A 72,089-nucleotide genomic window follows, 5' to 3' on the forward strand; every position below is an offset into this window, starting at 1 on the left:
TTTTTGACTACTTATTTCCAGTCTCTTTTTCCAGTTTCAGTTATTCACACAAGGAAATTTCTCTGAGCTATGGGATACATGGCATCTACCATTCCCATGGTTCCCTTTGCCAAACTTCACATGAGAAAATTTCAGTGGTATCTTAAGACTGTTTTGCTTTCTGTCTTGCATTATCTCAGGCTTGAGCTCCACTGGTGGATTTACCAGATTTCCCTGAATCCAAGTCTGCCTTTCCAAGTTCCTCTCCATACTCAAGATCTGCTGCCAATCACAGTTGGGGAGCATCCTCTGGCAACCTAAAAGTGCAGGGTCTTTGGTCCCCTCAACAACTGGCTGACCATATCAACATCAAGGGGATGAGGACTGCACGTCTAGATCTCCAGGCTTTTCACTCCTCTTTATAGACAACACCACATTTATGTGGTACATCAGCAAGCAAGTGGACACAAAGTCTTACCTTCTTTGCAGGCTGGTTCTTTAGGTTTGGGATTTTGCAGTATACCATCACTTAGTATTTCAGGTGGTTTACATTCTTTCAGAGTGCTAACTAGTGGCAGACTTTTTCAGCAGATCCAGGACAAATCTTCATGAATGGATGCTTCACAGGTAGGTGTTCTGGACATTGTACATTGATGTACTGACAAAAAAAAACAAAACTAATGAAAACAAAAAAGAGAGTGGATTTGTAGAACTAAACTCCTTTATTGGTACGGGCTGGCAAAAGGTAAGCCAACTTCTTCAGACCATCAAAAAACATACAAGATACAATCCCATGTGAAAAGGAATGCCCTTTATACACAGTGTTAGTCTAATCAAGCAATCAATTAATTAAGTAAAAAACAATCAACAATAAAAAATCACAAGTAACCATTTGTTTGCTGAACCAGAGATTTGTTTTACATAGGTTTTTCTAAAATCAGTAAACCTTAGACAATAAACTTTCTCAAGCCTAGTTTATCTCAATATTAAAAATACCAAATCACCCAGCCTTGTGATGGTAATATATTTACTTTAAAATTACAACATTTTTAAAACCATGTATATTAAAATATCCTAAATTGATCTATTTATTCAAAAAGGCCTGTAATGCTTATCTAGCTAAGGCTTTTATTTTGAGTAAACATTTAATAGATACATATTCATTTAAACCCGGCATAATATAAGCCATGGTATGGATCTGCCATGCCAATTCTATTTCCTCGAGTTTAAGTTGCCATGGACCACCCCTGCTGTTACGGTCTACTTTTTGCAAGACAGTAAAACTGAACTTATGGTCTGGGTGTTTTATTATATGCCTTGCTAGGGCATTTGTACTGATCTGCCTATCAATGCTATATTGATGCTCATATATCCTTTGCTTGAGCTTTTGTTCTGTTTTTCCAATATAGTAACCTTCGCATTGGTTGCAGACGGCCCCATAAACTAACCCTTGGGAATCACATGTATGTCTACCCCAAATTTGATACGTCTTATCTCTGATGTTAACCTTATTAGTCACTTTAATATGTTTACATTGGGCACATCTTCCACATTTAAACATACCAGTTTGGCCTCTTAAAGTTTTCAAATTGAGACCTCTTCTGTATGTTATAGCTGGTGTTGTGCCCAGCATTTTGACTAATGCATTGTCCTGTTGTATTAAAGACCAATTTTTACATATAATCTCCCTAATGCTGCTTGCATCTAGGGAATAGGTTGTTAGAAAACTAGTTGCCCCATTCAATATCTTTTCTTTTCCCTGGGAATTGTTAATAACATTCCCCACTGGTGGGGTTGTGTAAACTTGTTTTTCTTGTACCAAAGGTTGAAAATACCCTATTGATCTTTTATTACGCACCTCTTCCATCACTTGATCGATTAAGGGTAAAGGATAAGCTCTTTTTAAGAACATTTCCTTGAGGAGATTACACTCCTCTAAGAAATCATCGAAATTGGATACCATCCTCGCTGCTCTTACTGCCTGTCCCTTAACCACTGCCCTTTTCTGATGGAGGGGATGGCAACTTGTGAAATGTAAGAATGTATTAGAGTATGTGGGTTTTCGATGGATGGTAGAACTAAATTGCCTATTTGTATTGTCTTTACTAAGGTGGATGTCCAAACAATGAACCTCATTTTGGCCTACTTGGTATGTAAATTCCAAGAATGAAGTAAATGAAGTCATTTCAGTTATAAACCCATTAATCATGTCCACCGGCCCCTTCCACAAGAAGAACATGTCATCCTGGTACCTTGTGTACCAGGCCACATGTTCTTTGTATGTTGTACAATTAAATAGGAAGGACCTTTCCCAATAGGCCAAGACACTGTTAGCAAAACTGCTCCCACAAGGGGAGCCCATTGCAATGCCACTCTTTTGGAGGAACAATTTGTCTGAAAAAAGAATATAATTATTCTCCAGTATTATTTCAAGGAGAACTTCTATCAAATTAATTTGCTGATGTTCCATCCCTCTTATGTGAAGGAACTCTCTAACCCATTCGATTCCTATTCGGTGTGGAATGGCGATATAGAGGTCCTTGATGTCAACTGTAAGGAAAATGTGATGTTCATTGAACTCTAGTGCATTAATATTTTCCAAAAAATGCCAAGAATCTCGACATACTTGTGTCTCTGACTTAACAAATGGTTTCAACTTGCAGTCAACAAACTTGGCACAAGCATATGTCACAGAACCCCTACCGTCCACAATAGGTCTAAAGGGTGGACTATTTAGATCCTTATGTATTTTAGGGACACCAAAAAATGTTGGAACTACTGGGGCTGGCATGGTCAAAAAATGGTATGTATTTACATCAATGCTCCCTTCAAGAAAAAGGTCGCTCAACATGCTATTAATTTTATTATATGCCCCATTTAGCTCATTCTGGCTTGCACTAACATATACATCACTATTTAATAAACTCAACATTCTTGTTTCATAGACCTGTTGGTCCATAAACAACAGCCCACCTCCTTTATCGGGTTTCATAACCCTCACGTTACATACATTAAGCAGTTTGAGAAGATCCCGTTCATTCACAGTGATGTTGCTATTTCTGTTATACTTAGCTACACTACAATTAAGTGCATGCCTAATGTCTATTTCACAAATTTTCTCAAACATAGCCAATGACGCTTGGAGGGGCGGGTTGAACAGACTTGAAACTCTTAAACTGTTAATAAGTCCAGAGTTTTGTCCCAGTTCACAAGTCAGATTGAGTTTACGAACAAACATTTTCAAGTCTATAACAGTTCTGACTACATCAGCTCTGTGGTCCGGAACAAAAGTCAGCCCTTTGGCAAACAAATTAGCCATTTCCTCATCAACTTCCAAAGAGCTAAAATTAAAGATATGGAAGTCTCCTTCTGTATTCACTAAAACTTTGGGTAGACACTGGACTACCTCCTCCTTCTGTTTTGGCGCCTCCTTTGTGGGGCTTGTTTCTTGTTGTGCCTTGGTTGTGCTGTTTGTTGCTGGCTTGTATGGGTACTCCGAAAACCCTGCTGAAAATTGTCTCTTATTTGATTGTTCATATTGTTCTGAGCAATAGAGCCCCCCCCCCCAAACTTGGTTGTCGCCTTGGGCCATTCTGCTGTTGATAATTATGAATGCGCTCACTTCGCACTTGTTGTTTGGGGAATGATTATATCATCCTCATTTTCCAAGTCAGTGTCTCCACTCGAAGCACTTGGGCCAGGTGGCCGCTCTTGAATCTCCATGGCATCAGGTACTAACGGTGGTGGGGGGTAAGCAGTTGCTTTAGCATAAGCATTCACATCCCTGTTAATCTTTTTTCTTTTAATCTCAATGCTTTTATTAATACTAGCGTCAATGCTGGTAAAAATTCTGGAATACTTATATCTGTAACGCTCAAAATCAGAAGCATTCTTTATAGTCTGTTCCAGCAATTCCAAATCCACTTTGAGAGTGGCTATCTGTATAAGATAATGTTTTATCAATGCATCTAAAAACTCTAGGCCCTGGCGATTGAATAGTGCTATCAGTTCAAGATGAAATGTTGATTTATTTGTTAAGCCACTAGGGTAATGCCACTGGCGTAACCCTTTCGGCACAATATTCTTATTAACACATTCTTGCAGATAGGACACTTCGAGTTGATATTTTCTACATTTAAAGAGTTTTGCATCAAACTCATTCAAGTGTCCGGCCATGGAGTTGCTATTATTAGACATTTCATTAGTAACTCCGGAGATGTCATTATTAGAAAAAAAGTTGTTGTTGTTGAGGTACATACCCATGGAAGGGATGTCACTAGATGGTGATGTAGTCCTTGGTTGTAAAACCAATGGTTGAATGCCTGTAGCCAAGTTAACAGGACCTCCATTGTTGTTAACCATCGCTCCAGATTGTGCAGATCTCACCACTGGTGTCGCCGATGGAAGCTGCGGTTGCCCAGCCGGAATTGACGACATAGATGTGTTACCTCCTGGTGTTCTGGAAGTCCCTGTGTTGTTGGCAGCTTCTACACGCTGCGTGAGCATATTTACTCGGTTCAGCAATTGGTGTACCAAAACTGTTAAGTCGCCCATGGTATTCACCTCTGAGGGTCCTCCTGGTGAAGCAAGAAATTCCTCCTCTTGTGTAAACAGAGGTTGGGAGTCTGTTCCAAAGCCACTCGCCATAAATAACTTACGTACTGACAAAAAAAACCAAAACTAATGAAAACAAAAAAGAGAGCGGATTTGTAGAACTAAACTCCTTTATTGGTAAGCGCTTGCAAAAGGTAAGCCAACTTCTTCAGACCATCAAAAAACATACAAGATACAATCCCATGTGAAAAGGAATGCCCTTTATACACAGTGTTAGTCTAATCAAGCAATCAATTAATTAAGTAAAAAACAATCAACAATAAAAAATCACAAGTAACCATTTGTTTGCTGAACCAGAGATTTGTTTTACATAGGTTTTTCTAAAATCAGTAAACCTTAGACAATAAACTTTCTCAAGCCTAGTTTATCTCAATATTAAAAATACCAAATCACCCAGCCTTGTGATGGTAATATATTTACTTTAAAATTACAACATTTTTAAAACCATGTATATTAAAATATCCTAAATTGATCTATTTATTCAAAAGGCCTGTAATGCTTATCTAGCTAAGGCTTTTATTTTGAGTAAACATTTAATAGATACATATTCATTTAAACCCGGCATAATATAAGCCATGGTACGGATCTGCCATGCCAATTCTATTTCCTCGAGTTTAAGTTGCCATGGACCACCCCTGCTGTTACGGTCTACTTTTTGCAAGACAGTAAAACTGAACTTATGGTCTGGGTGTTTTATTATATGCCTTGCTAGGGCATTTGTACTGATCTGCCTATCAATGCTATATTGATGCTCATATATCCTTTGCTTGAGCTGTTCTGTTTTTCCAATATAGTAACCTTCGCATTGGTTGCAGACGGCCCCATAAACTAACCCTTGGGAATCACATGTATGTCTACCCCAAATTTGATACGTCTTATCTCTGATGTTAACCTTATTAGTCACTTTAATATGTTTACATTGGGCACATCTTCCACATTTAAACATACCAGTTTGGCCTCTTAAAGTTTTTTTTGGTCTCTCAACCAAATTTTTCAAATTGAGACCTCTTCTGTATGTTATAGCTGGTGTTGTGCCCAACATTTTGACTAATGCATTGTCCTGTTGTATTAAAGACCAATTTTTACATATAATCTCCCTAATGCTGCTTGCATCTAGGGAATAGGTTGTTAGAAAACTAGTTGCCCCATTCAATATCTTTTCTTTTCCCTGGGAATTGTTAATAACATTCCCCACTGGTGGGGTTGTGTAAACTTGTTTTTCTTGTACCAAAGGTTGAAAATACCCTATTGATCTTTTATTACGTACCTCTTCCATCACTTGATCGATTAAGGGTAAAGGATAAGCTCTTTTTAAGAACATTTCCTTGAGGAGATTACACTCCTCTAAGAAATCATCGAAATTGGATACCATCCTCGCTGCTCTTACTGCCTGTCCCTTAACCACTGCCCTTTTCTGATGGAGGGGATGGCAACTTGTGAAATGTAAGAATGTATTAGAGTATGTGGGTTTTCGATGGATGGTAGAACTAAATTGCCTATTGTTATTGTCTTTACTAAGGTGGATGTCCAAAAAATTAACCTCATTTTGGCCTACTTGGTATGTAAATTCCAAGAATGAAGTAAATGAAGTCATTTCAGTTATAAACCCATTAATCATGTCCACCGGCCCCTTCCACAAGAAGAACATGTCATCCTGGTACCTTGTGTACCAGGCCACATGTTCTTTGTATGTTGTACAATTAAATAGGAAGGACCTTTCCCAATAGGCCAAGACACTGTTAGCAAAACTGCTCCCACAAGGGGAGCCCATTGCAATGCCACTCTTTTGGAGGAACAATTTGTCTGAAAAAAGAATATAATTATTCTCCAGTATTATTTCCCCCACCAGTGGGGAATGTTATTAACAATTCCCAGGGAAAAGAAAAGATATTGAATGGGGCAACTAGTTTTCTAACAACCTATTCCCTAGATGCAAGCAGCATTAGGGAGATTATATGTAAAAATTGGTCTTTAATGCAACAGGACAATGCATTAGTCAAAATGTTGGGCAAAACACCAGCTATAACATACAGAAGAGGTCTCAATTTGAAAAATTTGGTTGAGAGACCAAAAAAAACTTTAAGAGGCCAAACTGGTATGTTTAAATGTGGAAGATGTGCCCAATGTAAACATATTAAAGTGACTAATAAGGTTAACATCAGAGATAAGACGTATCAAATTTGGGGTAGACATACATGTGATTCCCAAGGGTTAGTTTATGGGGCCGTCTGCAACCAATGCGAAGGTTACTATATTGGAAAAACAGAACGAAAGCTCAAGCAAAGGATATATGAGCATCAATATAGCATTGATAGGCAGATCAGTACAAATGCCCTAGCAAGGCATATAATAAAACACCCAGACCATAAGTTCAGTTTTACTGTCTTGCAAAAAGTAGACCGTAACAGCAGGGGTGGTCCATGGCAACTTAAACTCGAGGAAATAGAATTGGCATGGCAGATCCGTACCATGGCTTATATTATGCCGGGTTTAAATGAATATGTATCTATTAAATGTTTACTCAAAATAAAAGCCTTAGCTAGATAAGCATTACAGGCCTTTTTGAATAAATAGATCAATTTAGGATATTTTAATATACATGGTTTTAAAAATGTTGTAATTTTAAAGTAAATATATTACCATCACAAGGCTGGGTGATTTGGTATTTTTAAAATTGAGATAAACTAGGCTTGAGAAAGTTTATTGTCTAAGGTTTACTGATTTTAGAAAAACCTATGTAAAACAAATCTCTGGTTCAGCAAACAAATGGTTACTTGTGATTTTTTATTGTTGATTGTTTTTTACTTAATTAATTGATTGCTTGATTAGACTAACACTGTGTATAAAGGGCATTCCTTTTCACATGGGATTGTATCTTGTATGTTTTTTGATGGTCTGAAGAAGTTGGCTTACCTTTTGCCAACGAAAGCGCTTACCAATAAAGGAGTTTAGTTCTACAAATCCGCTCTCTTTTTTGTTTTCATTGTACATTGATGTGGTATTCCTCAAGTAGATCTTTTTGTCTCCCCTGTCATCAAACAATTTTCCCAGTTCTCTTTGAGTGCCAAGGCCTCTGGCTTGGAAAGTGGATGCCATATCTTTTGCTTGGAAGGGATGTTCCTGTATGCCCTTCCCCCTCTTCCTCTACTACCAAATCTCCTGCACATGATCATGTGTGACAAGCCCAAAATCTTGCTGGTGACTCCATTTTTGCCCAGACAGCATTGATTCCCCATCTTACGTCATCTGGCCTGGGGCAATCACCACAAGTTACCTTACAGGATGGATCTTCTCAAGCAGAACAAGGGATCTCTCATTCATCGTCACCTGCCAACTCTTTACTTGACACTTTAGATGGTTGGGTTTTGATTCCTTTCAGACATTAATTTTCTGAGGACGTGCTTTGCAGAAGGCCAGAAAACCCACTACTAGAAAATCCTATGTGTCTAAATGGCACAGATATTTCTGCTTGGAGTCTTAAGCATGATCTAGACACTTTTTCTGTGGATATTCCTATGGACTTTTCTTATTTGTGTGTTTGCTTTTCAGCCATTTCTGCTCGCCTGTCTTTGAATCTACCTCTGGCTTCTAATTTTGAAGTCAAGCAATTTCTAAAGGCATCCTTTGTATTCGGCCTCCAAAATAGTCTATTCCACATTAGTGAGATCTAAATGTTGTTCTGGAAAAATTGCCTCAGCCCCCTTTTGAGCCTGTGGTTTGTCTATCCTACAACATTGCACTTGGAAGACTGCATTGTTGTTTTTTTTTACTTGGCAGTTTTTTTTTTTTTTAAAAAAACTTTACTGAATTATTACTTGTGACATAGGCACATTTACATTTATATAAAAGTAATCAAACTGTATTAACAAGTTAAAATTAACAAACATTATGCTTCACATATATTGCTATATATCATATAACCTAGGTGACATTACATAAATTATTCAATTCCTGCCCCCCCTTTTTAAACAAGAAAAATCCTTATTAAACTATCACTTGCAACATAAACAATCATACATTTATATAAATGAAAACAAACCACACCAAAACAATCCTAGTTGCAAGCATCACAAACCATACTGGCACACTCCCAGTTGCAAACATTATACATCACTTATACTGTAATCTACCCAATTGTTTTCAGTCAAACATTATTTATTTATTTTACATTTGTTGACCGGGCTAGTCTGACTGGATATATGTCCATTTTCAGTAGGAGCCCGGGGAGATAAGCTCCAAGACATGATAAAATACAAATACAAGTATAAACAACAAAAAGCAAAATTTGTAATAAAAAATAGCAAATATAATAAAAATATAATAAAAATAATCAAACAATGGTAATGTGTTGTAAAGCATAGAGGTTAGCACAGGGTGTATAAAGAGGACAAGAGTCATAAACAGTGCAAATTGAAGGTACAGGGACATCATACAGGTAAAGTCAATAGTAGAGAAAGGAAGTTAGTTGTGTAATGATGTTACTAAGAATTTACTTGCAAAAAGGTATGTAAAGATGAGCGAAATAGTGTAAAATAGGGAGGCATGAGAAAAATATAATAAGAAGGAAGATGTAACAGTGGATAGTAAGCACAGGATAGGCAAGGTCAAGTTTAAAGAGATAGATGACTAGTCTAGTTTGGTACATGGTTATGTAGCTCATTTAAGTCCAGCCTTCTTTTAAACCTCATTCCTCCCCTGTATGTACTGTTCCCACAATTCCATTTTTTCCTATGTAGTTTGTTCCTACCTTTTACTAAAGATCTCATTTCCAGTTGTTTTATCTCTGTTACTATATCCACCACTTCTAACATAGCTGGTTTAGTCTTTGATTTCCATTTTCTAGTAATTACTTTTTTGGCAACCAGCATAATTAGAGACAGCAAGGCCTTACCATGTCTAGGCCATTCCAATTCTGTATCATAGCTCAGAAAAATCATCTCTCTTGTCATACCAATGTGCCCACCCAGCATTTCCAACAGTGCATCCCGCAGGGAATTCTTAAAGTTCGCCAACTCACTGCACTCCCAGAAAATATGTTCCTAATTACCTCTTTCTTCTCCGTCACACCTCCAACATTTCCGATCTAAATGAGGAAAAATTTCCTGGAGTCATTTGGGGTATACAAATTTCTATGTAAACATTTCCAAGCAAAAATCCTAACTCTTCTAGATTTTGTTGTATATTTGGGAGACCTACATATATCCTCTCATTGTTTCTTTGTGAATTACTTATCCAGTCTCTCTTCCAAAGCTTTTCTAATCTCCTCTGATTTATTCTTATATTTTTATATGCTCTACTAATTATTCCTTTTTTAATGGCAGCTTCTGTTCTAGATTCTACTAAAAACTCTACCAGTGCTGGTCTTTCATTTAATTTCTTTCTCTTTGCCTATAAACTGATATCAATCACTGATAGTGAAGGCAATCTCTAACCTGCAGTCCAGATTAATTCATGGCATCTTCCCAATGTTTCATGTTTCATTCTCTAGTTATTTGCACCCAATACTTTGGTTCCTTTGCCAGTTTCCTCAAATAAATTCCAGCTCTATTTTGCCTACTGTCTATATCCCTAATTGCAGTCATCCTTGTCAGCAGAATCTCCACTGGCTTAGTTCTTAGAATACTTTCTGCTACTTTATGGATATAATATTCTGTATGATTATTGTTATCTCCTTAAAGGCCTGCATCCAAAATCCTAGTCTCTCCTATTTCTTGAGCTACCCCAGTTAAACATCATCACTTTCCATTCTGAATTATAATTTTCTGCTTGTGCTATGTATAGGAGCCTTAAATGTGTAGCTCTGAAATACCCTTTCAAGTTGGGTAATCCCAATCCACCCTGTTCTACTGGAAAAATAAGCTTATCCCACTTGACTCTTGCCATCTTACCCTACCAGATAAAGTCCTTCAGCTCTTTATTAATTGCTGTTCACAGCTTCTCCTCTGGTTGATAAAAATATGCCTGACCTGTGTATAAGACTAAATGAACTAAACAGTTTGACTGCTTGTATCTTACTATCAATATCCATATAACAAAGCTTCCATTTTCTCAGTTTATTTATTTATTTGATATTTGTTGACCGGGAAAGTCCGACTAGGACATAACCTATTTTCAGCGGAGGCCTGGGGAGAAATGCTCCAGACACGTGTCTTTGTAATGTGGGAGGAAACTGGAGCACCTGGAGGAAACACATGCAAACACAGGGAGGAGAAGACTCCTCACAGAAGTCACTCCAGCCGAGAAGGGAACTGGAAAACCTCTTCTGTGAGGTGACAATGTTAACCACTGCACCACCATGCAGTTTTTGTATTATCTTTTGTTTTGTCTCTTCCCACATATCCTTTGCTGCCATAACTGAATCATTTTAATCCATACTCCTAAATACTTCATTTTATAATGTCCCCATAAATAAGGATATTGCTGAACCAATTCGTGCTTGGGTACATAATTTAATGCTATTGCCTTTGTTTTACTGTCTCAAAATGTTCCCCAACAATGTAATGTGTCTTTCTGGTTTCGTTAGGTATAAAATAAGGTTTACTATCAAAATTCTGAAACTCACCTTACCATCGGCCAGAAGGTGGAGGGTAAAGGTGAAAAAGGGCATAACTGCAATTGAAAATCCTGTCGATTCTGAAATATTGACAAGTAGCTCACACTAGTGGTTTGAGTGTTGCTGTTTTCAACTGGATTGCAATTCAGTGAGGATCAGGAAAAGCACCCTTTTCCTCACTGTAGTGCAAAATCAGAGTTAGAATATATAATTAGCAGAGGGTGTGGGGGTGCAGGGGGGCTTACTCCCCTGCAAAACACGTGTAGGATAACTACAGAGTTAAGGGAAATATTAGAGGGTATTTACCATAGGATGGACTGTTTTAAACATGTTGAATGTTGAGTCTTGGTTATAGATCATTCAATATGTTAAACAGTCAGTGTTACAGTTTCCAATGTTATTTTTCTTTCAATACAGTGAACGAAAAATAGCTATTAATAGTTTTGAAAGTAATCCATAAAATAATATCATCTGCAAATAGAACCAGCTTTTCTTGACTACTATATCAATCATGTATTTGAATTTCTGAGTCCCTTATTTTCTTTGCAATGTCCTAAATATAATGCAAATAACAAAGGGGAAAGAGGCCACCCCTGCCTGGTTCCTCTGCTCAAGCAGAAATTATCAGAAGGGACACCACCCACTTTAATTTTTGCTTCTGATCCCTCATATAGCCTCCTAATCAACCTTATAATTTTTTTCAGGAAATGCAAATGTTTTCATTGCCCTGCTCAGAAAGTTCAAGCTTACCCTGTCAAATGCTTTCTCTGCACCAAGACCCACCAACAACAATAGTATTTTCTTACATTCTGCTTCACTCTGGATCATCAGTGTTCTGTTAGTGTTGTCAAACATTTGCCTCCCTTCCCAAAAACACATTGATCCATATCTATCAATTTTGACATTACTATTGTAATTCTTTTAGCCATTATAGAATTAAACATTTCATAATCATAATTTAGTATTGAAATGGGCCTGTATGAAGCTGGGTCTGATGGATCTTTACCCTCTTTAAGTATTACAGCTACCACTGCTTTCTTCCAGGATGTTGGTACTTCTCCCTCCTCTTTAAATACTGTTAAACAAAACCTTAAAGATCTTTATCAGTTTTTTTCCATCTATTGCTGGAGATTTTCCTGTATATTGGTTATACATCAAAATTTTTATCTCAATGTTCTTGTGAAATGTAAATTCTGTCTAGCCTAGCCTAGTTTTTATATCTTGGGGACTAATATGTGAATTCACTCCGAGCTCCTATTACTGAATTAACATCTTCCATGCCAAATATTTTCATAAATTTCTTCAAAAATCTACCCTCCTCTATTACACTTTCCCTTTTGGGCACACCAGACACATCTTCACTGCTGCAAATCACATTCCAGTTCCCACCAATAAGAAATATTCCTCGTTGAAAACTAATTATTTTCCCAGAATTTTCTTAAGCTCCATTATAGCAGTTTTATGTGGAATATAAATACATGCCAATGTAATCCTCCTCCCTTGCCAATAGCCCCTTAGCACTACAAATGTGCCATTATTATCTTTTTTATCCTCTTCTATCACTATTGGAGCTCTGCTTCCAATTAATATAAGTACTCCTTGTTTCCTTTGTCCCATGTATTCCACTGAATAACCATCTTAAAAACCTTTCTTTATCAAATTCACATGTTCAGTTCTTTCTAAGTGTGTCTCCTGCAGCATAGCTCTTTGCACTCTATGTTTTTAATATACCTCACTATGCTTTCTGTTTTGTATTTATCTATGAGACCATTGACATTTAAGGACATTGCAGAAATCATCACTGCATTAAAAAGTTATTATTCCTACTGTTTATGCATAACACCTTTTTTGTTAAATGTCTAGTTCCAGCTTTTGTGTTACATGCATACACTGTTTGGCAGGTTGAAGTTGTATATAATTGTTTCTAGTCATATCCATTTGAGCCTAAGTCACATCTTACAAAACTTTTTGTTTTATTAAAAGCCCCCCAAAAAAAACACACCCAATACCCCCCTAAAACCTATTAACTTAATACTAACAAGATTATGTACATCTTCAAATACTGAAATTTTATCCTCCTAATAAGAACAAAAGTTCCAAACTGACAGCCACACTTATAGACTTGAGTTAACCTAAAAGAAAGGTTATACATGCTAAATCGCATGGTGCAGCCAGTGCTTCTACTAAGTGCTGATTAGTTTTGTCTTAGCTTTATAGCTCTCCCAGCTGGTAAAACCCCTGAATGTTTTCAGAGGACATTATGTCTTAGCCAGTTTCTCTTTTCATTTTTTTCCTCAGCCAGTCACTCTCCACCAGACTGTAGCCAGTTTCTTTTATCAGATTGTCTCCATGGAGAGATGAGAACCAGGCAGCCAGTTTCTCTTTCTCAGATTGTTCAAATGGAAACATGAAGACCATCTGCAGAACTGCTACTAAGCAAACATGTATTTGCTAGAAAATAAAGCCTCATAATGTTCAATATTCTTTTTCATTTACTTGTGCTCTCTTCAAACATGTTACCAAATAAATTTAAGGTCCTTAATCCAGCCATTCCCCTATCAAGAATGAGAAAAATCACATTAATGTTTCTCTTATCATGCACTAACCAAGCTTTCCTTTTAAATTGCAGTTCCCACATTTCTTAAAACTGAACAAGAAGAAAGAGAGAAGAAGGGAGAAAGAAAAGGAAAAAAAGAACAGCAGCACCTGTTTACAATCCTTATTACACTTAAAAATAACTAAGAAAACTTTATAGCATGTAAAGAAATCCACACATCACAAAAAATAGTACTATTTAACTACTTAAGTAGGGCTTATGCTTTAGAGTCCCCCACAAGTCCAGTAAATTCTGAAAAAGTCCAATATTTCCAGATTTTCTTCTATCATATTTCACAAATATAATTAATGCATTGTAAGCCTGCATTAAGTTATTGGCTTTATTCCTGTTCATCTCCATCTCCCAAATCATGTCTCTGCTTCATTTTCATCATACTCTCAATTCTTATAGTCAACTCTCATGCTCTCATTCTTCTCAGCAACATTTTCTGTTAAAACATTGGATAAGATTTCACAAGTACAGTCTCTCTGTGGTCTTTATTACCAGAAGAGCAAGAAGCAGAATCTCCTGCTGTTTCACATCTTACATTTTGTTGGACAAACTCTTGTATTTAATCCTAAGATTAAATACAAGGCCACAGAAATACTTCACTAAAAGAATCACAGGCCTATAGCAGATGCCCAATGCAGACCATCTAAAAAACTCCACCTATACTCTGTCACATATCGTCTACTCAGAGGTGATCTCTGCTTAACATACAAGGCCATGTCAAACCCAGAGCTATTGGACATGCTACACTTAAAGAAATCCCAATCCCTTATAGACACATGCTCCAGGGATCTAAATGTTGTCATCACAATGAACAAAACATGCTGGAGGGATAGGTTCCTGATCCAGAGACTCCCCAGACTCTGGAATAGACTGCCCATACATGTCAAGCAGAGTGCCTCTTTGGCCCTCTTCAAAAGTAACCTTGATGATTGGATGGAAGATAGGAAATTCACCCTAGAGATCACGTCAGTAGCCCTGCTAGACAGGGGTTCAGGGAAGTAAATACTGTGGAAAGACATAGCCAGGGAATTGTTATGGCTAGGCTTGTACAGGCCCTAGAGTCGATAGCCTAGTGCCAGCCTATGAACCTATGAACCTTAGCATTTACTTCATCAAAAAATTTGTCCCTCCAGTTAAGAATACCTTCAAGACAGCTGTGTTCAGCAGTTTGAATCTCACACCTGCATCTTGACGGTCCCTGAATAGTGGAATAAATTTGCTCCTCTTCTACTTGGTGTACAATGAGTAATCATTCTCCACAAACACTCTGCTCTCTTTCAATTTTAGTGCTTTGTCCTTCTACCACAGTTTTGTCAGAATCAACTCTTTCTGCTGGTAGGGTTCTGTCTTTAATATTAAAGGTCTAAGTTGTTTTCTTATAGCCAGGTTTGGAGCATACACACAATGTTCCCTTTCAACTAACAACTTCTGGTCTAGAATACCAGTCCAGTTGTGCTTTCACAAAATTAGTGCAGTCTGTTCCTTCCAGCTTCTCTGGTATAGCTGTAAATCTCAAATTTTCCCTATGTGCTCTGTCCTCTAATTCTATTATTTTTTTAAACTGCTCTTCCTGAGCAGTCTGATATTCAGCCAGCCTTTTCTTCATTTTGACCTCTGAGTTTTGCAGCTTTATCGCCTCATCTGAATAGCTGTTTAAAGCTTGTTCCATTTTCTCCAATCTTTTGTTGTTTGAGTTGATATACTCCATCAGTGTTTCATTTATTTTAACCAGGCCTGTGTGCAGTTGTCTTACATCTTCCTGTAGGTTACTGGAATTCATGTCTGGAGATTGCATTGCTTTTTTGCTGAACAGCTGGTAAACTTTCCCCAGTCAGTGTTTCTTCCTCAGTTTTTGTGATTTTTTTCCAGGTCCTCTGTATTTCTTTTTTCTTGGCATCCAGGCAGTACACTTGCTAGCCACTTACTGAAATGTACCTATAAACACAAGTCTATGGGCCTTTTCTGTTGAGTTTCTGTTTTCACACTGGGAGAGCTAAAATTAAGCTGTTACTCAATGTACAGCCATCTTGGAACTCTTGGAAGACTATTGTTGGTGGCTCCGACTTCTGCCAAGAGGGTTTCTGAGCTAAAAGCATTCACGGCAGTTCCACTGTTTTTGTTTTTTCACAAGGACAGGGTGTCTGCTCATATAATCCTTCTTTTATGCCCAAGGTAATTAATGATTTTATTTAGACAAGACAAAACATATCAGGAATCTGAGCAACTTTTGTTTCCTTTCATACCAGGGAATGTGGTTTGGCGGAGTCTAAGCAAACCATCTCCATCTGGATTTCTAAGGTCATTACTTTTTGCTATTCTTCTCATGGCAAGCAGCTTTCTTCTACTGTTCTTGCACATTCTACTAGGGCAATGGCCTTTTCATTTGCTTTTTTAAAGTGTCTGGATACTAGATCCATCTTGGAAACTGCTACTTGGTCTTCTATTCATACTTTTACCAAACATTACAAGTTGGCTGTCATTTCCATAGCCAGGATGAGCTTTGTTAGGGTCATTCTTTTTGGGATTTGGAGGGCTTTTCTGAGCCTTGCTCATCCCATACTTTTCCATAGCTTTTGTACTCTCCCAAGAGTAATGAAGGACATAATACAGTTGTGTAAGTTTGTACCATAACAGTAGATGTCCTACTTCTCACTTTTGCAGTATTCTATTCCTCCATCCCTCTCTCCTACCCTGTTACTTTCTGTTGCCCTCCTTTCTGGCTGAGGGTTCTTTCTTTAATTCATTTCTCCTTCTTCTTCCCTTCCTGGATGTACATGTTTTTGTTTGTAAATGGGGTTGTTCTGTTTTTTTTCTAGGCCACTTTAGTTCTGAGGATTAGGCTTCTGTACGTTGCATATGTACATAAGGCCTTGTCTGTAGGATATACATGATACCTGGAAGGTATAAAGGCTTTGGTATTCTGTCCAGATGTTGGGCTATCCTTGTCAGGACATCCCAAGAGTAAAGAATACCGCAACAGTGAGAAGTAGGACATCTACTATTATGGTAAGATCTTACACAACTGTACTTTCTGTTTATTGAATCTGAGGACACAGCGTGGTCTTTGAAGAATAAATTCAAGCACTTCTGTATTTCAGTTCTTGCAGCTAAATTGTCTTTTTTCTAAATATTTTCCTGTCTTTGTTTCCTAGTGTTTGTTTCTGTCAGTTCTGACACACACATTTTGGCTTCTGTCTTTTGTGCAAACAGATATGAGTGCTGAATGTGGGCACCCATGGCACCACTTTGACTTTTGCTAAATTTGCAGGAGATTCAGTAAGGATACCTGTTTACACCATGAGCAGTATGTGACAATCTGTTCTGGTAGGCCTTTTGTTCTTCCTTACAGCTTGGGCTCAATAGCAGTTCTTCTATAGTGATTAAATGAAGTACAGGGACAAATGCAAGAATTGTAATCATGACAGGGAAAGAAAGAGATATAAGAAGTATTGGGAGAAGGAAGAAAATATTATTTCTAGAGAGTCTTTAACTTTAAAAGTATAATTCTCTCACTCAGTAACAGTCCAGGTGCTCCAAATTTTTCTTCAGTCCCAAGTCTTGTCTGTATTCTATTGAGTATTCCTAGTCTGCCATTTAACTTCAGAAATGCAGTCATCCTTTCACGCAGATTACCATCCCTGGCTGGACTTCCAGACCAGTGAGTACACTACATCAGGCTAAGACAATGGGGGCACCCATTAATTGTATATTTCCCTATTCATCAGACACAAGGGACAGTTTGCATAGTCTTTAATTGTTATCATCTGGTATGGGTCATGGTTAGGTTGCATCATGCCTCACCTGGTGGAGCCCAGTGCTGGTTGTTTGGACCACAAATACCCCTCTGTCCTGAGTCACTGGACAGTGGGGATATAAAGATGTACAGGTCTGATATAAGGGACTCGGGCTTTGACTTTTTCAGTGCCACTCCAATTTGTTAAGCTCCCTCTGGCATCAGCTCACTCTGTTGTCAGCCTCTGATGCTGAGCCATCTAACTATGACACATCTGATGCTCCCCAAACCAGTGCTGGAACTCCTGACATTGGGTTCCTTGCATCATTGTTTTATATATTCTTGCTGTTGGGTGTCCTACAATATCTAACACCAGTCCACCTGATGTCAGGGAATGCAGCTGTGTAGCAGCCTGCATGTTTTGTATGTAGATGTCCTCTGTTCAATCCCCTCATCTCCACACCAGTTTGTCCAGCAGTTGGTATAAAGGGTTAAGGCTGTGAGTCCAGTTCCTGTGATGCAGGGTTTGATTCTCTCAGCCCTTATCTGCCTACTCTGTGACCCTGAGCAAGTCACTTAACCAGCCAGTGCTTGGGGACAACTATGAATCTGGGATAGGCTCCTCAGTAGTCCCAAGACTGCAAGTCTAGCAACTACCTATGAACCCAGGTGTTAGTCTCACCAATTTCTGTGATATTATTACACGAAATTCAATACAAGGAATCTGTCCCAGCATGTGTCAGGATTTTCTGTTTTACTGGTAGGTAGTTTGCAGGTACTGAACACTTTGAAGCTTACATTTCCAACTTCATTGCTGCAGCCTGTGAAGGCTGCCAGCCCAGCTAGCTGGAATTTTGTAAATAATTCTATGTCATCTGTGAATAATAATATGATTTGTATGCTTGTTCTACAAATGTAAGAAAACTGTATGTTATGTATGTATTAAACTGCTGGTGCAGGAGTGTGTGTTAAACTGTATGTTATGTGCTGAGCTTCAAGAATGTAACCACGGTGTACCTTACTGGAAAAGAACATAGTTTACTTGCAAGCTCTAAGAAAAAGTGAATTGTTTACAATGGTGTTTATTTCAGCTAGGAGACAGAATGTCTTCAGCTAGAAATTCTTTCTAATGTCTTGAAATAATTACAGGTTTCAAAGGTAAAAGTGTGTAACTGTTTTACGACTTCCAGTTCCAGGCAAGCTTCTGAAAGATAAGTATTTTTGACACAGAGGTGCTAAATTTTAAGTTTCTGTTAGTCTGGGAACTGAAGACAGAGATGACAAAGAATGATGTAATTCTGAGATAACCCAGCAGTAATGTTTGATAGTACTTTAAGAACTATCTCAGAGTGTGATTCTGGGCATTTTGTATTTGTCTTTGGGTCTGACAACATCCTCTCATCAGCAATTCTCATCTGTATTTGCCTGGCTCTGTAAGTAAGTCATTTAGGGCATAATATCTCTTAGATATAGATAGGAATACAGTAAAGATTAGTTTAGATGTTTTCTGTATCTATGTGAGACTGTCCTGCAATGTTGTTTTAAAGTATTTCCTGTGATTCTGAACTCTGTTGTCACTGTGTTGAGCTATTGAGTATTGTCTTCTATTGAGTATTGTCTTGTTCTTTTATTATTTATTATTAAATATATTTAAACCTTTTAATTGTGGCCAGTTTGTTTAGGGATATTTCAGCTCTGAGAGTACTAGCATATGTATTTGGTGACACTGTACAGGCCACTTTTAAATAGTCTTGCTACTGATCACACTTACCATTTGGATAATAGTAACATTACACAGTAGAACTGGTCACCATTTGGGAAGGGCCTTATAGTAGCTGATAAGTAAGGGTGGTTGGTGGCAGTGATTACTACCTTATAGTCTGGGCAGAAGGAGGCATAGCTAGTGAACCTGTGGCAGCCTTCCCCAGGAGTGTCTGTGTATTTGTATATAAATCAAATCTCAAAGTGTATGTGTGTCAGCTACTTGGGCAGGGACACAAAGCACTGGTTGGACAGAGAGGGTGCTGGAGATTTTGGCTTGACCACTCGGCTGAGATCTTAACCCTATAGCTGTGCCAGTGGGGAGTCTTACTGGGGATCTGGAGAGAGAGTGAAAAACCAGCCCCAGACTGACTGTGATCTCTTCGTGCTCTTAAGGGAAATTGTACTTTACTCTATGTGTACTTGTCATCTTCCCAATGTGAATGTCCCTCACTGGTGCTAGTGGTGAGGATTGAGGCTCCTTGATTACTGGGCCTGTGCAGGGGCATCACAGTCTTCCATTGTGTAACCTAAAAGGGGGTCGGCAGTCTTTCTCATCTTACACTTCAGACCAGAAAAGAAAGAAGAGAAAATTGATAGGCCTATCTCCTATACAAAAGTAGAGAATTGGCCTGTGAAACCCTGTCAACAGAAGCCAATGGTGAGGAGGGTTTCTTCTCCCCATCCTCCCATCAAAATATCCTTAGCTTAGCAGGATCCTCTGAGATATGATGGAGAATCCACAATAACCAGTGGAAAATGTACTCTCCTATCAGTGGCACCTTTAGCAGGCTTATAGAGCCCCATATCTGAACTTGAGACTCATTTTACTAGTGGTCAGTTCTATTACACATCTTGTCATCCTGAAATGTAGCAGCCCTGAGACAAATGCCCCATTCTGCTGAAAAAAAAACAGATATTAATTTTTTTATGTATTTATTTATGTATTTATTTATTTGGCTAGCTAAAGAGTTTGCTGCATCAGTGGACAACCAACTTGACCAGATTATGGACCATAATGGGAGCAGAAAGGAGGCATGATCCTCATTTTAGACTAAGGAAGTCTGTCTTCCAAACAGGAAGTCTAGAATAAGTGACACATTTAGGAAACAAATATTCACATTTTGTATGTTGTCATAGAAGGCACTGAATTATAAGGCTTATATGCTATTGCTATACCTTTTCAGCGCGTCCCTATTATTTTAGCGAATGCAATGAATTGTGAATGCTGTTTAGTCGAACGTCATTATGCAAAATGGCAAAATACTGAAAGTATTTTCCTAGGGAAAAAAATTGCTGATCCGTGTGTTCAACATTTTGGGTTTTCGGGGATTGTTGGTCGAGTATATAGCAATTCAGTGCATTCGCTTATATAATATAGACCCTTTTGAGAGATGTGTTGAACAAGCTCTCTAGAAGTGCAGATACCAAGCATGACTGAGAGGAAGAATAGAGCCACAAATTTCAGGTGTCCATGAGATCCAGCAAAAACCTCAAGATTCCCCAGGTACACAGGAGATACAGCAAACTTAACAGTCAGATCTGCACAGGTATCTGCCAGCATTGCTAAGCTACTCTTGACACCTTTCACTGAAGGTATCAAAGCCTCTTTCCCGGACTTTCTGCTTAAAGTCTACTATTTGAGACCGAGACAGCTGAGCAATGTAGGAGAAGGGCTAATCCCTTACTATCACAAGGGTTTACTTTCTCCAGCCACTGAGCATCTTTTGAAGTTTCAGCATAGCCAATGTAGATGTGAGTTGCATTAAGAACTACAGAGCAGACTCAGCCATATCAGCCCAATATACATCAGATGTTATCAGGCCACATCTCTGGCCATAGAATTTGAAATAAGAATTTTGGCAACTCCAGACAGCAAGAAAAGCCTCTATCCGGGGCCCTGTTTAGTAGTCATCACTCCTGTCTGAGGCCTATCCCAGTGTTGAGAGAGATCCAAGGATAATGTCACTCCACTCAGTGGCATGACTGTGTATTACCAACAAAGGGTGGATAAGGAAAATCATCATCAAAAGCTGTATCTTAGTTTTCTCTTCCTGCCAAAGCCTCCTTCTCATCCAACACCCCCTTGCAAAAAATGGACACATGCTAAGAGGTCAAAACCTCTTTCAAAAATGGTAGTCTTGACTTAGCTCTGGTAATGTAGAGAGAAACAAAGCCCTGAATAGGGCCCCCAGGTGACCTGAGATCAGTTAGCAGCTGCAATGCTTAAATAAGCTAGTAAGAGGTGATGGGCATGGTCATCCTGAGAAGAAGGGGTGCTTGGGGCTGTCCAGTGCCACAGTCCCTTAGAGAAAGACAGGCACTGCAATGGGTGGTCCTGGGGTAAAGTATTTGGCCCCCAGAACTGCTTTCACCAGAGCTGTAATCGCAAGTACTTTGGAGTTTGAGTCCCCAGGGTGATGCAGGTCATCTGTCCCCCTGCTCAGTGGAGGGATCAGGCCTACATAAAGACATGCCATAATTACCAAGATGATGATGAAGGCACAAACAGACTCCCCCAGACAGCTGTTGCCTACAATGCAGAATATTCAGGAAAGGATTAAAAATTAGCCTTGCCAAAGGGAGCAGGCTTGATGGTCAGTAGGTGCAGCGGAGGAAAAAAAGTACATAGAAAAAAATTATCATGCCAGACCAGATGGGAACCCATCTTGGATTCAGTTACCTAAACCTCTTCATCCTCATAGTGAAGTTCTGTATTTCTGCACTTTGCTTTAACAAAGGAGACTGGATGTTTTCATTGGACTTCTAAAATGCTTACCTCCACCTTAAAATGAGGAGGAAGGCTTTGTAGGTTTTTGTGATTCTAAGTAGATGCCAACTACCAGTTTCAGAGCCTCCTCTTCAGGCTGTTGCTGGCTCACAGCTTTACCAAAAGCATGGTAGTTGTGCTGGCATGTTTCAGTGCATTGTGCATCCCCTTCCAGATATTACCATATGTGAATGATTTTGCTGTTTACCACCAGAGGGGTTAGGGACAAGGATCAAACTACCTGCCTGTTTCACTGGTTAGGAATACTGTTTGTCAGAGTAAGTTGCAGCTCAGTTCAGTACAGTCATTATTCTTTCCAGGGCATCATTTGGACAATTGACCTTTTTCCTCACTGGCCAGATTCTTGGACATTCAGATCCAGTTTTATCCAAGCACAGTCACAACAGGTGCTTTTCTTCAATTACCTGGATATGTAGCAGCCATCTTACCTACAGTTCTTCATACACTACTACAGATGAGGGTGCTATAGTACAGTCTCAAAACCTTGTACAGGTAGAGTTCTGAGGATTTGTCTGTGTCTATCAAACTGACTAAAGTCTGTTTTTAGGCCCTTCTTTGGTGGCAGGAACCCTATATCCTTTAATTAGGCAGTCCTTTGCACAATTTCCCCAACACACCCAGCTGCACAGGTCATGCTAGAAGACCAGGAGACAACCTCTGTAGCATTTAATATGCCCTTTCAGAAAAATCACCAGCGATTTGTCGCTTGATTCCCACAGACCTTAGAAGCAGCCCTTAGTTATTGTCACTTAAAGCCTAATCATATGACCATCTCAAAGATTAAGATCAGTTCTAAAAAAGAAAAGCTAATTTGTTCTTAAAATGGAAAGTTAATTTACTGTCTTCAAATAAAATATATTTTACAGTGCACAGTTTATGTATAACATTTTTCAAACTTTGTAAATACGTTAATGAATGTTTCACTCAGATACATAAATACATTTGAATCATGAAGTAATATTCAAAGCCGAGTCCCAGGAACTGAGTATATTAAATAACCACTTTGGCTGTTAATACTTAACTGACCTCAGCATTACAGTCTCAGGATGTAAAACTGAGTGGTGACTATGACTAGGAACTATGGAAAATATTATGTCTAACCTAGGTCATGAAGGTTAAGACATAATCCTTTCTAGAACAACATGAAAGTTGAACAGGAAGAACATGAAAAAAGTGGGATTTTCATGATCTATTGCAGGAAAAGTGGACGTGAAGAATTATAAAGCTATTAAAAGGCCTGGGGCACTAAACTGCATCTATGTGATATTACAGAGGGAAAATTATGTGGAAAAAGTTTATTAAAGGGATAGAAAACTCAGCATTTTCTTTGTGCGAATTTGACACAATTCATAATGTATTTACAATATGAACATTTTTCATAATGTCAAACTTCTGACAACCACAATTTGTGGAACTCCAACTGTTTCAATTATAATAAAATTAATATTCCATTTTTTTATTCTTGTATTTACATGAAACACTTTCTAAACCATTGATTTTATATAATGACATGAATAAACAATTTACAAATCAGTGACTTTGGTTTACACTCACTCAAATACATTTACATATTAATGACTTTGGTTTACACTCATTCAGATAAAGTACTTCAGACATTTGAGTAGATATTGTAATTGTAACAGTGTTTCATCTAAGTACTCTGTTTTTCACTCATAGGTGGAATTAGAACTTTTTTTTTGTTAAACATCTTTACTGAATTATCACTTGTGACATAGGCAAACTTACATTTATATAAAAGCAATCAAATCATATTAACAAGTTCACATTTACAAACATCATTCTAGGCAACATTGCACAAATTATTAAATTTCTGCCTTCTCTTAAAGCTCATTTCTCCTACAAAATATTTTTCTGCGTATATTATTCCAACAATTTCCATTTTATATGTGATTTAATCCTAATAATTTCTAAAGACCCCCACCTCCTGTTATTTTTATTTCTGTTACAACATTCACCACTTCAAGTATAATTGGTTTAGATTTTGAATTCCATTTTCTAGTAATTGCTTCTTTGGCAGCCACAAGAATAAATTTAACAAGGCCTTATTATGTCTAGGCAATTCAGATACTGTATCCCAGCTAAAAAAAAAAAAAAAAACAAAAAAAAAACGTAATTTGCTTAGCTACACTCATTTGCTCACCCAATATTCCAACAGAGTACTATGCAAGGAATTTTTAAAGCTTACCAGCTCATTACACTCCTGACATATATTGCTCCTGGTTACTGCTTTCTTTTCATTACACCTCTAACGTTTGCCATTTACCTGAGGAAAAATTATTTGGTGTCTGCTTGGGATATAAAAGTATCTAAGTAAATATTTCAGGTAAAATTCCTAAATCTTCTAGACTTTGTTGCATATTTGGGAGCTATACAAACGTCCTCCCACTGTTGCTTTGTGAATTGCTATCTAATCTCTCATACCAATCTTTTCTGACCTCTTCTGATTGATTGCTGTAGTTATCATGCAATATTTTATATAGCTTACTACTTATCCCTTTTTAACAGCAGCTTCTGTTCAGGATTCAATTAAAAACTCAGCCAGTGCAGGTCTTTCATTTAGGAGCCCCCTATCCCTTTCTCTTTGTCTATACTCTGATATCAGTCACAGATAAGAAAGGTAACAACTAGCCTGAAATCCAAATGTCTTTTTGGCCTCTTCCCATTCTAATACCTTTTCTTCCCTAATTATTTATTCTCATTGCTTTGGTTCCTTTGCCAGCTTCCAACAGTAAATTCCAACCCTCTCTAGTCTATTCTTTGAACCCTTAGTTGCAGTCATCTCTATCATCAGAACTTCCTTTTTCCATTTCCATGTAGGCTTAGTTCTTAGCATACTTTCTGCTACTTTATGAATATAATATTCTGAAAGACTGTTATTTTTCTTTGTAAGGATCTGCATCCAAAATCCATTCTTTCTTTATTTCTTGAATTACTCCCTGCTTCCTTATCATCCCTTTTCACTTTGAGCTGTAGCTTTCTGCTTGTGTTATGTATATGAACCTTAACTGTGTGGCTCTTAAATATCCCTTCAAATCAGATACTCCAAAACCTGTTCGATCTCTTGGAGGATCAACTTATCCCACTTGATTCACCCCTTTATTAATCACTATCGACGACTTCTCCTCTGTTTGATAAAAGTATGCCTGACCTGTGTATAAAACTAAAGGGACTAAAACATTTTTACTGCTTGTATCTTGCTACCCATAACCATAGGCAAGAGCTTCCAGTTTCTCAGTTTTTGTATTATTTTTTGATCTGATATTGTCATTTTCATTTGTTCCTCTTCCTGTGAATTCAGATCCGAACTTTGCAGCTGACTCGGCCGCTTCTATAGCTTAGGATCCGATTCTCGAGCTCCTCTTACCCATAATGCCCCTATCCTCTAGATTACCTCAGATCTTGTTTGCCTCACTTCAAGTAAGTGGGGATTTCCTTCTCTCATAGCTCCTTGTGGGTCATGAGTGTTTTCACAGCTTAAACTTTAATTTTTTGTTGTTAATATTTTTCTTTCACTCTTCCTTACCCTCTAAACAACTTTTGTTTTTATTTTCGGGTGTCTCCATCCTTTACAAATCTTTCATATACTGGCTGGTATAACTCTTCCCTAACATTGTTAGTAGTTTTTCCTTTTCTGCTTTCCCCTATTCCTCTCAAAAAAAATGCTTAGATAATGCTGTAGTTTCTCTTGTTTCCTATTATGGCTGACATATCTGATTAGCCAACTGGATTAAAAAAAATGCACTTCCTGTGGGCACAAGATCCCACAGTCTGATGCCCACAGGGAGTGCAAGTAATGCCTAGGACTTAGCCACTTAGATGTAGATTCTGACATCTATTTGGGCTTCAGTGCTCGAGCTATTAGCGACCATTGCAACAAGCCAATTTTAAAGGGTCTTCTCCCTCAGATTTCTTCCTCTACACCTGGATCTTCTAAGGAATCAGGGGTTCAAAACCCCACTAAAAGCAAAAGGAGCCCAGGGGGCACAGAAAACGCTCTCCTGCCCAGTCTCCAAAAAAGGCTATGACACAGCCACCTACCAAAACCTTGAAGTTGTCGGATCCGAAGCCTTCAGATCCAATGCAGACATTGCTGACTCCATGAAATAAAAGCAGTTCTGCAGCAGTAAAGCTCCTGGATAAAAACTTTGTAGAACACAAAGTAACTCAAAATACTGTAATAACCAGGACCAAAAACAGCTTCAGGTTCAAGTAAAAACATATAATTTAATGTAGGTAAGTTCTTTCATGCCTTACAGGCACTTCATCAGACAAATAGCAAACATTTAAAACTCCATTTATATATCACATAAAATCAATACACAATCAATTAATGACATAACTTCCTTTCCTTCAAAATTGGTTTTAAAGGCACATATCCATTCAGTCCTGGAGGTTTATGTGCCTGCAACATTAAAATCCAATTACTTTCACATTTCTCTATGACATTATTTATACCCCCCTTGCTTATTATGACCTTTTGTAGAACTAAGAACATAAAAGACTGTTCCTTATGTATTTGGATGTGCCTATATAATGGACTAGTAATGTCTTTATTTCTGATATATCCTATATGTTCCAGCACCCTCTCTTTTAAAGTCCTACTAGTCTGCTCACATAAAAACTACTACATAAAACACAGTGGGCAAGATAAACTAGATGCCTACTATGGCAATCTGAGTAAGACTTCGGAAAAAACATATATTTTGAAGTTGGATGTTCAAACACCTTAACATTAGAAATATAAAAACAGACTGTACACTTCTTGCATGGGAAAGTACCGTGTTTAGAGAATTGTGGTCTTTTATCCATATTGTTATTTTTATTATTATAACACAATTGTTGCTTAAGTGATTGGGCATTCTTAAAACAAAATTTTGGTATATCACCAACCACCTCATGCACCTTATCATCAGAGATAAGGATGGACCAATTCTCTCTCACTACATCACATATCCTCCCCACATCACTTGTAAAAGTTATAGTAGGCCTAACTTGTCCATTATGTATATTATTTTTCTTTCTTTTGTAATTATTTTTAGAGAAGAAAGGTTTCACTTTGTTATTTTCATAACTTGTTTTAAATCCTTATCATGATATCTTTTAGCTCGTAATTCTTCTTTGTCTACTCCACTCCCCCACCAGATCCATGAGCCACCATCCTTCCTTTGTACCATTGATAACTCCTTCTCTGATCTGACCTTTTGCTTCAAAGCCCTCGGATCTGGAGGTTAACAGAGTCGAGATATCATATCCGATGGCTCTTCCTTCCTTGGCTCTGATGACATCTCTGATCTGATTGGCTCCAACCTTGTTGGAGCATGACAGATCTTAGATCTGAAGTGTTGGCGTCAGGTTCTAAGGAATGTCCTCAGCTTCAAAGTGTTCAGAGCTGTCACTTTCCCTCGGAACCTTGGCAGCTGGGCTCTAACTCCTTCAGAGCATGGGATCTGTGAGGGCCCTGGTCTGTCTGCTTCAAGAGCTACAGCTCCAGAGGGACTTCCTAGGACATCTCTGGGTCCTTCTGCACTCAAAGTGGTGGAGAGAGTGTTCTTCCAGCCAAGAACTATCTGGACTCTACCTCCTTCAGATCCTACTCCTATTCTGACTTCTGCTCTTCAGCCTACTCTTCCTCCATCTTAGGGACAGCCAGACTCTAAGAGCTTCTGAGCATCTCTCTTGGTGGAGCCCCCCCTCTCTTCTGACACCTCCCTGGAACATCCCACTGAGGAGGTCCCTCAAAAGAGACCATGTAAAAGGAGGCACCTAGATTCCCCTTGGGAATCTTTAACAGGAGACACAGACCTTGATGAAGGGAAGGGAGACAGCCTTGAAATCTTATGCCAAAGAGGTGGTTGGTCTGCCCAAAGCCCTACCTCAGAGGGGTCTGTGTTCTTGGAAGCTTTTGGGTCTATCCCATCTACATCTTGGGTGACCCCCTCCTGTGGATGACCTTATAGACTTTGTCTCCCACAGGGCATGGAAGGAGCCAGACACCATGGAGCCCATACAAAAAAGAGCTAACAAAATCCTCACTACCCCTTCAGATAAGCAACACTGGACAAAAGGTACCATATAGGTGCCATTGTTGTTGTGGCAGCCATGAACAAGGAGCTGGCTGAACAGAGATTCACTGTCCAGCTCCCTAACAGGGAATCTAAGGGGTTGGAAAGGTTCAGGAAGCAGGTGTATACATCAGCGACCTCTGCATTGTGATTGCTCAATAATCTGGCCCACTTTACCAGGTTGCGGTGGGACTTACAAAACAAACTCTCCAACACTGTCCTGGGGTCCACATACCAAGAGGAACAGAAACATTTTCCTCAAGAATGGCCACCCTACAATCCATTTCAAATGCATCCAGTTAATCTCACATGCAGTTGAGGGTTCCTCAAAGGCCACCAGTTCAGGCATTGCCATAAGGAGACATGCCTGGATGTGACTTTGTGGAACCTTTCAAGGCATGCTCCTTTTGATGGATCGTCTCCCTTTGCTTAACATCATCTCTTAGCTGAATGGTATATTTTGAATAAAATATTGGTGATTATTATACTATGACCTTATTGAGTGCAGTCTGATTTTGACAACGAATTTATCATCTCTCTCTGTCTTTGGAGTAACTGTAAAAATACCCTCTACTGATGTGATAAAGATGGGAAAACCTTATCTGGCATTGGAGTCAAATTCTCTATGCCACAAAGATTGTTTTACAGGAACCAATGTGGAAGTATGAAATTGTGGTCCAAGCAGTGACAAGGGCCTTTCCAGGATTCACAGGGAGAGTTTTCCCTTAGAGGCAGAAGGGAAATAACCATTTTGTTGGACACCATCCATGTGGCAGAGGAGGTTCGCAGAACCAAGCATCTTAAGATTCCTTCTCAGACAGATCTTTTCAGCACTCCTGAGCAGTTGCCCAATTGTCCCTCTCTGGATGCAGTCTGGGGGCACCTATCCTTGCACCTAAATATCTGGCTCGCCATTACAAATGAGTTTTGGGAGCAAAGGATCATAGTCAGAGGATAAAACATTCTCTTTTTCAAAACTCCCATTCCAAAGAAAAATCTCCCCAATGTTCTACCTAATCATAGGGATTCAGCAGTGCAAGAAATAAGAAAGCTGATAGAGAAAAGAGTCATCCAGAAAGTCCCCCCAGACCAAATAGGATCAGGAATCTACTCAAGGTTCTTTTTAGTGCCAAAAAAAGGCAGGGGACCAGAGACCAATCCTGGATCTAACCTTCCTAAACAAGTCCATAAAGAACTCAAAACTTCAGTTGGTCATGGTATAGTCTAGTCTACCTCTCCATCAAAAGGACAACTGGATTTGCTCAATAGATCTTCAAGATGCATACTGTCACATCAAAATGAACAGGCACTCTCAAAGGTTTCTCCTTTTCTGGCTCAGAGACATTCATTATCAATTCAGAGCTCTGCCCTTTGGTCTCAACATAGCCTCCAGGGTGTTCACCAAATGCATGATAGTAGTAGCAGCTCACCTGAGATTGCACTGAATCAGAGGGTTTCCTAACCTAGATGACTGGCTCCTGGCCACATCAACCAGGCATCTACTCCTCCAAGCCAGGGATTATCTGCTTCACCTAGCAAGCACATTAGGGATCACAATAAATCCCAAAAAGTGTCAATTACAACCAGTTCAAATGATAGATTTTATAGGAGCACATCTAGACACACTCAACTGCTCAGCCCTCTTAACTTCGAACAGAATTCTGTCTTGGGATTACATATCAGGCAAATCCTAGCCATCCGTTCACCACCTGCAGAATTAGTTCTCAAAGCACTAGCATCAATGGCTGCTACCATAACATTGATTCCTACAGCTCATTTACACATGATGATTCTTCAATGGACTCTAGCAGTTCAATGGTCCTGCACAGCTATCCTCTGAATCATCCCATCAATCTATCATGGTTGGACCAAGACTGCCTGTCATGGTAGGTTCACTCAAAGGACATTGAAGAAGGATGCCCATTTATTCTTCCTCCACCCGTTGCAATGTTGACCATGGATAGATCCTAGTTATGGGGGGGGGGCATTACTTGGAACAAGTTGTTCAAGCCATACGGTCAATACAAGAGACCAACCTGCATATAAATGCCTTATAGATGACAGAGTTGCTCTTAGCATTGCAGAACGTATGCAACTTTCTTCCTATAGGGACGATTGCAGTTCAAATAGACAACATGCCCATAGTTTGGTCCCTCAACAAACAATGGGGAACCAAATTGTACCCCCCCTGTCAAGAAGCAATGAGAGTTTGTCAATGGGTGATCCCCTCCATCTGCTTTCTAGTAACAATGCACATACCAGAGAAATCCAACATTCTAGTGGACAGGCTCAGTAGAACTCTTTTGATGCCTCATGAGTGGTCTCTAAACCAGACTTTGGCAAACATGATAGTAGATCTCAAATAACTAGAAGAATTTCAGAATTGCAAGAACTCTCTTCCAAACCACTGTATTTTATTTTTCTTAAAGTCAGTCATCCTATGTACAAATCCATCTTTTTTACCTAAAGTTGCCTCTGAAAACAATATTAATCAATCCCTCAATCTCCCTGTATTTTTTCCTAATTTCGAGAACAAGGGCAAATATACCCTACACCTGTTGGATGTACATAGACAGTTACATTTTTATTTGGACAGAACAAAGGCCTTCAGAAAATCTGACCAATTATTTGTTTCCTTTTCGAAGGCAAAATTGGGGAAGCCTGTATCCAAAGTATCATTAGCTAAATGGATTACAGAGTGCATTTCTTATGTTTATTCTACAAAAGGTATCATGCCTCCTGGACATGTGAAAGCTTATTCTACTAGGTCAATGTCCACCTCAGCAGCTTTTTGGCTGAGAGTATCTATTGATGATATTTGTGCAGCCACCTCCTGGTCAAATACTCATACTTTTGTTTCTCATTACAAGTTGAATGCTGTATCCAGAAAAAGAGTATCCTTTGGCTCTGTGGTGTTCCGGAATATCCTTCCATGAAGAGATATGCAGTTGGGGACTCTGTCCCACAAGTTGAGGAACGAATGAAAATGACAATAACAGATAAAGAAGTTATGTACTCTCTATAACGTTTCACCTGTGCTGTCCATTTTCATTCTTCCTTAACCTCCTCCTTCCATCCCCCTGTCCTTTCTGGGAAGATTTATAAAGGTGTTTCAGGAATCAATGTTCCTCTTGAGCTCCTGATTTTATCTTCTAGCTATCTTATGATAATTTTCTATATATACATGTATGTATTATTCATATTCAGCTGCAGCAAACTTGATATGATGTAATCTAGAGGACAGGAGCATTATGGGTAAGAGAGGAGCTGGAGAGTCAGATCCTAAGCTATAGATGTGGTCGAGTCAGATCCAAGGTTTGGATCTAAACACACAGATTGAGGAAGAATGAAAATGGATAACACTGATGGAACGTTATGGCGAGCATATAGCTTCTTTTTTAGTCTCTTCCCATATATCCTTAGCTGCCATAATCAAATCCCTTTTAATCCATATGCCTAAGTATTTCATTTTATCATGTCTCCATAAATATGGGTATTGCTGGACAAATTCATATGTGGGTGCATAGTTTATAGGTATAGCAGTTATAGCTTTTGTTTTATCTGCACTACTTTTATATCCAGAAAAAATGGAACTGCCTCAGAATGTTCCACAATACTGAGATTTCCTTTTCTGGTTCCATCAGGTACAAAATAATATCATCTGCAAATAAAGCCAACATTTCTTGAACACCATACCAATTATAACCTTGATTTTCTGAGTCACTTATTTTTCCCTTTGCCAGTAGTTCTAAATATAACACAAATAAACAGGAAAGAGGACAACCTGGCCTGGTTCCTCTGTTCAGGCACAACGTATCAGAGAAGAACTCTCCTAGTTTGATTTTTGCATCTGATCCCTCATACATCCTTCTAATTAACCTTATTATTGTATCAGGAAATGAAAATGCTTCTATTGCCCTCCTCATAAAATCCAAGCTTCCTCTATCAAATGGTTTCTCTGCATAAAGACAGGTGGAATCAGAACGTAGATCAAGGCAGGAAGTTGTAGATGACCACAGCACCCACCTGGTGTAGAATGTTCAAGCAGCAGGTGCATCAATCAAGTTCGTCACAAAACCATGTAGTTGGTTATTTAATGTGATATAAAACAGGTTGACTTTGTCAGGAATTAAACTGAAAAGCTAGCAACATGTGAAATAAAATGAACAATTCAATTAGGAAACAATATACAGTTCAGTCCTTTAGCTGCTTTAGTACCAATACTCAGTTCAGGATCACAATAAACTTTCCACAGCTGACATTATTTAAACTGCACCCGCTGAACAAAAGCTCCTCTCAGAAGTAAAAGTTTTCACAGGATTATATTAATTAAACAAAACAAAGTCTCTTATCACCAGAGCTTTCATTGATGAAGCAAATAAAGTCTTTAACAAATATCTGTATGGACAGGCAACTCAAAATCTCCATTTCCATGACTTCTAGTGGCAATCACAGATCTCAAATTGAACTCCCATCCTGGGGCCAGCTACTCTGACTCTTTCTCTCTCTCTCTGCCTTAATCAGAAATGCCCGATTCCTTTGAGTTCTTACTCCAACTTCTGTTGTACTAGATTTACCTTGGCCTTAAAAGGGCAGAGGTGTAAAACTGACTTTTGTTACCTGAACCTTAGGTATCCTGTCTTAAAAGGTCCAGTAACTACTTTCTTGCATAAAGTATATTGGTCATGTTTGTAAGTGCATTTGCTTTATAAATAATTGAATTTCCTTTTGTACTCCTTGTGATAAAGCTGTAAATGTTTTTAGTAAATTATAATGTGATGTTTGTTTGTTTTGTGGTTTCACTGCTTATTCAATATTTCTCTATAATCACACCCACAAAATCATGTCATGGTAGGTATTGAGCAATTATTTACTTACTGATGCAAAGCATTGTGGGCAATCAAAAATAACCTATCACTATAGAGGAGCTGCTTCTTATTTTCATTGTGGTTTCACTACTACATTATCATGTGCTAATTTTCAGTGTAAGGTGTTCCATCTTGAAGAATACATTTGCAACTTGTATTTCTAGGAGGAAGAAGAAACTACTTCTGATGCATTTAACATGGACATACAGTAGTCTATATTCTACTTTAGGTAGTGAGGCATTATGGGTTCAGTCTTTCTTGATGTCATGGCAGGGATTTTTAGTTCTGAGAAAAATATTCAGGGGGCTTCATTCCCAATAAAATAAAATGCAAAATAACAAAATCTCTTCATCAAAACCTGTGTAATTCGGTGTTGCATATTGTAAGGAGGCATAGCCAACTCCAAAAATGTGTTACTTACACTTGTTGTATGAATAATTCTGTTCTTCCCCTACCAGCTATTCTAAGAAAGCACATGCTTAGCACTGACTGACTAAAACATCCCTACCTATGCTTTATTCCTTTATCTGTACATTGATTCATAGTTCTATACCAGGTTAATGACCACCAGGGCCTTTATAAGCCTAGCTGTGCAATCCAACCCAGTCGTGTCCCTGTGTATCATGGGCATTTACTAAGAGGAGTTATGTTAATCAGGAAGGTTGTAGAGGTAATGTTGAGGGGCATGTTAGTTTGGGCATTACTTTCTGCCTCTGTCTATCAGAGACATGGGGAGCAGAGTGTGATGAATTTCCAGTTTCCCATCTACTGGTCAAGGTTACACTCAAATAGGGTTAGGGATGGACTCTGCTTCACGTGGATGGGCAGCTTGATCCAGTGCATGGGGATCCACTGAGACACATAGCTGTCATGCCAGTATGTCTTATTTATGACACAAGCAACATTTAAATCCTTGGATCTAGTGGTTCTGATGCTGTTCATTTTGCAGATGTACAAAAAGGTCCTTCAGAGGTGGTGCCAAGGATGCCTTGCATGCCAGACATAGATCGCCTCTCAGTAACCTGTAGGAGACTGAGTATAGAGATAAGGCTTTAAGGCAATTCATATAAGACAATGAGTTTATACCCTGGATTCTCCTGGTAAGTAGCCTTTGTGCACATTCCAGTTGTTGCATATATCTGGTCACATACATGCCAAAGGGTGTATTTTACTCAATGATGGGTCTGATAAGGGCCAAATAAAGTGGCATGATGATTTTCTTGGACCCGGTGCCATACCCTTACTTATAAGTTGGGCAACATAGAATGACTTTCTTACTACCTTGGCCACATGTTGGCCAAATGCCAGATTATTGTCTACATATGTTCCAGGATCCCTGATTACAAGGTCATCTCTTAGGGGTGTTTTGTTGATGCAGCAATTACCCTTGGTGACAGTTTTCCCAAAAGGAAAACAATGCATTTCTTGGCATTGAGTTTTAATCTGTGACTTTGGCAGCAGTCATTTGTTAGATCTAATTATAAGATGTTACTGTCATGGGGGAATCTGTGATAGCTCCCAATTTTCACTCATCTATTAACTTGTTAGCGATAGGCCCTTGACATTAGCCTTTATCTCTGAGGCTAGGCATTCACCTTGGTGAACCACTATGCTATATCAAAATAACGATACACATTATACAGAAAGGTAGCCCTGCAACATGAAAATAAGATCTGATGCTATTGCAGGAGTGATATGGAATATACAGAAAGGTAACTGTGCAACATGAGAGCAAGATTTGGTAGAACTAATTAGAAACTCTAACAATATCTAAAGTAGAAGGCCACAGGCATGAGCAAATCTCAGGTAGCAGTGTACAATATTGACCATCATTGACAGAAAAATCTAATCACTAACAGAACATTGTAACAGAATGCTTTGAAGTGAAGCTGACTTGAGACCATAATCCGTACACAGCATATGTCACCCACTAAAAGAGAGTACATAAAGGTGCCCATATCTATTACAGAAATGGCAACTGGCTGGAGAGCAGTAGTACTTAGCAGCATGCAAAGCAGTAAACATGTGCTGGAGACAGCAGTACTGATGACCAGAAAGACTGTAACCATAAGGAAGAAAAAAGAGCTGCATGCCATGCAAACAGTAAAATCTAACTTATACTGCAGCATTTTCACTATGCCCTCATTAGTGCCTTAACAATTTAGGACATGCTGTTCGGTATGTAAATGACTCACAATGCATATCAGATATTTTCACAGGAAACACCAGGAGAAAGAATCAGGTAGTATGTCTTTATTTGTAAATGTGCTAGGGCACAGAAACACATGATCATAATCTCAGAATGAATGGGGACTGCACATGCAGGGGTAGGGCATGAAACACACCCTCAGTGGATTTGCGGTATAAAGTCATGGTATATAGGAGATAATGAGGCACATCTTAGATGACTTTTCTGTCTGATAACTAGCTAGGAAATGCCCCACCCTGCTGGCTTAAGACACTGCCGGTAGTACAGGGGTGCTATTGTCACATGCATGGGATGTTAGCATGGACATGTGTGGCATGGATACTGAAACAGTGGGCATCTTTGCTTTTAAGAATGACTCCCATATTACCTACAATACTCCTTCCCCTCTCAGCATTAGCCAAGGAATGTTCGGCAGTAGCCTGGATCATAGCATGTCAGCACCCATATCCACTTGTGCCATGTCTGTATTGTTACAAAGTGCACCATTTTGCCTTCTGGATAGCTCATGTAACAAATGTCAATTGCTTGTTTTTATTATACATTGCCTGCAGCATTACTTCCTGCACTGACAAAGATGATGCTTGTATTCTGGACACCATATGCCACTGGGGCCTTTTGTTGGCCCCATTCCGTTATGGTACTAATTATTTTATGATAGCATATTTGACTGGAAGCCATTGTTTCATTATGGTGTCTTTCTCCTTCCTCATGAATGGTGCTATGCATGCATGTCAGGTCTCATTCTGCCCTCATTATTAGGTACCAGAAAGTTGGTCAGTTGCCTGGTTAGGCAGTCATTGGACTTGATGAAAATAGCTGAACCACAGGCATTTCATGCCACTCAGCTAGCCCACAGAGGACAGAAATGAAAGCTATGGGCAGTTCACATCACTCAGATAACCCATAGAGGACAGAGCTGAAAACCATAGGCAGTTCACACCACTCAGCTAGCCCACAGAGGACAGAACTGAAAGCCACAGGCAGTTCACACCACTAAGCTAGCCCACAGAGGATAGCACTGAAAACCACAGGCAGTTCACACCACTAAGCTAGCCCACAGAGGATAGCACTGAAAGCCACAGGCATTTCATAACACTCAGCTAACCCCACAGTGGACAGAACTGAAAGTGGCCATATGAAGTTGTCTAGAAGTCCTAGGGATCTCTGACTAGCTGCTTGTTATGGCAGTAGTGGTGCTGGGATGGAAACACCCACTTTGCCCTCACTGCTTCCATTAAAGGAGATTGGCACAAAGTCTTGTCATGCTATGCCATGGTAAGCTCTGCTACTGTATAATCAGCTGTGTAGCTCATCACCATATTCTGTATTTATGGAGCTGAGTCCTGTCCTTTGGATTTGTCATGTGACACTGAAGTATTAATATTTACTGTGGCATTATAAAGACCCTCACTCAGAGTCTTTGCATCTCCCAGTTGGTTTCTGATGCTCACAGTGCATCCATTTCAGGCCACATGGATATGAAGGATATGAATACTACAAGACACAAGCAGTACACTATCACTTTCAGGTAGAGGATGTACCCAAGCCATGCCCCGCAGTGATGCCGCAGATCTCTATGTTTGTGAACCACAACTGACAAGTATTCCCTATATATTGCACCGTCAGAGCATGAGCAAGACCTAATGTCCCTGAAAATCATAGCAAAGGCAATAATACCACAAGTCAGGTGACGGAGCAATGCTGGATACTCACAACCAATCCATAATGCATGTACACTACATACCCGACTGTTCTTGACATGAAATGCATGTGGTGGTCACTTGTGCCCCTACAAACAGACCTGATATGGATAGGTGGATAAGATTAGACTGCTACATATTTATGACCCACATTAGACACATGGGGTTATGGGCATTTTTCATATCTTTGAAGATAAAGGAAGAGGATACCTTGTTACTGACACAAGCAGTGACTCCCCTGATTGGGTCCAGATCATCACATGCTTTATTTGCCAAATACTGCTGGTTTACAGTTCCCAACCACTTCAAATTGTTGTGGCCAAACTGGTACTTGATTGTGCAAAAACAGACAAGAGGAAACAACTGGTATTACATATTGTGATGGATGACAGGATTATGGAGCCCGAATCTGCACCACAGTCACCAGTGTAACAGCTGAAAGAATGGAAAGTTTGAATCCCACCCTGTAGTCTATTTGATATGAGTGATTGGAGGATTCAAACCCATCCAGCCATAGATTAAGTACAGATATGAGGATAGCTTTAAGAGTATGTAGTAAATCAACAACCCTGCCTAGGTATTATCTCTCACCTGTTATACCCAATTAAGCACCACATTGAACAAAATTAGACCAGAAATATTACTACTATCTTCTGAGCAAGATATTCATCTCACCCTTCCTTCAAAGCTGTGTAGAGTACCTTACCAACAGTAACTGATGCTTTGGTTAAAAGAACTATTTTCCTTTCACGAACACACACACACACACACACACACACACACACACACACACACACACACACACACACACACACACACACACACACACACACACATTTTCCTAAGTGGAGACAATTGATATTTTCTAGTACTAAAAACTATTTCTTGCTTCCCATACAATAGACTGCCCTCAGCCTGGCTATTGCCTGTGAAACCAAATACTCAGTTACTGTTCACATGTAATATGACTTAATATGAGTCAGATAAAAGTCTATGATAATACTCAGACAAAGAAGTTTAACTCTGAGAGGAGACTGCCTAAGGCACTCAAAACAATGTAGTACCTTTGTAAATAAAAATAAAGCAGCAAAACAGACTCTGGAGCATAAAACCACAAGCGGTATGTTAATACATGGAAAACAAACATAAATACATTCAGATAGCTTACAGCATAGAAATACTCTCTGTCATGTACCATTCCTACAATACTTCTGAAGGGAAAGACATTGACTTCTTTTTCTAAAATGGAGTTTGTTCATTTGCAATTCCAAGCAGACCTAGGCCCAAACAGAATTACTCCTTCCAGGGCAAACAAAGCAATCAAACTGTAGGAGACAAAGCAATAATTAGCTGATGAAATCCAAATTTAAAATTTCTTGAGGAAGGCACCAGTACAGAGGAAGTAGATGAGATCTGTTCAGTACTTCTGGAGATAATTATACAGTTCAAATAATTTCATATTGCAGCTCTCTTAATGCCTATTAGTAACTTTTTCCCTTTCCATCCTTATATTTGATGAATATCAGAGCTAGTATATATAAGTAATAAGGTGAATGAGGATGCTTGGAGCTTTCTTTTCCCTGCAAAATACTTAAGGTGATTTTCTCTAGACTGTTCCAGGCAAACTGTGTGGTCACCCTGTATATATCTCTTTCTATAAATAGATGGATAGATAGATATTATAACTGCGGATTTATGCATGAGGAATAACAGAAATGGCTGCATCTGTATTGTCACATTTATAATCTCATCCCTGCCACACCTGTGAGGTAACTTTATAAATATACTCCTACACAGAGAATGTATGCAGTGCCATGCATGGTACATTTTCTCTACAGATTCCATGTTGGCTTTCCTTTCTTTGAATGTTTCTCATCATCTGGCCTGTTCATTTTGTGTGAAATAGGTGTCTTGTGTTTTGTCTGCACCTCACTTACCACTGGATTTTCCTTACTAACTTTCCATTCAAATGTTTGCTCACTATGGCCCTCCTTGTTGCATTTTTTACAGTCTTTTCTCATTAACTGGCAATCATTTGGATTATATGTTTATCCACAGTATGTATCTTGACTGCATTGTATGTAACATAGGTTTGATTCCTTCTCGGCTTAGTTTTCTGCCTTAGACCTGTACCTCAAAGCATTTAAAGTATAATCAAGTATTATTCACTCAAATCTCATCTAGATGAAAGTATAGAATGTCCTGACTCAACCAACAATGTTTACCTCTCAACTCAAAGAAACTTTAACCTCAGTATTATTACTCTTGACTCATTATGGACTGAGGAAGTCACCTGTCCTAAACCACTTGACTGTGTCCTTGGCAATGAGTCAGTTCTGACATACATATGTTATCTGTATCAGTCATAAACTGAGCAGACTTTAGACTGCCCGGTCCTTTCTTACAGACACAGCTCAGCTGTTACTTGCTAATTCATTCTGTTTTCTGTTTTTTTTTTCTGTGCTCTTTTTCATTTCATGCATTGCTTCCCTTAACCATAAAAGGAAGCAAGCATACAGCAAGATACCTTATTTTGCTGCTAGTCACTACAACAGAAAATATCATTGCACCTCCTTGTATGACTTGCATTAATCACCTTCTTGCTCAAATCCAATTTTGCTTTTCTGCTCACAAGCCTTAATATACTCTGCCATCTATCCTTATCTCAGACTATTAAATGGAGTCAAACTCCACATGCCTTATGCCACCTGTGGAGGACTGGGTTGTGTACCTAAATCAGTGAACAGGCGCATTGGCTCTAGATATTTTCTTACCATACATCAGCTATGAAATAAATTGTCCTACAATCTTTGATGTTTATCCAGCGTAAACAAACAAACAATAAGGCTTTAAAAGTGTAAGGTTTTTGGGTCATATTAGAGACAGCATTTAGATATCCAACATTTTTCTTTTCCTTTGAATGTGTTCATCTCCCAGAGGGTTCTGACATGCTATTATTGTTAATTTCTGCTACTTTTAATTCATCTTCAGTGTGGGTAGTACTCACTTGAGCTGTGTTACCTTTTTGATGTAGTAGCACTGAAAAGTTGATAGTCAGTGGCTGCTAAAATGTTGAGCTCTCTTGCATTATTTCTCACCTTAGTACCAAAATCTACTTGAATCTTCTTCAGAGTTGGCCATGTATGCAGGTGTTGGCCCCACTGCTGCTAAAAATACTGCTGAGGATGGGGACATGGTGTTTTGGTCTCAGTGGCATTTCAGTGGCATTTGTAATTGGCACCTTTGGAGTTAGAGTCTTTCCATTATGAGAGCAGATAGAATGGATGGAAGGTGCTAGAGAGGGCGCTAGAAGATGCAAGTGTGGATGCTAATGGCCTTTCTGAGGCTTGGAGGTTTTTTTTTTTTTAGTTTTTTTTTTCATTAGGACACTGTGGCGACCCCTAACTGGGAAAAGCCGAGAGAGAGAGAGAGAGAGGAAATATCTCACTGAATGCTTGATTTGTAAGGATTTGGGGGATTCTTTTTTTTTTTTTTGCCTTGGTTTGACCTCATGGAGTTTATGTCATGTGGATATTTTCTTTTGTTGATTGTTTCATCAGTACTTACAGCTGTTATATTTTATTTCTTTTATTTTGAATCTGTTAACTGGGGTACAGCACTGATATCGTCGGACCCATTTCAGTCATAGCCAGGAAAAAACAGTAGATACATGTCATTATATACAGAGAAACTGACAAAATGCAATATATACATATATTATATACAAAGTGAATATCATAGCTGACTTGAGAGAGTATAAAGGCAATAGATAAATGACATTACATATGCATTAAATATAGAGCGTCATTCATTAGAGTTGGCATACTGGAAGAATCATAATCAGAAACAGAGTCAGAGCTAGCTATGTGGACAGAAGAGGGGAGTGAAGAGATTAAGTCATTTGACCAGAGAGAGATAGCAGTTGCATCTTCCTAGAGTCTTGAAATGCACTTTTATTTGTGAATAGAAAGTGGGGTAACAGGAATGATATTTAAGAAAAGAAGGAAAAAATTCTAATAGTCGGCAACTAAGGACTGAGAAAGCATGATCTATGCAGTGAAGTGTAGTTTAGGTGGTTTGGAGGAGGGGGCATGAGTGTTTAAGAACCTCTTGTGTCATGAGAAATCTATGATAAGGTTGTATGTTAGTGTATCTCTGAATAGTCTGGAACCAAGTGACAGGAAGGTGCCATTCTTGATAAGTTTAAATAGTTATGAGGCAAGTAGAAAGTCAGTACATGTTTTCACAGGTAGCCAGCTAGCTTTTTCAGTGGTTTTGCAGTGGTGTTCATTTGTTGGGGAGAGTGATGAATCTGCAAATGGAATTTAAAATGGACTGAATGGTTTATATATTTCTTTCAGAAGTTGCAGCAATTAGTATGAGGCAATGTTCTAGTTAAGCAGGTAAGATACCTTTACCTATGGCATTTCTACAGGGTTTAAATAGAAAAGGAGAGAGATTCTATTAGCCCATAATAGGAAAAAGTTGATTTTTTTTATGTGTGTAGCCCAGGTGGAGTTGGAAATTTAGAAAGGGGCCAACCAACCCCCTAGGTATTTGAATGAAGTCACATTTTCAATAGTGTTATTAAGATGATCAAGGATTTTTGGAGTCCTGGTGATAAAAGTGAGCTTTTGCCTATTGTCAAAAAGCATAGTTTTTGTTTTAGAAGAGTTTAGTAGTAATTGTTTATCACTGAACCATTGAATAAGGGGATGAAAATCAGCCTGTAGTTTGAGTTCAAGAGAACAGACAGAATAATTGGGGTGGAATAAGACCACATCGTCAACATAAAGCAGGAGAGGAAGATGAGGTGAGTCAAAAGAAAGTTTGTTAATGTAGATAGAAAAGAGGAGCAGTGCCTGAGCAGATCCCTGAGGACCACCTTTCTGCAAAAAGACTGATGCAGAGGTAGATGAATTAAAATTAACTGAGAAGTGGTGGTTAGAGAGAGTTTTTGAACCAAGGTAGTGTGTCATCACTAATACATATTTCAGTGAAATTATCTAGGAGAACTGAATGATCAACAAGATCAAAGGCTTTGGTGAGGTCAATAAAAACTGCAACACTAATTAGGCCTTTGTCCATTCCAGGAAGAATGTTGTTGCTGAGTGTACAGATAGCTGTGGATATACTGTGACCAGAAAAAAAACACACTGCTTTTGAGAGACAAGGTAGTATTAGTTGCTGTACTGAGTGAGTTGCAAATAAGATATTTTTTCTAGAATTGTTCCTAATGTAGGGAGAATAGAAATGGGCCAAAAGTTTGATGGATTGGGTTTCTTATGGAGAGGTTTTACAATGTAATTCTTCCAGATATTTATGCATAATATTAAGAGTAATACACAGGTTGTAGATACGTTTTCCCTTGTTTAATTTCTCCAAATCTTTTGTTTTCTAATACCATGACGGGAATGGATCCCATTCCTAAGTCAAAGTACAAGTAAAGTTCACAAAATTAGTATTATTTCTGTCTTTGCTCTCAGCCAGACGTGCTCTTCATGGCACCCACAAAGTGCCCAGTAGTGACTCCTTCTGCAATTCGTATGGAGTTACATGTATTGGTAACATATCTAAATACGATTGCAGATTATTTTTTATAAGACCCATTCCTCCTACTACTATTGGAACTGACTGGGTATCTTTCTTCCACATTGTTCTCATTTCTGCCTGCAAATCCTGATATTTCATGAATTTCTGTCTCTCTGTATGCAAGACACTGTAGTCACTAGGTGTGGCAATTTCAATGATCAATGCTACATTTGTCTTCTTTTCACAGACCACTGTATCTGGTTTTCTCCCATCTATCTTTTGAACTGTTGGTAGTGGATGATCCCATGTGATGTAGACTTCACCATTTTCTATGATGCTTTGTGGTTCATGCTTCCAGTGTTTTTCAGCCACTTCAATTCCATAATGTTTGCAAAATCCCCAATGCAACAGTCTTGCCACATTATTATGCTTTTCAGTATACAGTTCTGCCATTAGTATGTCACAACCAGCAGCAAGGTGTGCAACTGTTTCCAATTCTGTTTTATAAAACCTACATTTGTCTGTCTCTCCCACATGTTCAATGGACTTTGTAAACTAGTGTGTATGTAGCCCACTGTCTTGGGCCACCAATATTAACCTTTCATCTTTTGATTTGAATTTGCCTCTCCTTAACCACTCCTGCATTCAATCCTGATCAATATGAGGTTGTTCCAGAAGTTTTCTTTACTTGCAACAATATTTTAGTTTTTTCCACATTTCTTGCCTTCTTCATCTGACCCTTCACCTTATTTTCTTTCTTTTTTTTGTCACATTCAGTTGCTGCCTGATTTTTATCTACTTCTGGTTTGATTTCCATTCCTGCTTCACTATGCTTCTGCTAGACTAAGCAGGGAAGTCATCTTAGATTTATTATCCTCATGTTTCAAAATTTTGACTAAGTTTGGGTCTTGTGAGGTCAGCAGATATGCGTGGAGCCCCTAGACTGCAAATCTATACATGTAATCAATTTCAAGAAGGCCCATCCCGCCTTCAGAATGGGGAATATATAATCTTGGTATACTACACTGATTTTTATAAATCATTTGGTGAGTATGAAGCATCCTTCTTGTTTTCCTGTCTAATCTATCCAACACGTTTTGGAGCTAGTCACTCACTCCAAAACTGTAAGTTAGGACAGGAAGAGCAAATTGGTTTATTATTAGTATTGATATATTATTATTATTGGTTTATTATATTACAATATTATTATTGTTCTTAGATGTCGGCACTGTTTTCAGAATTAATTTAAGTCTTCTAAAATATTCCTAAATTTTATTCGCATTTGTTCATGTTTAATTGTTGATCCTTCATCAATTCCCAAATATTTATACACTCCCTCCTGCTCCAGTTCTTTTATATCACATTCTTGTCCAAAACTAATCCTTTCTTGGTGCTGCAGTTTTCCTACTTTAAAGGATGCTTTTGCACATTTATCAAGACCAAATGACATTCTTGTATCATCTGAAAAAGTGTTGACTACTTTCACTTGTGTTTTCAGTTCCTCATCTGATGAGCTATATAGTTTTAAATCATTGATAAAGAAAAGATGAGAAGCCTTTACACTTTGTTGTTTTCTAAGAGCCACATTATAGGCATAATCTAACCTATTAAGTAGACAGCTTAATGGGTTAAGGGCAAGACAGAACAGCAGCAGTGACAAGGAGTCACCCCGGAATATCCCCATTTGAATTTTTATCCCTGGAATAATAATTTGTCCTTTGGCTTAATTGCAAAATGGTCTGCAACTGTTTCATGGTCACTGTAATGTAATCGATCAGTATGGGATGTATCTTATACATTTTTAAGCATGCTTTTATTCATGAATGTGGGATACTGTGAAATGCTTTTTTTCTGTAGTCAACTCATGCCATACTTAAATTCTTTCCTTTTTACAGTTCTCCATTATTACTTTATTTATCAACAAATGATCCTTTGTTCCATATGATTTTCTTTTATTACCCTTTTGCTCTATTGCCATGACTGAACTTTCTTCTAAATGACTATAAACTCTGTCGACATCAATTCCGGTATATAGTTTATACATCGTCGGAAGGCAAGTTATTGGTCTATAATTTTTAGGATAACTTGCAGGTTCACTCTTAAGTAGGAGCATTGTTTTTCCTGTTGTTAACCAGGTTGGTGTCTGTTCAGGGTGTGCATATAAATAGTTCTTACTCATGGCTAAATCTTCATACAAGGATATTAATACTTTTAGCCAGAAGTTAGGTACTGCATATGGGCCTGGGGTTTTGCAACTGGAGGCTTTTCTTAACTTTATTTCAATCTCTGGCTGTTGCTTCATCCCATTTCATGTCTTGTACATTTGGACTTCTTATAATTTCTTTTATTTCTTCTTGCCATTTAGCATCTTTGTTATGTTCCACAGGATCTTCATAGATATTTCTCCAAAATGTATCTATTTCTGATTTTTTTTTAGGTGGTCTTTCAATTCCTTTTGCCTTGTTTCCCAATTCTCTGTAGACCTTTTGGGGTAATTAATAAATTGCTTATTTTGTACTTTTCCTTTATATTTACCTGTATATCTTATAAGTTTTTCTGCCTGTGCTGCGATTTTTAGTTTGTTATTTGCAATATTGCAAGATGGATCCTGATTCGTTATAATAATGCGCATTGCTTTTATCACATCTGTCTTTCTGAGTATCTTTGCTGATCTGTTCCCTCTTCTACACTCTTCTATCAGTAACACTTCTTGTCTTAATTGCTATATAATTTTCTCTATTCGATATTTCCATGATGGTATTCGAGTTCTCCCCTTCCTTTCCCTTTCTACCCTGTGTTCTTGTGGTAGAATTTTATCTGTTATTAATTTAGCTGCACAGTAATATATCCTGTTTACTTCTATTATATCATATCGATCGCTATGGACATTCCTAATTACTGTGTTCATTAGTTTTATCAAACTTCTGAGTTTTGGGGTTTTATTGACCTTCTGCAGTGTATTTCCTTCATTGATGTTAATATGTCTATCTATTTCTATTAAATCAAGCAACTCTTTCCTTAGCTCATTTTCTTCTAAACTGAGAGGGCACATTTTTTGTTATCCATTTCCTGCGGGAATTCTATAGAATGTTCTATAGCATCTTCCTGTGACACATTCTCTTCAATTTCATACTGTGTCATCCATTGCTCCATCATACGGGAACTCACTAGCCTATCACTCGTCGAGATTGACTGCGTCAGAGTTATCACGCTATCACAGTTTCCTGTTCCTTCCCTTGCTGTCCATCTTCAAGTGCACATTTAAGCTGGATTTCTGTGGAAGGCTCCAACATATCTTCATATGTGACCAGCTGGTTCCTCTTCCACTGGTTTCCCCTTAATGTGGATGTCATCTACTCTATCCTGCTGTGGTGCTTTCTGAGTTAGATTTTCTACACTGAATCCTTCACTTTGCAGGTACTCCATAACCTCAGTTTCTATACTGTAGATGTGTTTCAGTGGGGTTATGATGATATCTCTGCAGTGATAAACCATGGATGAAGGCTATCACTACCAGGGAGCTACCAAGTTTAATCTGTTCAAGCAGAGGGTAGATGTCCTTGCATGGGATAGATCTGAAATAGATTGAAGGGATGTATGGAGAGAAGCTGGGAGTATCAAATGTAGTTTTGGATTTGCTAGAGAAACAGTTGGGATGATTGCTGAAATGAGAAAGGAAATCAGAGACAGAAAGTTGACAGGATGTGGAATTCATGCAGAGAAGCCTCTCCCATCCTATAGGGTGGTTGATATATTTCTAGAAGTTTTTGGGTGATTTTGTTAGTGAGGTTTGAATGATTTCATCAAGTGATTTTTATGACAGCGTATAGCTTGCCTGGCAAGGTTGCGTAGATGGATGTAATGTTGGCTGTTTATAGCAGTATGAATTACTTTCCAAAAATGCCATGCCTTGTCTCTGAGTTGTAGAAGAGCCTTAAGCTCATAGGTTAACCAATTGTTAGTTTTAGGTTTGTACAGTCCTTGGATTACTGGGAAGAAGGAGTTTTGCAGGTCAGTCAGTATAGAGGTAAGTAGTTCTACAGCAGTTCTATGAACTCTGTTATTTGTTTCTGTCAAGTCTAAAAGCATATTGGCTGCTCCTTTGTTCTCATGATTTTGGAACAGTTGACAAGAAAATGTCTAAGACTGGGTCATGGCTGAAAAAGTCAGTAGGCCAGTCCACCAAACTGGTTACGAAATAGTAACTAAATAAATAAATGTATATTTGAATTCCTTAGAAAAGGCTGTAACTATTACTGCTTACATCCTTTTTAATGGCTGTCCAAACATGTTATTATTTTATGTCCATTTTATATCTATTGGCATTCATTATTTGTTTTAATTACTTTGTACTGTTTTAAGCGGCTGCTCTGAATTCTATTCTCATTGAAGATTTGTTTCATTTGTTGTGTATTGTTACTTTGTTTCAATCTTGTTATTCACTGTTAGCATTCATGTTGTAATGTTCTTCGGAAAAAAGCACTACAGTTAACTTAGGCTTGAACTAATTATAACCAGTAGGTCTGATAATGATTTATATGCAAAGTGTTCCATATTTTTAAATCTAGTCTACTTACACTGGATAAAGTGCTGTTTCTTCTTTGTTTGGCTACTTCCATATTATAGTGCTATTATTATTTCCAGTCATTTAATCCATTTGATGTTTAATCTGTTTAATTTTCTAAAACTGTCTGCTTTCTGTGGCCATGATATTAGTGTTCTATAATGCATGTCGTTTTTATGACCAACTTTGTGGACTATACAAATTTTTAATGTTTTGTAATGTCTAGAGCTGTTTTTCTGGGACTCCACTTCAGATGTATCTTCCCAGATGGACACTTCCAGGTAATAATTGTAGTAAATAGATGAATAGTTAGTTAGTTGCTAGCACCCGTAGTCTCATCCTGCTGTAAGTGAAACGTCTTTTACTGTTACTTCTGTGGCCAGTGCAATCTTCAGATCTTCTTCTAAGGTTTGCTGTGTTTCCTTTAACAGCATTTTGTATATGTCCACAATGTACTCACACACTGTTTTTCCCTTAATCTATCTGACAGACCATACAAAAATGACAATATTTTGCCAGACTGTACAACTGTAACACATATTAAAATATGCTTCATCTTCCCAGTTATTTTCTTTTGTGGAATCCAAATTAACCTGCAGTCTCTGAATGACTATAGCTTACATAAACTTGTAAAGCTGTATAGCACCTTCATGTTATTTTGAGTTAAGCATTTCTGGAACTAGCAGGCTGGGAAATAAACCATATGTCATAGTGTCCCTTATATTAACTAACATGGAAACGTTTCTTTTGTCTTCATTGTTACTAAGTTTATAGTAAAGTTCCATTAGTTCATCGTACGTCACCCAACCAGTCATTCACAGCAGCAGCATCAAATGTGATCTTGAATACTGCAGGGTTGGTCATCTTTCCCTATAAGTCTGTATGATGCACCCTGGACATTTCTTTTTCTTAACAACTCACTTCTATACTCAATATAACAACAGCCATATGGAATGTATATGTAATCATTTTACATACCCTCACTGTCTTAAAGATATGAATGGACATTATTTTTCAAGGATATAATTGGTATGGTAATCAAGAAAAGCTGGCTTTATTTGAAGATAGTATTATTTTGTACCCGATAAAACCAGAAAAGAATGTCTCAGTGTTGTGGAACATTCTGAGATAGTTTAAGTCTTTTTGGGATATAAAATTGATGAAGACAAAACAAAGGCTATAGCTGTAAACTATGTACCGACACATGAATTAGTTCAGCAATACCCACATTTATGGGGACATGATAAAATGAAGTATTTATGAGTATGTGTTGAAAGGGATTCTGTCTTGGCAGCTAAGAATATGAGGGAAGAGACTAAAGAAAAGATAATACAAAACCTGAGAAACTGGAAGATCTTGTTTAAGGATATGGATAGCAAAATACAAGTAGTGAAAATTTGTTTTGGTCCCTTTAGGTTTATACACAGGTCAGACATATTTTTATTAACCAGAGGAGAAGTTGTGGACAGTAATTAATAAAGAGCTGAAGGATTTTATCTGGGAGGGAAGAGGGCAAGGGTCAAGTGGGATAAGCTGCATCTTCCAATAGAACAAGGTGCATTAGGATTACCTGATTTGAAGGGATATTTTACAGCTACACAGTTAAGACTCATATACATAAGACAAGCAGAAAGCTGTAATTCAGTGTGGAAAGGGATGATGACAAAGCAAAGAAGAAATCTGAAAAATAAGGCAAGAGCCAGATTTTGGATGCAGATCCTTAAGAAGAATAACAACAGCCATACAGAATATTATGAACATTAGTTTGGGACAAGAATGTGATATAAACGAACTGGAGCAAGAGGGAGTGTATAAATATTTAGGAATTGATGAAGGATCAACAATAAAACATGAACAAATGCAAATAAAACTTAGTAAGGAATACTTTAGAAGACTTCAATTAGTTCTGAAAACAGAATTGACATCTAGGAACAAAATCCAGGCTATAAACCAATTTGCTCTTCCTGTCCTAACTTGAAGTTTATATCACATGAGATCACCCATTACCAACAGTTTAAAAGATAGATGCTAGAAAATCGGATATAGTAGTCCAAGAAAAGAAGACAAAAGAAGCATTGATCATTTAAATCACCACACCCAGTGACTACAGTGTCTTGCATACAGAGAGACACAAAGTCATAAAATATCAGGATCTGCAAGCAGAAACAAAAGCAATGTGGAAGAAAGATACACAGACAATTCCAATAGTAGTAGGAGCAACAGGTCTTATTAAAAAGAATCTACAATCATATTTAGATATGTTACCAATCTATGTAACCCCATACAAATTGCAGAAGGAGTCATTACTGGGAACATTGTGGGTGCTGCGATGAACACTTTTGGCTGACATCAAAGATTGAAACAATGGGGTCGGAGCCTAGATGGACAACTGACAGCAGTGAATTTTGAGCTTCATAAACTAGTATAATAATATATAAAAATTTTATTATTTTCAAGTTTAAAACATCAGAAATCTATAGATAAACTACTAAACTATATACATATCAATTTTGGTGGAGATATACAAAAATTTTCCTGTCAAGTAACTTGGAGATATATTGAGTCACTGAATATGTACAACTCAAGGAATTCTCATCCAGATGCTACTTTGAAAAAAGAACTGCAATTGATGACATCTACCTTACAGGAACTATCTTTGAAGATGGATGGTAGCTGTTGTATGTTGCTGTTTTCATCTCTGGGAAGCTGTGGGTTGCGGCTTGTGATCAAGGTTTACTGATGCTTGTGTATTAGGAAGAGACATTTAGTGTTTTAGCTTGGATCCAGGGGAAGGAGGTGGATAAAACTGTGATTTCGGATATTTTGGCAGAGAGTAGTTTGTTTATACATCTGCTGAGTGAGAGGTGGGAAGGTTGGAAGAATGTGTTATCTGTTGTGGCGGCTTGTTGGGAGTTTTTTTTTTTTTAATCTGTTTGCTCTCCGTTCTTTTCCTGGCTGATGCCTCACTGAAAGGGAGGGAATTTAGGCTTGAAGTTGCAGTGAAGTGAAGGTTTGCTTCAGGTGCATTGAGAGCCTCTGGTATGCAGTACACAGACACACTAACAGAAACAGATGCTCCCAGGTTGCTATGGTAGCAGAGACAGAGTGATGATAATGCTTAACGGCTCTGAGGAGCCTCTGAGATGATTCTCAGCAATGAAGTTTTTGGTTTAAAAAAAAAAAAAAAATATATATATATATATATATATATATATATATATGATAAAAGGGCTGTTTTAAACCACATGTACACATATTGATGGTCTCCCAACACTTCGTTTAGCTCATTAAGCTGATTCTTGATAAAAAAAAATAAGCCCAATTTTATATTTAAAATGTATTTTGGTCCAAACACATTAAGGACTTATATGAGTGGAAGTCTGAATTATTGTGAAAGACTAAGATCACTTGGTCTTGTGCAGTACCCTTTGCAGTGGTCTGGGAGGTGAGCTTGCTTTGGACATATTGGGCATATGGAGATAGCTGATTCTAGGGGTGTTTAGGGTTGCCGGGAAGTGATAGAGAGTCATCAGATTTTCTTTGTGGAAATAGCTATGGGAATGGAAGGTATGTTGAATGGTTCACTGGCAGAGTGGCCACTGCATGGAACAGGCTAGCAAAATGGAACATGACAAATATTGGTTTGGATATTTTGAGAACAGCCTGGAAACACACCACATGAACTAGTGAGTGGTATTCTGGCAAAACTGGATGGGCATTGTTGCCTGTGCTTGAAGTACTGATATGTGTATGTAAGGATGGAAATATACTTATAACAAATAAGAAACTAGAAGGGTCTCATAATTTAAAGTCTATGGACTGTATAAACATGCAACAGCCAAAAAAAAAACACATACAATAGTTATGTAATGTATGATTTTAGTAAATCTAGACATCAAATATATAATTGTTATAGAAAGATGAAGCAGTCTGCTAAATTTAGATATTAAAGACAGGATTTAATAACATAGGCTTGTGTATAATAACACTACTGTTTTAACTTGTCATAAATGACATACACTACATTGAACATCAAGGGGAAGCATGATGATTTTCTTATATAAGTAAATATGCATAACAAGTCATGTAATTGCTTTAACTTGAATTGTAATTTTTGTAACTCATCTTGACCATATATAATACTTAAGCAGTTACCAAGGTAACTAATGTTTTATACATGACATCAAACTGACAAAGTTGTTCAAAAGAAACAATAGAAGCCTGAACTTGAAATGTCTCAAAATGTAACAATCATATTCTGAACAAATAGTATTAAATTGAAAATAGACACTCAATTTAATAACATGGGCTTGTGTATGATAACACTAATGTTTTAAGTTGTCATAAATGACATACACTATGTTGAACATCAAGGGGAAGCATGATGATTTTCTCATATAAGTAAATATATATTTGCTTTAACTTGAATTGGGGTTTTGTAATCCATCTTGACCATACATAATACTTATTAGTTACCAAGGTAACTAATATTTTATACATGACATCAAACTGACAAAGTTGTTCAAGGGAAACAATAGAAGCCTGAACTAGGAATGTCATAGAATGTAACAATCACAATGTTAAGTTGTCAATCTCGCCTTCATTCTTGCTGGATGGGTTCGGAGCCGATCCTCGGCTCCGACTCAGCACTAGCTTTAGCTCGAGAACTCCTTTTACCAGCTCGAGGCAACCCTATATCCCATGATGCAAGGCGGAACTACCTCAGATCTCGTTTGCCGCTTAGCGAAAGAGGTCTCCTTTGCCAGCTGAGGTAAGTTTTTCTTGTTAAATAAGAGAAAAAGTTAGTTAGGGGTTTAATTTCCCTTCAGTGTCAGGTTAGCCTGTATTTAGTACAGCCCACCCTATTCCCTTCCTTTTTTAAACTTTTAATATAGTTTTTTCACTGAAAGTTTTAGTCAGGCCTAGTTCCCCAAGTTATTCCCTTCCTGTGTGTCTGTGTAGGGATTAAGTTGTGTGTTTGTGGGGACTGTGTGTGTATATCCTGTTAGGATGTCTAAGGAAGGCAAGGTCTCAGGCTTCAAGAAGTGTGACCAGTGCTGTCAGAAAATGTCCCTGACAGACGGTCACACTTCTTGTGTGTATTGCCTGGGGCCTTTGCACCTGCAGGACTCCTGTGCGTTGTGTCATGCCTTTAGCCAGCGAGTCCTGCAGGAAAGGAGGAACAAACTGATCCTCCGAGGTTTGTTGAAACCTGAAGGTTCTCCTCCCAAGCAAGGGGCAGGAAAACCTCTTAAGCCACCGGCTCAGGCTACAGTGTCCAAGCCTCCTTCGGTGGCTCCGCCGTCGGAGCCGATATCGCCCGCTGGAACCGATACTTCTTCTGCGAGAGGGGTGGGTTCGGGCCCGGCGGCCCCCGATACCCTGACTACTGTTGCTTTGTCGCCCCCGGCTGGAGCCGACACTTTATCCAGCATCGGAGCCGAGATCCTCGGCTCCATCTGGGGTTCAAGGGACTTCGCCCGATGGCTCCGCCCGCAAGAGATCCAGGTCCCTTCGATACAGTATCCACTGCCCGGGTCTCCTCTTTGTCGGAGCGGAGCCATCGGAGCCGATCTTGAGATCTTCCAGGCTGTCTGACCACGATTTGGAGAGGGTGGTAAGCAGGCTGTTGAAGTCTCAGGCACTGGCCCAAATGCTCCATAGCCCGTCTCAACAGACTTCGCTACAGCCCCAATTCTTGAGATTCCTCCTCCGACTCCACACCAGAGTTCGGAGCCGGAGCTTCTTGGGACAGAGACTGTTTCGATGCCGGAGCCGATACATCCTTCGGCTCCGTCATCCTCGGCTCCAATCTCCTCCTTGAGACTTTCCTTGGAGGGATCCGGTCGTCGGGTTTCCACTGTCGGCTCCGAGGGGGCTAGTGGCATCGGACCCTTGTCCGACCCCGCCTCCCTCTCGGAGCTTTGGTAAGCTCGGCGCCGACATCTGCCTCGAGCCTTCTCTCTCCTTGGAGCCGACCATTCCTGTTTCTTCGAGCGGTATGTTCAGGTCCCCCGGGGAGAGGAGCCTGTGAGGTGATGAGGAGTGTCCTGGCCTCTGAGCCTGGTCAACGGTCCATCCCTCTAGCTCCTCCCTCATCAGTGCCTGTAGATGCCTCTTGCCAGCCTCTTGCTCTCAGGCCCAGGGATCCATCGCCCCAGGTTTCCCCACTGTTTCCTCCTCTTCCGAGGTTTCTCCTGACCCTGCAGGTGAACCCCTCGGAAGAGGACGTAAGAGGAAACACACAGACTCCTGAGTCTACTACATCTGATACCGACTTAGATGAGTCGGAGGGTTCCCCACGGTCCCCTCTGAGGATGTCTCCTTTTCAGACATCCTTGAGCTCCTCAAACAGAGGGGAATTGGCCTCCATTGACCCCTCCGAGGATGAGTCGGTATACCTGGAGGCTTTGGATCCCGACCCTCCACCTCCTGGTGTCTCCGCCTTCGACCCACTCATGCAGGTAGTGGCTCGAAGGCGGGCGGCTCCAGATTCCGTGGAACCTGTCCCCAGGAGACCATCCAAATTCATCACGCCCCTTCGGACAAACAGTTCCTGTCCAAAGGTGTCTCTGTGGATGCTATGGTGGCGGCGGCCACTAAGAAGGAACTGGCGGATCCTTCAGTACCTGTCCATCCTCCTAATAAGGATTCTAGGACCATGGACAGGTATGGAAAGCGGATGTTTTCTTCAGCGACCTTTGCAATGCGTTCGCTGAATTACCTTTGTCACTTCACCAGGCTTCAAAGAGATATTCTCAAGGAACTGGGGGAAGTAGTCCAGGATCCTTCAGCTGCTGGGGCTCAGGAAAAAATTGCCTCTCAGCTAGCTATCCTGAATTCGATATCTAACTCCTCCATGCGGCTCATATCTTATGCAGCCGATGGAGCGAGCAGGGCCGCAGGCACAGGTGTTGCTCTTAGACGCCAAGCCTGGATGTGGCTGTGTAATTTTGGACCCCTTTAAGGCGTCCTTCACCAACACCCCCTTTGACGGTTCGGCTTTGTTCGGACCTCAGGTGAAGGATACTTTGACCAGATGTGAACAAGACGGTAAAACTCTTTCTGCCGTTGGAGTCCAGTTTTCCACCCTTCTAGACCATATCCCAGGGGTCAGAAGGGGGGGAAGATGTGGTTCCGTAAAGCCCAAGGAGCTACACCGGACACACGTGGTCAGTTTACCCCTAGAGGCAGAGGGGGTAACAATAGACGCCGCCCTAGAGGCAGGGGGGGTCCTCAGAACCAGGGCAACAGGGAGCCTCTTCCTGAGAAGCCCTTTCAGCATCCCTGAGGTGTTGCCCGACTGTCCACCCTTGGAGACAGTCGGGGGAAGGATTTCGCTGTACCCAGTAGCCTGGCAATCCCTATCACAAGAGAAGTGGGTACAGTCGATTATATCCGAGGGTTACAAAATCCCCTCAAAGGTTTCCCTCTACAATCCCTTCCAGACATCTCACCCGGTCAAAGGGATTTGGCAAAACAGGAAGTTTTAAAACTCCTGGAAAAAAGAGCCATCCAAACAGTGCCGCAGACCAAGTAGGATCCGGCTTCTACTCAAGATTCTTTTGGTCCCCAAAAGGACGGGAGATTGGAGACCAATACTAGACCTAAGCAGACTAAACAAGTCTGTCAAAAGGCAAGATTCGGATGGTCACGCTGCAATCCATTCTGCCCTTTCTGGGCAAGGACAACTGGATGGGCTCGATAGACCTTCAGGGTGCGTACTATCACAAAAAGATTCACAGACGCCCAGAAGGTTTCTCCGCTTCGGCTGGGAGCCAGTCATTACCAATTCAGAGCACTGCCCTTTGGCCTCACTTCAGCCCCAGAGTGTTCACCAAATGCATGGCGGTGGTCACAGCTCACCTGAGACGCCGAGGATTCCAAGTGTTTCCTTATTTGGACGACTGGCTCCTCTCCGCCACCTCCAGGGATCAGCTTCTTCGGTCCAGAGATTACACCTTACAGCTTTGCAAGAGTCTAGGAATTTCGTGAATTCGAAAAATCCTCTCTGCTGCCTTGCCAATCTATCACCTTTATAGGCAGAGTTAAATTCAAAATGTTAGCCAGACTAACAAATCAAAGGATTCTGGACATCCAGAAATTTGTTCAGCTTCTGTTACAAAGCAACAAGGTCAAAGCCAGGTTTGTCTTGAAGATTCTAGGCCTAATGGCTGCAGCCATTGTTCTTCTTCCACTAGCTCGCTTCCACATGCCTCCTGCAGTGGATGTTGTTCACGCAGTGGTCGTACCACGATCTGCCCATGAGACACGAGATCTTAGTGACACAGTCTTGCAGGGCTCATCTACGATGGTGGGTATCTTCCCTCTTCTTCAGCAGGGCCGACCATTTGTTCCCCTCCTCCAGTTGCCACAGTCACCACGGATGCCTCTCTGATCGGGTGGGGGCATTATCAGGGCAGGATGGTCCACGGACGTGGCAACCCATAGAATACCACCTGCACATAAATGTCCTGGAGATGAGAGCAGTGCTTTTAATGTTGCAAGCCCTCGACGACTTTCTTCCCACAGGGACTATTGCAGTACAGACGGACAACATGTCCGTGGTCTGGTACATCAACAAACAGGGCGGAACCAGGTCCTATCCCTTATGTCGAAGCTCTCAGACTTTGGCAATGGGCGATCTCTTCTCAGCGGTTTCTGATAGCAACGCACATCCCGGCAGGTCCAACCTATTGGCGGACAGGCTAAGCAGATCTATTCTGATGCCTCACGAGTGGTCTCTCAATCAGTCTGTAGTGGATCAGATTTTTCTGAAGTGGGGCACCCTTGTTGCGATCTTTTCGCTACCCCTCAAAACAGCAAGTGCCCAGATTACTTCACACTATTTCTCTTCCGGGCCAACCCTTGAGAGACTCTCTAACCCAGGATTGGCCTCGGGACTTCTTTATGCTTTTCCTCCCTTTCCATTGATTCCACAAGTCATTCAGAAAGCCACGGTTTGAGAGCCAAATTGATCCTCATTGCTCCATATTGGCCTCGACAAATTTGGTTTCCGCTCTACATCGTCACCTTCTGGTGCAGCCCTGGCATCTGGACCCAGTTCCGGATCTTTTGATCCACCAGTCGGGTCAGCAGCACCGAGCCATTCATTCTCTCAACCTCACTGCTTGGTTGCACCACTTCCTTCCTAGCCAGGCTACCAATGATTTCTGACTCAGTCAGAGACATTTTAGTGTCTTCTTTAAAGTCGTCCACTAGGACTGTTTATGCTAGCAAGTGGCGTTTTCTATTTGGGCAAACGCCAGAAATATTGATCCCTTCACCGCTCCTATACATTCTGTTTTGGATTTCCTGGCGGAGGTTTTTCATTCAGGTTCGTCATCATCTACAGTCAAAGTACAAATGGCTGCTATTTCCAAATTTCATGTTGGCTTGCAGGACAATAACATCATGTCTCATAGGTTATGCAAAGCCTTTTTGAGAGGAGTTTTTCTCCTAAAACCGCCTGTGAAACATCCTCCTCCGCAATGGGATCTGAACTTAATGTTGGCATCCCTAATTCTACCTCCTTTCGAACCGTCTGCTTCGTGTTCTTTAAAGTTGTTGACATGGAAAACTATATTTTTGCTGGCTGTTACTTCTGCAAGAAGAGTTTCTGAGATTCAGGCCCTCTGTATTCGTTCGCCTTATCTGGTGTTTCATAAGGATAGGGTTTCGCTCAGGACAAACCCTTCCTTTCTTCCCAAGGTTGTATCTCAAACCAATATTAACCAATCTATTGATCTACCAGTTTTCTTTCCTAACTATTCTGATAGAGCTGAACAGAAGCTGCATTTTTTGGATGTTCATCGTCAGCTCAGGTACTATTTACATAGGACTAAACAACTTAGAAAATCAGACCAATTGTTTGTCTCCTATGCAGGAAGCAGGTTGGGTCTTCCAGTATCTAAAGTAACCTTATCTAGATGGTTGACTTCCACCATTTCCTATGTGTACTCTCTAAGGGGCAAACAACTATCTTCTAAGCCAAAAGCTCATTCGACCAGGAGTCTATCCACTTCTGTAGCCTTTCAGGATAGACTTCCCATTGACACTATTTGTGCAGCAGCTACTTGGGCCACGCCTCATACTTTTGTGTCTCATTACAAGTTGGATTTGGCCTCCAGAGATAGGGCCAGTTTTGGTTCCACTGTTCTCAAGAGTCTGTTCCATTGAGCCACCCGGGATACAGGTGCTAGGGACGCGGTCCCATCCAGCAAGAATGAAGATTGACAACTTAACATTTAGAAGTTATGTACCTACCATAACGCTCCATGTTAGTTGTCTTCATCTCGCCTTCTCCCACCCTCCTTCCCCTGGCCTGGACAGATCTTGGAGAGTTCCTATTAGATTGCTTCCTCTGGAGCATTGTTATGAGGACTTCTTTTAGGAACCATGGTTCCTAATTATATTAGGATAAGTTTTTAGCAGGGTTAGTTAGCTGCCAAACGAGATCTGAGGTAGTTCCGCCTTGCATCATGGGATATAGGGTTGCCTCGAGCTGGTAAAAGGAGTTCTCGAGCTAAAGCTAGTGCCGAGTCGGAGCCGAGGATCGGCTCCGAACCCATCCAGCAAGAAGAAGGCGAGATGAAGACAACTAACATGGAACGTTATGGTAGGTACATAACTTCTAATTCTTAACAAATAGTATTAAATTGACAATAATCACTCAGTTTAACCTTTGCTGATCATACAAAATAGAATGTTGCTGTTTAAATCTAAAAACTTTCAGTATATGCCATAAAATGGCAATTTATGAATATGGAAATGGAACTTGTAATCATTAATCACAATAAGTGAATTTGTTGTTTTTAACCTATAATTTAGCTCATTTCATAATAAGAAATGACAGATATGAAAATCCTTATGTGTAGGAAATGGGGGGAAGAGGGATGTACTGATAATTAAAATGCACTAACTTTCATCAATGTTCACATAAAACAAACTTGATGCTTTAAGTAAGTTAGAAACAAACAAAGCGATTACTTAAATGCTGGCAAACAATGAAATATAACTTCTGATATAGCCAGCAAAATATATTGTATTATAAACATTAGGTATAAATATTATTACCATCTATTTATATTAAGTAATACTTTTTGAAAGACGTCAATAAGGTTGAATATGTTAAATAACTATGTGCTATAATCTTTTACTGAGGTTTTATATATGATACATCCTACTTTACTATGACTGAATTGCTTGCCATCTATCTTTCATGTAAATATTAATTGCTTATACAGTAAGTAGACATTTATATTATATTAGAATTCTGTCTAATCTACAATAGTACTATGTTCAAAATAATATAAATATTGCTTATTCCTATTACAAATATTCTCCATATGATAATTCAATTTATGGAACTCAGATGTTCTGGATTGTCAAGGTATGAGTGATAATCTGATGGATTTAGGTTTATCCATCAGATTAAGAATGATTTTTCATTCCATGGCTAGTGCAGATCTTAGTTTCAAAATTTATTAATTTAAATTTGTTATTTCACAAAAATATTTTTAGTATGCCTGACCAAAACATTACTTTATTTGTAAACACTTAAAGTATAAAACTGTAGTAGTTGTCAGAGGAAAATTTTAATGGTTACAATAAAACAAAAAAATACACAGTCCACATAACCTAAGTTGGATTTAACTTTATTATCTTTAAATACCAATGGCTTAAACAATTCTAGCAAGAGATCAAATCTACTGAAATATTTAAAACTGAACAAAGCACAAATTGTCTTCCTTCAAGAAACTCATTTCAAAACAAATGACAATTACAAATGGAATCCTTAGGAATATATGATATTGGCGCAATCCACTTATAAGACAAAGACAAAAGGGGTAACAATCTCATGGAAAACAAATGTGATTAACCTAGGAATCATTTATAAGTATGAAGATAAAGAAGGGCTTATGGCATTAGTAATTGTTAAATATAATAACATAATATGGACCCTAGCCATTCTATACTGGTTCCATGCATTGGAACAGGAAATGATTTCATTTCCAATAATTATAAAGGCAACTTAATATTAGGATGAGATTTTAACTGTATATTTAATGTTTCTGAAACTACAAATAAAAGACCGCTGTGTACATCTGCTATATCAAAAGCTTTAAACAAGTGGGTAGAATCATTTCATCTTGTAGATACTTTCAAATTTAAAGAAGATAAATATTTGTTGTTTTCCCATCAAGATTACAGATTTGGTACCGAAACTAGAATAGATAAAATATTTGCTGCCCATGACTTACACTCTAAAATCATTAATTTCTCAATCACTCCCTGCCCCTTTCCACACCACAGTTTATTGATACTAAAACTTTAAAATGGGTACAAGCCATTACTCCTTGACTCCAGAATTCCAGCATATATAACTAAAATTAAAGAGTTCAAACCCTGGTTATTATCTGAATTACAGTTCTTCTTAGATATTAATTACACCACATAGATAAATAAAATGATATGGGACTCATTAAAAGCTTACATATATGGTAAAACTCTAACTTGGTATAAAAAAATCAGAGAATGGGATTCTGAATTATTAGATTTACAATCCAAACTTTTGCCATCAAAAGCTGAAAAAAATCAAAATCATTTGGAGGTGAAAAAGAAAGTAGAAGTATTAAACAATAAATACAATGAAATTCTAACACATAAAACTAGTTTAGCTTTAGAAAAACTAAAAAGTAATACCTTGGTCACTTCTCCCAAATAATGACATAATTTATCCACAAGAATCAAAATGCAATCAAAAGATAATAACATTAAAAGTATCTTCCATGAAAAGAAAGAGAAAAATGTCTCAGATATAGATGACATTCTTGATGCCTATAGAAATCACTATATGGAATATTTCCAAAAAGAAAATATACATATCAATCAATTAAATCTAGATGAAAAATGTTCTAATATAAGAAAATACCAGAAAAAGTAAAACTAGATCTGCAAGCACCCATATCTTACAAAGAAATTACAGATACAATAAAAGAGGGCAAAAATAATAAAGCTCCAGGTATAGATGGCATAATTATGGAAATATATAAACCTTTTCCTTCAAAGATACTATCTCTCTTCCATAAAACTCTATTAGAAATTCAGTCGCAAGTTTTAATACCACCATCTTGGAGATATTCCTTAATCACACCAATCCTAAAGGAAAACAAATGTCCAAACCTCTGTACCTCATATAGAGCTATACCATTATTAAATAATGACTATAAGATATTTATGACAATACTAACTAACAGAATGAAAATACCACTATCCAAAACAATAAACAATAATCAAACTGGATTTATATATCATAGACACACACATGACAATATTAAAAGGATAATTTCTGTTATAAATTATGTTAATAAAGAAAATAAAGAAACACTCATAATTGGCTTAGATATAGAGAAAGACTTTTATTCCCTAAATTATGACTATTTATTAAAAATCTTAATGCTATTTAAATTTCCTGCATCCTTTGTTCATCTCCTAAAGAATATATATATATATATATATATATATATATATATATATATATATATATATATATAATTTAGAATATATCAAGTTAGGTCCTTTTACCTCTGAATCTATACATATAACAAAAGGCACTAAACAAGGATGTCCCATGTCACCGATTCTATTTGCCCTGGCTATTGAACTATTCACAGATTCAATTCATAACAATATAAAAATCAAAGGAATGGATGTTTATGAAAAGAGAATTCTAAAGTAATACTATATGCTGATGTCAAATTACTAACATTATCTAATACAAAAGAGAAATTAGAAGAATTAGATATATTAATTTACAAATTTCACATGACTTCAGGACTCTCAATAAATCAAAATCAGTTTTTTTATTTTTAAATAAAAAAAGAACTGCAGACTAAGGGGGATCACATCATATGGAAACAATAATTTACCTTAAAATATCTAGGAATTCAGTTATGCAAGGATAATAATGAATTAGTCTCAAAAAACTACAATTATATCATCAATACAATTAAAATCGATGTGGAAAAATTGAACAAAATAATATTAACATTTGAAGATAGACTACAGTTAATAAAAATAGTTTTACTGCACAAGATCCTATATATAGCCTTGGCAATACAACTGTTACCAGAAAGGAGTATACTTAAAGAAATAAATTCATGCCTAATAAAATTTTTATGAATTCCCAAAAGAAACAGAATAGCTTTAATACATCATATCAGACTATGGAAACAGGGATGATTAAACTTTCCTGATATAGAAACATATATAAAAGCATCCGTATCCAAAACAATCTCAGATTAGATAAGTCCAAATTACTCTGCAAATTGGAAAGAATTACTAATTGCAATATCAATAAATGAATTTGATTTGCACAAAAATGTCAAATAACAGATAAAAACTATTTGCCATAGCACATATATATGTGTATGCAATATAACATAACTAAACCCACTAAAACTCCTATGATTAATTATTAGATTGACTCATTTAAGAAAATTATTAATGCAAATATAGATTTAAAAATCTGGTTTGATCTTTTAACAACATTTATAGTCACAAAGAACTTTCTACATAAAATATATAGAGAAATGATTAATTCCTGGGAACAGAAAGGATTTGTTTGTTGGCTTCAATGTATCAAAGAACTAAAAGTTTTAGATATGCAAGTAATAAAAACAACATACAAAATTCCACAACAGGACTGGCTAACTTTACAGGGTATTCTGTCATAGTCTCAAGATTTAAGTAGAATAATTAACAAGTCTTCATTTAAAGAAATACCTAAATTTATGAAATACATATATGAAATCATATATAATGACTTTGACATGGGAAACAGTATTTCAAAATTTTACAAAATATTGATAAACTATAAAAACAACACCCAAAACCTCATATTGGAAATATATAACAAAAGGACACTCAATACAGTTAACTGAAGATATTAAAACAAATATCTTATTATCGATAAAATATACATCCTTTATACAATACTGGAAAGTTTTTTTAATTGGAAATACATGCACGGAGCATTCTTAACCCCAGACAGAATCAGTAAAATTAGTTCTTCCATAAAAGGAATATGTTGGAGATGTGAGCAAGTACACAATGCAGATTGGAGCCACATTTTCTTTCACTGTGTTAAAATTAAGCCATTTTGGAATGGTATTAATAACTTTTTACAAACTTTATTTAATGCATCATTTTATTTAACTAAAGCTCTTGTATTATTAAATGTGAACAAAGGTCCTAATTTGAATAGGTCAAACATGTATCTAGTATGGACAATACTTGCAATGTCAAGGAAGTGTATAACAAGAAGATGGAATACAAATACAATACCAACTTTGGAAGACTTCTACAGCCTGAGGACCACAGCATTATTGGACATTAAAATTAAAGAACTAAGAATTTTTCCAAAGCTATTTATCAACAACCCTTGGGGAAAGTCTTATTGTTGATTAACACTATACAATAATTGATCAGACACTCTGATAATGGATTGGACATACTTATAAAGTAACTGTATACATTAAGATCTGTTATAGTGTCAGGCTAATGTAAATAGTGTACATAGTTATTTAAGATGTATAAATACTATGGAATTTATTCAAATGTATTTGAAAAATAAAAAACATTTTTTAGAAAAAAGATTGAAACAATGCTAATTTTATGAACTTTAATCGTACTTTGACTTAGGAATAGGGTCCATTTCCATCATGGTATTAGAAAACCAAAAGACTTGGAGAAATTAAAATAGATCAATATTATATATATGTTATATATATTTATACAGTAGGAGAGAATGTAGAAAGAAGAGTATGCCAATAGGGATGACTGCATTTAGAGGTACAAAGAATAGGCAAGAGGATGTTGGAATTTACCGATGAAAACTGGTAAGGAACCCAGGTACTGCGAACAAATAACTAGGGAAAGATAATAGCATGGGAAGATGCTAAGAATGCATTTGGATTGCAGGCTAGAGACTGCCTTCCTTAATAGGAATTGATATCAGTGTATAAGCAAAGAGAAAAGTATAGGAAAATCCTAAGTGAAAGGCCTGCTCTGGTAGAATATTTAGTTGAATCTAGAGCAGAAGCTGATGTTAAAATAGGGATAATCGGTTGGGCATATAAAATATTGCATGATAACTACAGGAATCAATTAGAGAAGGTTAGAAAAGATTGGGAAGAGAGAGAGAGAGAGAGACTGGGCAAGCAATTCACAAGGAAACAATGGAAAGGCATATCTATGGCTCCCAAATATGCAACAAAGTCTATAAAATTTAGTATTTTTGCTTGGAAGTGTTGGTTTAGTTTTTTTATACCCCAAGCAGACTCCAAAGAATTTTTCCTGAGGTAGATGGCAAATACTGGAGGTATAATGGGGAAGAAAGAGGTACTTGGGAGCATATGTTCTTGGAGTATAATGAATTGGCAGACTTTAAAAATTCTATACAGAGTACTCTGTGAACAAATGACTGTAACTAAGGAAATTATTTTTTGAGTTGGGATAAAGGATCTGAATAGTCTAGACATAGTTTGTTTATTTGTTTATTTAACATTTGTTTACCAGGAAAGTCCGACTTGGAATGAGCCAATTTTCAGCAGAGGCCTGGGGAGAAGCACTCTAGATGCATGTCTTTGTAATGTGGAAGGAAACCAGAGCACCCAAAGGAAACCCACACAAATACAGGGAGGACATGCAGACTCCACACAGAAAGCACCCCAGCCAAGAATTGAACCAGAGAACCTCTTGCTGTGAGGCAACAATGCAAACCTCTGCACAACTGAGACGTCCAGTAAGGCCTTGTTAAGTTTAATTCTGGTGGCTGCCAAAAAAAAAAAACAGTTACAAGAAAATGGAAATCAACATCTAAACCAACTATACTTGATGTAATGAATACTATAACAGAGATAAAAGAGCAGGAAATCTGATCTTTAGAAAAGGGTAGAAGTAAATTACAGAGAAAAAATGGAAATGTAGGGAACAATACACGCAAAAAATGTTTTAGAGGAGAAATTAGGTTTAACAGAAGGCAGGAATTGAACTAGTTATGTAATATTGGTTTGATTATATTTTATAGAACAATATATGTGATGTATAATGTCTGTAAATCTTAACTTGGTAATATGGTTTGATTACTTTTATATAAATGTAAGATTGCCTATGTCACAAATGATAATTTAATAAAAGTGTTTTTTTAGCACTTCTTACATTTGAACCTGTTGCATCATCTTATTTGGAAGGCTTGTCTTTTCAGAACCTTTTTTACTAGTAGCTCCTTCTGCTAGAAGAATCTCAGTGCTTCAAACACTCTATGTAGAGCTTCCTTACTTCATTTTTTAATAAGTAAAATATGTTGCTTAGGGATAACCATTTTTTTCATACCAAAGGTAGCCATGGAATCTAAACAAAATCAATCCATTGAGTTTCCTGTCATTTTCAAAGAATATAGTATCCATGATAAGTAATGTTTTCTTTGTGTGGATGTTAATTTATAGCGTGAATTTTATGTCAGCAAAACTAAGCCATTCAGGAAACATTGTTGCATCTTTATTTCATTCATTAACTTTAAGCTGGACAAAAAAGTTACCAAGATCTTTTTTGCCCAGTGGTTCAACAGTTGCATTGCCTTTTGTCAAGGGAAGCATGGCAGAGCTCTGCCTCTCTTTCCGAAAACTCTCTCTACTAGAGCAATGGCTACTTCCATGGCATGATGTTAGATGTTATTTATGCTGTGACAATCTGCTCATCCCTGAGTGACCTTCATAGGTTCATAGGTTCATAGGTTGGTACTAGGCTATCAGCCCTAGGGCCTATACAAGCCTAGCCATAACAATTCCCTGGCTATTTCTTCCCACATTATTTACTTTCCTGGACCCCTGTCTAGCAGGGCGACTGACATGATCCCTGGGGTGAATTTCCTTTCTCCCATCCAATCATCAAGGTTCCTCTTGAAGAGGTCCAAAGAGGCACTCTGCTTGACATGTATGGGCAATCTATTCCAGAGTCTGGGGAGTCTCTGGGTCAGGAACCTATCCCTCCAGCATGTTTTGTTTATTGTGATGACAAGGTTTAGATCCCTAGAGCGTGTAGCTCTGAGGGGATTGAGATTTCTTTAAGTGTAGCATGTCCAACAGCTCTGGGTTTGACATGGCCTTGTATGTTAAGCAGAGATCGCCTCTGAGTAGACGATATGCGACAGAGTATAGCTGGAGTTTTTTAAGGTGGTCAGCGTAGGGCATCTGCTTTAGGCTTGTGATTCTTTTAGTGAGGTATTTCTGAGGCCTTTCCAGTTGTTGCAGATGTCTTGAGAGGTACATACCAAATGGGGCGTTGTATTCTATAATGGGTCTAATGAGGGATGAGTACAGTGGGACAATGACCTCCTTTTTTCTGGATGAAAAGCCCTTCGTGATGAGGTGTGCCACATAGAAGGATTTCCTGACTGTTGTGGCGACGTGGTTATCGAAGGTGAGACCACTGTCCACCTGTGTCCCTAAGTCTCTTATCACACTTTCTGTGTTTAGTGTACTGCCACCTATATGGTAATTCATGGATACATGTTTTTCCCAAAGGGGATAACAATACATTTCTTGGCATTGAGCTTGAGCCCATGGCTCTGGCACCAAGCATCTGTTTCTGTAAGGCCCTTTTGTAGAGTATCCACATCATTTGGGGATTCAATAATGGCTCCCAGTTTGCAGTCATCTGCAAACTTTGTTAGCCAGAGTCCCTTAGTGTTGACCTGTACTTCAGAGAAGTAGATGCCAAACAAGAGTGGCCCCAGGACTGAACTCTGAGGTACTCCACTTGTCACTTGTCTGGAGCTGGATTTGGAGTCGGCTACTTTTACAGTGTGGGTTTTATCAGTAAGCCATTTAGCAACCCATTGGGTGACATAGGGATTAATGCCCAACTTAGTAAGTTTATCTACAATTCCAGAGTGGGGGATGGTGTCAAAGGCCTTGGCAAGGTCTAGATAGGCTGTGTGGACCACCTTACCCTTGTCCATGGCTCTGGAGACTGATTCAAAGAAGTCAATCAGGTTCAGGAGACAAGATCGGCCCTTCACAAACCCAAACTGGGTGGGGTCCAGTGTTTGAAGGTTGCCAATGTCTTTGTTTATAAGTTCCATGATAATATGCTCCATGGCCTTGCAGATAAGGCTTGTCAGACTGATGGGACGGTAGTTTCCAGGATCCAAGGTGGATCCCCCCTTGTGGATTGGGATAACTGTAGCTCTGCGCCACTCAGTGGGCACGAAACCTGAGGTGAGGCTATGATTAAACATGACACTTAGGTGAGGTGCCAGTTCATATTGTAATTCATGTAGTACACAGCCTGGGATGTCATCTGGTCCCATGGATGCTGTATTCTTGGCTTTAGAGAGTGCGTTTTGTACCTGTGTGGCCGTTATTACTGGAATTTGCGGTATTGAGATGGGCAATTTAGGGAGTGTGAGGGGGGTGAAGTTGGCACTGAATCGATCTGCCAGGATATTGGCAATATCCTTCAGATCAGTATATTTAATGCCATTCTGTTTTAGCTCAGAGCAGATCTGAGCATTGCCATTTAGATTCTTGACATAGTTATAGAATGCTTTGTGGTTGTCTTTGGAATCTTTGGCAATTTTATTTTCGTAACTAGCTTTGGAGGATTTTATGAGGCATCTCAGTTTCTTACTGAGGCTAGTAAGGGAGTTTTTGCATCCTGGGATTTTCCTCTTTTCTGCAAAAGTTTCTTCCTTTTGTTGTAAAGTTTGTTTATGGCAGGGGACCACCAGATTGGCTTCCTTTTTGGATGAGAGCATTTTGGTTCTATTTGGGATGGCACGATTCATGCATGAGTGGATGTGCTCGTACAGTGCCTTAGTGTAGGATTCAGCAGTTGAACTTTCAGTTCCGTCTGCATGGGTGTCATGAAGTTTGTCACTTCTGACTTGAGTAGCATGAAGTTGGCTTTGGAGAAGTTTTTATGGTGGTTTCTTTACTGGGGGTGGGGTGGGATGTGGATGTTAAGGGTGATTAGCTTATGGTCAGACCTGACTAACGAGGGGTGACCATAGGTATGGAGCATTGATTTCCCATGTTGGCAATGACCAGGTCTAGGATATTGGAGCCCTGTTGGGACTATGGATTAGTTGATCCAGGGCGTTGGAATTTATGAATTCCAAGAACCGCTTGCACAGGTGTTGGGACATGAGTAGTTTTCCCAGTTAATGGCAGGGTAGTTAAAATCACCCAGTATTAGGGTGTTTGGTTCTATCTTAATATTTTCCAGTATGTTTAGAAAGGTGTAGTGAGAATCTTGGGGTATGGTGGGGATCTGTAGCAAGCTACAATTTGGATTGCAGTCTTACCTAGTGTTAGTTGCACTTGGAGAATTTCAGACACATTGTGTTGGCCAACTAGCCTGGTGGTGTGAATATCCTTGGTGAATATTGACACTCCTCCACCTTTAGTGTTTCGGTCCTGGTTTGGTGGCCGAAAAGTGTGGTAAGAGTTGCAGCCTGGTATTGCAGGGGTGCTCTCTGGAGCCTTGAACCAGGTCTCAGTTACTGCACAGATATTGATGTTCTCCATTTTTAGGAGTGCCTCGAGAGAATGCATTTTGAGGTTTAGACTTCTAGCATTGAGTAGCATTACCTTCAGATTTTGCATGCTTGTACCTGTTACGGTGGTGGTTTTGTCCTTTGAAGTTTGCCTAAAAAAGGCACTATAGGGGTGGCAAGAGCCTTAGCCAGTAACCTGAATCCCAGGAGCGACAGGTGCAGACCATCTCTGGCAAAGCATCATGGTCTGTCAATCATGTCGTCCCAGGCAGACAGATACTGGATCCCCTTTGAATGACACCATAAGCTTAGCCAATTGTTGAATTCAATCATTTTATCCTTATATTGTGGTATCATTCAGGGCTAGGGCCATACCTGCCTGGGCCACATGATCTGAGAGCTCTTCCATGTCTCTTTTCATGTAGTCCAGGGAGGTACGTCTCAAGTCATTCACTCCAACATGGACAATGACAGAGTCATATTTGTACTTGTTGTGGAGTGACTTGAGTGCATGCGTTATGTGGCGGATCCTGGCACCCGACAAGCAGCTGACTGTAATTTTCTCCTTATTCAACCAGGTGAGAGGGACATCAGTGTGCCGGACTATAGAGTCACCTATGACTAAAGTGTTAGGTACATTGTCTTACCTTAGGGGCTGTTGCTGGGTGGCACACTGGTGTTGTGAACTATGTGACACATTGGTTGTGATTGGTGTTTGTTTGCTTTTTAGCTTCAGAGGTCTTTGTTGCTTGGGCAGGTTACAGTTAACGGCCTCTGCATATGTGGATTTAGTGTTGCTATATGTGGGTGTTGGTGGTGCGGGTTTAGAAGGGCTATGTGTTGCTTGAGGTGTAGCATGGGTGTTAACCTTCTCCTCTTGACTGTTTAGCACAATCTTGGGTGGAGAGAGCTTTGCTTCCATTTTGGCTATGTAAGTGGATCATGAGGTACTCCAAGCTGGATATCATTTCCAGATCCATATCTTCTTTTGGGGCTGCTCTCTTTTGGGTACATCCCTCTGAGAGTGGCCAGCCAGGAGGTTTATCAGCTACAGGGCTTGTACTGGTAGTTACCAATGACGGACCTTTTCTTATAAGCTGCAGAGGTTATCTACTTACTGTAATGCTAGATCTGTATTAAGACTATGTCTTCAGAAGCACACCTTCTCTCCATCCCCTACATTATATTTTATCTTTTTTTCTCCTTGTCTTCCCTAGTTTTCATATTGAAATAGCATAAGATGGATGCATGATGGGAAGAGGACGGGTGAGTGGCAGCCAATAAAATTAGTGCTTAGTGAGTATAGACCTTCCTCTTACAAATCTGTCATTCTGGTAAATGCATAACATTTGTTTCATAATCAGCTTTAGCATTTTATGGTTCTGGTTAATAATTCCTGTAGTTTATTTAATATAGCACGTTTGTGTAAGCTTGATGTTTCCTATAAGTTTGGCAGTATTTGTTTTTTCATTTTGTCATACAGCTTCTTAATTTTATAGTACCACTACAGCATTTTAGTGTAAGTTCAGTCTGTATTTGTGTCAAATTGGTAAAAACACTGAAGTGCACCTACCTAGCATGTTGCATTTCTTTGCTCATTCCAAAACTGACATGTTAGGGGCATAGGAAATCAGTCTCAAGTAAGTTAAAACCAATGTAGCATTATTTCTGAGTACTTAAAATTTCCAGAAATCTTAGAAAGCTGTTTTATTTTTAGTGCAATTAGTTCAGATTTAAATGAAAATTTTAATGGTACTGTTTGATTTTACAAGGGAAGGGATTAAAGTTGGCAAAGTACAAGATAGCCACACATAATTTAATATGATATTGAGAACATTATTTTTCTGGTTGGGTTCTTGACTAGTTGTTCAGGTTTGCTTTTAGTAAAGAAATCTATGAATTGTTGAGTATACAATTTGTTACGTAGTTAGCATAATCAGTATTACGGTAGATGAATTTACCCCCAGCTGTGTTGTAAAGAATTTTGTCCAAAAATTCCTTGTGTTTGTTAGGCATCATGGAAGTGACACTTTAACAACCTGTATATTGTAGATGATGTTGAGAGATTCAGTAATGCTGATAGTGTCTTCCTTTATCTTAGTATCAGTTCGCCACATATTAAGGCTGTCCTTTACATATAGGAATACTGCACAGTTCAAGAAAAAGTGGGACAGATCTAAGGCATTTGTTATTAAAAATAAGAAAACGAATTATTGGCTAACCAGGATGCATAGTGCATCGGATAGAGAAATGGGCAAATTTTGGGGAAGGGGGAGAGAGAGAGAGAGAATTTTATTTGCCGTCAGAATCCACGTTTCAAAATTTCTTTGATGGTTTTGACTCTGACTGGTTGTCTACAGGGTAGTTTCAGATATTAAGAACACGGAGATGCTTTTTTATTTTTTATTCATAGATAGATGCTAGGCAATTAATCTGCAGACTATTAGACACATAACCAATAATCAGACAGTAAACAAAGGTAAGATTCAGACTCTGTATTTTGTATCTGTAAAGTAAATACCTTAACAATTATGCCAACCCCTAACCCCTATTAGATCTAATGATAAAAATACAAACTAGATGGTTGTTTCTCACAAGAAATGAATAAACTCATATTATATCTATATATCCATCTATATATCTATATGTATATGTATGTATCTATATCTATGTATAGACAGATAGATATAGATATACAGATCTACTTTAGATCATCTAATTACCACAACACTGAAACAGAAATCTCTGAGACAAGAACAATGAAAGTTTAGAAAACCGAGAGTGCACAACACTGGAAATTACAAGATTGAACTAGTTGTATATTTTGAAAGAAGATCACAGTACAGTCAGGATTGGGAAATCTACCCTTATCCTAACTTTAGTGTGATCTTGGAGTTGGTATATATAATTTGCAGTGGATATGGGGGGTGCAGGGGGGGCTTGGTCCCCTGCAAAAACGTAAAAAATAATATCCTATACCTGCAAATTATATATACCAACTCCTAGATCACACTGCAGTGAGGATAAGGGTAGATTTCCCAATCCTGACTGTAGCGCAATCTCCATTCAAAATATACAGCTAGTTCGATCTTCTAATTTCCAGTGTTGTGCACTCTCAGTTTTCTAAACTTTCTTTGTTCTTGTCTCGGCGATTTCCATTTTGGTATTATGGTAATTCAACAATTTAAAGTAGATCCAGATATACATACAGGTATAGATTATGGTGTCTGCTCAAACCACTGGGGATGTTTGTTACATTATATATGTCACGTATCTTTACCTTCACGGATTTATATTTATCTTGTCATAGTCATTTCCCTGCATTCCTTAAATTCTTTGTTCCGTGGTACTTTCTTTTATTTAAAAAGTATCTTTTGCTTAGCATGCATGCCTAGACATCAGTGCTTAATAAACTATTTCACATTTTATACTACTTTAATCAAAGTACAGTTGGATTGATGCAGAGCACACATTACCTATGCCCAGAAATCTAATCCTAAAACATAGTCCTGTAATAGCAAGTACATTAAGATCATTATATTACATATGATTATGCTCCCAATTAACACTAGGCTTTATACATGCATGTACCTTCCTTAAGGTGCCTGCTATCAGTCAGTAAATGTAGCTCTTTAAATTCTTTGCATGAAGGAAAAGAGCATGACAAATTGCATTGTGTCAGACATCCTGGTCTTATGGCATTTCAACAGTAAAAGCCTTACCTTGAATTGAACTTCTTAAGACTGAAAGTTATGCTCCCCACCTAAAGTAAAACAGAATTATTCAAATTGTATTTATTTATTACAATATGTGTACACCAGTGCAAATGCATTTTTTCATTTGTTGATTGGGAAGGCCTAGTAATCATGTGTACCAAGATCGCCATCTGGTTAAATGACTTTCTCAGACAGACAATAGGAAAATTAAAGAATCAAACCCAGGACTATAGGATGAAGTACATTAACAGTTGTTGTGTCTTTCGGCTTTTCCCAGTTAGGGGTCGCCACAGCGGAACTCCGGTCCGCTAATGACTGGCAGTAGATTTTTACATGCCGAGTTGCCAGCCCTGATGCACAACCTTCAACGAAGGTACACCCATTCACACGTCTCCACAGAGAAGACGCTTTAGCTGAGAATCGAACAGGACAACATCTTATTGTGAGGCGACAACGCTACCGCAGCACCACCACCGATGAAGTACTTTAACAGTTAAATGCCTTAATTGTTTGCACTAAACTTCCAGACTGCATGTTGCTTTTTGTATTGCACAACTAAGCTATAATTAAACATCATTTATTTTTGCAAAGAGTATATTAGAACAGTTTTATTATGAATGTGCAGTGAAGGGCAATGCTTAATTAATATATTTTCATAATATTTTTTAAAAACCTCAAAAGTTTTATATTTTAAGATTAGTTTTTTAAGCATAAAAAGACTCAAAAAGACTCAAAAAGATTAGTAAAGATTAGATAGAAAAGATACACTGGTGAAAAACTGAGAGAAATAACTCAGCTGCATTAATTCACAACAC

This window comes from Protopterus annectens, chromosome 2.part0 (genome assembly GCF_019279795.1).
Source record: "Protopterus annectens isolate FY-2018-M chromosome 2.part0, PAN1.0, whole genome shotgun sequence".
Classification (NCBI taxonomy): Eukaryota; Metazoa; Chordata; order Ceratodontiformes; family Protopteridae; genus Protopterus; species Protopterus annectens.